The sequence below is a fragment of the Ambystoma mexicanum genome, chromosome 9, assembly GCF_040938575.1.
Source record: "Ambystoma mexicanum isolate Mex_15411 chromosome 9, UKY_AmexF1_1, whole genome shotgun sequence".
NCBI lineage: Eukaryota > Metazoa > Chordata > Amphibia > Caudata > Ambystomatidae > Ambystoma > Ambystoma mexicanum.
The window spans coordinates 466,910,072-466,982,160 of record NC_090931.1 but is presented as its reverse complement, the minus strand read 5'-3'; positions in this window follow the sequence as shown (position 1 = coordinate 466,982,160).

The following is a 72,089-nucleotide window of genomic DNA, read 5'->3' as shown; positions in this document are numbered from 1 at the left end:
TTTGGAGTATAACTGGCGAGATGAAGTTCCATTAAGCTACGCCCACGGTGATGTATTTCTTTCTTTGACTTCTTTATGTTTTCTGTGATCTATGCCCATGTGAGTTGTACGAGTTATTTCTATGTACCTGTAAGCTTTGAATAAATAGCCGTAAAGAGCTGATTATCTTCTAAAGTGTGCGTGGCTGTGAATTATTGTGTCTGTTTTTGGGTTGAAGTATTTGCTCTATAATTGCACTGGTGATTTATGGTAGTTCCGTGCACTTTTCAGAGGAGAGCAATACATACGGACATGCTAATATCTGGCTCAAACAATTAGGTCAAATTGAAGTGCTGAGAAGCTATACTGAGAAATATGAAAAGAGCATGTGCTGTCTTAAAGACTCTAGCACCATATTTACTGCTGAAGCGGGACAGAGGGCATTGAGCCATTTTTAGATTGTGTGGCCATGGGTATGCAGCAGCTCCATTTTTCCAACTTTGTACTAAAACTCTCAAGGTGGCAACATTTACTTCAAAATGCTCCAGTTTCTCGGATACACAAAGGAAAGTTAGTGGCAATACAGAGGAAACAATAACACATTTTCTACTTTTCTGCCCTGGTAACCATGGCCTTAGGAGGCGCTATTTGGTTCATCTTTTTAGATAGAAGAGTATTTTGTATTCAGAAAGAAATGGCCATGGAATATTGTAGGAGTACTAATGATGTGAATGACGTTTTTTACATTACCACATTTCTCCACAGGGCTCGGTTAAGTAGAGAAGAACTGATATTGTGAGGATGCAGGATTTTTTTTAACCATTTGCTGATATTATTTCCTTTTTACATGTTTCTTTCTCTGTATTCAAAATTGTAATGATGGTTGGTATCTTTTGTTTAGGAATTGGATTTGAATTAATGTTTAACAAATGTGATGGTTTTAAGGGATTTATTGCAGAATAAAGCTTGTTTTGAACACATATCTTCCTCCTTTTCCTGTAGGAAAGAGTAGAGGACAAGTATGTGCTTCTACAATTTTTTCCCATATGCTCATTGGGGATCCTTTGGCTTGACGCAATTGATATGTTTCGAATGCATCTTCAATGGTGTATTTGGAGTGTAGTGGGTAAATTATATACTATTCTAAAATGTTGGCTGCGGTAACAGGATCAATATGTTAAAATTGGCCAGTTGATGGTCAATCCTGAATTATTTGGGTGGTTTCTCTTACGTTTTCCTCTATGTTTATATCTTTGTGGTATTCATTGTTTTCTTTTAGATATTGTAGGGCTTGTCTGACATTGTTTAAGTGTACTAGTTGTTGCCAATTTCCTTTGTCTTTTTTTGGTACACCGTTAACCAGTACAATCATAGATTGATCTATTGGTCATCGTACTCCTCGAGTTTCTACATTTTATTTGAGATCAAATGGCAAATTTACTACTTTGAAACGGATGCCCTTTAGTAACTCGGATGGAGGAAATTTGGCTGATTTCGGTTGAAGGTTTATTATCGGTTGAAAAGGGTGGTCTGTTTGGATTATTATGCTCCCATACAAGTTAAGTTGTTGGAGAGCTTTTAGAAGTGGGAACATTTTTATATTCCCAATATATTATTAGTGATAGCACGTGATGCCATTTGGTTATTGTCAAGATTTGTGTTGCAGTACATGCAAACCATTGAGTTGAGGGGTCAGTTATTTTGTATTTGGTTTCTGCTGTTAGATATAAAGCTGATTGGAACAATTGGGATTCCTCATTGACCTCTATTTTGTAGGCTATGGGCCTCATTACAAGGTCGCTGGTCTGGCAACAACGGTACCGGTAAGCTTGCCGGTACCATTGTTACCAGACCGGAAAACTACGAGGTCTGTGAGTGGGTGCCTTTCAGCCGGGCAGGTCTGACCTGTCTGGTGGAATGGCACCCGCTCGCAGACCATGTTGGATGCACCGGCACCATTTATGAATGGTGCCGGTGCATCCGGCTTCTCCATTCCCATTGAGTCCAATCAAACTCAAATGGGAATGGGGACTAATACTTCCCGGCGCCCAGGAATAGGCAATTACCGGGTCTGACAGGGCTGTAATGCCCCGGTAATTGCCCATTCCTGGGCGCCAGTAAATTCATAACTCCGGCAGCAGCCGTGCCAGCAATTACTGGCACGGCTACCACCGAAGTCGTAATGAGGCCCTATATCTACTATTGTTGTGCTCTTTTTATAAAAACTTCTGTGATAACAGACACATACTTGGTCTTGTATTTCAGAAGATGTGTTTCATTATTTAGCTATTTCTTTTTTATATGTGTTTCTCAGAAGGTTGGTGCTTGTGAGGTTTTCGGTAATGTTTTCTGAAGTTACTGAATTTTCTAAGTCAACTTCAGTTCCAAAGTATTTACTTTGGATGTGCTTTTTTTTCTTGAAGCAGTTCTTTAGCTGTTTCATGTAGTTCTAGAGCAGGACATTTTGCATAATATAGTCTATGCACAAGTTTCCGTCTAGTGAAATGGTGTGTTACTAACATTTTGATGTGGTGGGTGGTGCTTTTACAAGAAGATCCTAAAATGCAGGCTAATGAATGACCTCAAAGTCCAGTGTGACTGCGCACCGGACAAGAGTCCATGGTTTGTAAAGTTTTAATTTTACTTTTGTCTGTCAGTTTTTCATAATAATTGAGGAATTATCGTAAAGATTTAAAGGATTGTTGGCATACATTACAAATTGAGCTGCATGGCCATTTGTACACTGGACGGTTTGTTTCGGTGAATGGAGTATTTGGTTGAAAGTTTATTGGGGATGTTTTTTCTATAAAAGTTTCTTTTGCCATAGTGGTGTCTTCCACCATTTCATAGCATCAACCATTACTATCTATGGCAATTGTTTTTTGTTGTTCTTGTTTATAAACCTCTTCATTGAAATATAATTATGGGCTGCTTGTGTGAATCATTCACCTCCACAGAAGTTTGAAAAGGTATCTATATTGACATTGTATGTGTTTAGAAGTACTTTCTGTGATTTATTAATTCATTTAGTTAGTGGTTTCACTCTGTTTAAAATGATTATAACAATTTTCTCTTCAGTAGAAATGTGCTGTCAATTAGAGCTTCAAGGATTAGTCACCTGCAGTAGCTTTTAAGGGTAGATCATTACTTTTGAGCTGTTTTTTTAAGATTATGAACAAGACTACGGGGGCACTTTTTTGTAATATTATTTTTTTGGATTGATGTATCGTGACTACGTTAACACTGGTAGATAAAGTGTTAGGTTCATTAGTAGGTCTGCTTTTATTTGCACATATTGTTTTTACTTTTAGTTTTTGCAAGAGGGGTCTTACCTTTTTTCATTGCGGCTGGTTTTCTTTTGTTAAGTAAAGTTACTAGCTCTTTTGTTGCAATGTTTTCTATAAATTGAGTTAGAGGTGGACAACTATATGCTTTGCTTTTATTCTTATTTGTTCTTGGGATTGCTTTTGCTGACCTGGTACCTGTGGACTGCTCTTCCTGATTGATTTCACATTCTGCTTGTGACATTTAAAATTTATGTGAATTACTTTGAACTTTGGTTTGGGAACTTGACCGGAGGTGACCACGCCCCCAACAACTGCGTGTCCATAAATTCTAGCACCTGCATGCAATTGCATGCGCACACTCGTGGGAGTGCTTTCATGGAGTGCTTTCGCTGACCTAGTACCTGCGGACTGCTCTCCCTGATTGATGTCACATTCTGCTTGTGACATTTAAAATTTGTGTGGATTACTTTGAACTTTGCTTTGAGAACTTGGTAGGTGTATCTACACTCAGATTCACCTGCCTTGTTTAAATGCTGGAGCATTTAAATCATTATATTGTTTGTTTTCCTTTAGACTGGAGATGTTGACGCCCCCAACAACTGCATGTGCATAAATTCTAGCACCCGCATGCAATTGCGCGTGCACACTTGTGGGAGTGCTTTCGTGGAGTGCTATTCTGCTGTTCATCTGAGCAGCTGAGCAGCGGAGTGGAACCCCCCCTTCCCCTAGTTGCTACTGTGTTGTGATTAACTGAGAATAGCTAGTGCTGTTGGCTGTTCGAACATATTCTGTGGATAATGCCGATTTACATGCTGAAATCTGGTATGCCTGACACCAATGCTATCTCTAGCGTTGTTGCTCCCAGAACTAAAGTCCTTCTATTTAATTGCTCACCAAAACTACTGTGCTCCAAATCTGCTGGCTCAGATATACGGGCATATTACACAGCACTACCTTCAATTACTAATGCTCTTGAACCATGCGGTATACCCTAGATTCAACAACTGTATGACATGAAGGATGCTAACTTGAATGTGCAGGCTGTCTCAAATTCTATTCTGATGCCGACATACTAGCCCAGCTCCCTCCTACAGGCAATATGATGGCAATGCTGGATCCTCCCTTACAGCTTTCTGTTAAGCTGAAATCTATTGAGGCGATTGTGTGCAAGCTTGTACAAGTTCATTGTGTGGATTCAGTGGAGACTCCTTTATTATATTCGCAGGCAGTGAAATCACACCTCATGCAGATGATAAAACGAGTACCTAAATTTGATCACCAATTAGGGTATAAAGCACTTAAGCCTCATGCTGGACAATCACCTGTGTCACAAGTTGATAATGCTGCACTGTGCTCGGGTTTGCCCATCACCATAAAAACTAAAATTGTTACTCAGAGACAGCTTAAGATCGCCAGTCCCCCATTCCTTTAAGATGCAATACGATTCCAGAGATTTAACTAAGCATCGATACGATGCAGCAAGACTTAGGGCCTCATTCCGAGTATGGCGGTAAGGGATAGCGGCCACCGCTAACGAGAGCGGTCCATACTCCGAGTTCCCTTAGCGCCATGGTGCTTTTAACACCTGCTTTTAGCAGGCGTTAAATACCATGGCGCTAAGGGACCTTGATGTTAATTACGCCACCGTAATTTACGGTGGCGTAATTGACGCCTTCCCCACTCCCATTATGCCCTATGGGGCAAGAATGGGAATGGGGAAGGGTAAATGGGGATTGGGGAATTACCGCCCCGCCAACCTTGGAATGGGGCGGTAATTCCGCCAACCACCAAGGCGCTGCCGGTCCGGGTACGGCGTCAACCAAGGCGTTAATAGCGCCATTGGTTAGCGCCGTACTCGGAATGAGGCCCTTAGACTTGTCACAATCACCTATACTCTACCCAGAATCCCCCAATTCTATTGCAAATACATCGGTAGCAAATAGCATGTCATTTATAAAACCTCCTCCCCGGCCATCCTTCGCGTTCCCTCCTTCGCAAAGCTCATCTCAGGAGTGTATCCTGATTGCACTAAACAACAGCATTTACACCTTAATTATGCTTTATGAGGCCATATTGAAAAAAGTGGATAATCACCAACAAGGATTAATGAACATTGAAAATAAGCTAGACCTGCTATCTGATATAAACAAGCCTTCAAATCTAGATGAAAAGCTAAATGAACTTTTAGATTGGGTAAAAATAAGTCGAGACAATCATTCTATATATACTGACACTAACTTAGACTCATGCATAGTCATTACCGCAGCTGAAGGGAACAACTCCAATGAGAGAGAAGTCCTTAGTAATCAGCTGGACTCGACAGTATTGGAGGAAGGGCAAAACTTGGAATCCATACCTTTGGACGAAACCAAGTCCTCTCCCCTGACCACTGTGCCTAGTTTGGTAGCAGTGGAGGATGTTGGTGATAAGGACCGGGTCTTTGATATTTTTCATATAACTAAACGCAGGAGAAAAAGATGTGTAAGACAAGCTAATGCACCTAAGACACAAAAAAATGAATAATTTTCTATACAAAGGAAAAAAACTAAAAACATAGACACACATGCTAAAATCGGAAAACACACTCTAAAACATTCATCAATGCTCTAACTACACCTTCTCAGTGCAAATCCATAAACCAAAATTTAAAATAAGCAACAAAGTCATCAAAGAAATCAAATCGCTAATCTATGTGATCCATGTATCACAAATTCAAACTCCTCTCACGGAGAAGAACCTACGCAGGGCCCTGCGATGTTAGATGAACCTGATCATGAAAATATACCTGACTTTTCTACATATTTGATCTCTACATTACCTGATTGTAATGAAGTGACAATATGTAACATGAACTCTAGCAACACAGTCCTGTATAAGAAAATAATGGAGAAGGAACTAATAAATAAGGTGGAATTTTATACTTTAGAAGAAAAAAGACAAATTCTGCTTAAACAGGGAAATCGGAAACCAAGTGCCCCAATAACTCTGAAAGCCAACATAGAAGCGAAACCTGATGATATTGGGCCTCATTACGAGGTAGGTGGTAAGGGATTACCGGCACCGGTAAGGACACCGGTGCCGGTAATTCCTTTACCACCCTATTCCGAGGTCCCTTAGCGGGTCCCTTCCGTAACGCCTCGTTTTCATTATGGAAGGGACCCGTTAAGGGACTTCAGAGCTAATAACGGTACAGCAAATTGTGGTACCGTTATTAGCTCCATCCCCATTCCCATTGAGCCCTATGGGGGCTCGAATGGGAATGGGGAATGGTTCCCGGAATGGGGACTTACTGGGTCCTCCAAGGTTGGAATGACCCGGTAAGTCCCTATTTCGGGAACCCGGACCCGGTATGCGGTAAGGGGGTAGCCATGGTGCTAACAGCACCATGGCTACCTCCTACCTCGTAATGAGGCCTATTGTTGCAATCCATAATCTTGTTCACTTAAATAGTCCAACCAATCCTTAGAAATCCCATAGTAATGAGTATGCAAATAGAAATGGGTTGACTATCCCTCAATCTCATTTAACTCCTATGGGTAAAGATGTTTACCTTTCATTTCAGATGAGAGATAGAAGACAAACTGACCCTTTGCCATGCAGATCTACAGTTCTCATGATATTTAAACACATTTCGGGCCTAAGGAAGGTAGTATCTAGAGATATTGAGGCAATTCATTACACTGGCATGAGGAAAAGAGATACTGTTCTTTTAAAATTCCCTCCCAGATAGTGAGAGAATGTATTTTGGAGGAAAGAAGAGAACTTGGTAAGTAGGGCACTATATTATCTGCCCCGGATAACCACTGTTTACACAAGAAACGGTTTTCCTCTAATCAAATTGAACCAGAGTCAGAAAAAAATCCATCGAACCGTGAGCTTCAAAGAACATAGATCAACACAAAATCAAAATAAAGCAAGTACAATTGGGGTAACTAAATTTGCAGAACCATCTCATCATTTGGACAATAGAGCTGTTAAAAACACTGCCCCAACGTCTTGGCCTGGCTGAGAAAAACCCTAGGCGAATTTGGTCTTAAATATCATCAGTAGAGCCAGGACCTCTGTGATCACACATTAAAAATTACAGTATGGAATACACAAGGGCATGCCCATTTTATGAAATGAAAGGCTTCTTACCATCTAACAAAGTATGATATATTGTTGTTCCAGGAAACATGGCTCAATGAATACCCGATATGGCGTAATTATGGTGTAACTTGTTTATTGGCAACCAAGAAAGCACATGGGTGGCCCATGGCAGGCCTCTTAACATCAGTGAAAAAGGAACTAAAAGGGAAATTGACTCTATGGGCTTCTCCCCAGCCCTTCCTACAACTTGTAAAACGTATAGAACCAGATGCACACTCGATCCAGGTTTCCCGATTTGCCATTGTAAATATGTATTTGAACCCTGTGGTATTGAGTGATGAGTAGTAAAAAAAATGGGGCATGTAGGGTATTTTGTGTAGATTTGGGGCCTGGAGGTATTTTCTTACCGCCAAAAATAATGGTAATTTGGCAATGACTACTGCTTGCATTTAAATTGGGTTTGGCTTTATAGTGGTATACATTTTGTTGGTGGTATTTTGGTGAGCATAATTTCTTTGTTTTATTTGTGGCCCCAACATACAAAACCCCCTTCTTTTGTTTAGACTGTTCGTGTGATCTCTAGAGGCCTCAGACCTACATTATTCAGAAACACCACATTTTCATATAGAGTGCCACCTATGGCTGTTATCACTGATTTATCTACACCAGTGAACTATGTTTCCATAAAGTATTCACAATAACATGTGGTGTTATCACTAATTTATTTACATTTGTGAGATTATGTTTCCATAGGCCTCTTTTTGCTGATTCATGTACGCTCAGCAAGAACTATTGTATTATATTCCACTCAGAAATCACACACACATACACTGAGTGGAATCACGCACACAGCTATTTATAATTGATAGGTCTTACTTTTAGACAACTTATTCTTTTTGTTGTTTTATCTATATGGGAAAAATGACAAATGCACTACCTCAAAATCTTCCCCATATCACAAGAGCTATTCCAGATGCACTAAGAAAAGAGAAAGACAAAAACACGCTACACGTCTGCCTTCATGTATTTTTTTGTGTTTTATAAACAGTTGCATTTCAGAACACCATTTTACCCTTGTTTCTTTTACAGACATAAACAGAAAAATGTACAGCAGCGGAACGAGATTCACTTTGCATCATCTCTAACAAAGAGAAAAAGGAAAACATGCAGCAAAAGAACAATATTCATTTTGCAACATTATAAAGTGTCAATTAAACACAGGGGATTCCTTTTTTTTCTACTCTGCCTGCCTGATATATATTAGGTCATTCGTACAGCAGTCACAATAATCTCCATTCACTTTGATAATTACCAGTTATCTGTAGTCTCCCACACGCGATCTCCCTTGGCTCGTAGCCTCTGATGAATGGGCCTGGGGTTTTCTTTTTAAAGCGCACAGCGAGAACATGCAGTTCAATCTGCAATCTGCATTTCTCAAGCAGGTGCCAAGTTACCAGGAACCCCCAGTCTCTGAAGGTCAACATTTCAGCTGGAACAACTCCTCCCAGCAGCCCAGCAAAGGCGACCTCACAGCAGCTCTGCAAAAGTGAACTCACTATAATTCTGTCAGAGCTTGTCCAGCAAAGCTCTGTTGCATACCCAGCCTGTCTTCAGATATATTTCCCTCCAATCATATTAACAGAAAGTGTATTAGGTCGACACCCCTGTTTCACAAACAATGGGATCTTCATACTGTAATAACTGTTTCTGTTTCCTGCTGCCTCTCCGTCCTTCACATTTCAGTGCAGCCCGAGAAAATCAGAGAAAAATGCACATTTAAAAATGACTCTCAGAGCACATCTCTTCTGCCTCTCTTTCCACATGGAGAACACATTATAATGTTAATGAGTTAGAACTAGTATTGGTTAATTAAGTCAGTCAATTAGATAGCTAATATGTTCTCCTGTGAATGAGGTGTTTCAAGTGAGAGAAGAGAAAAAAAAATTCTATTATGTTTTTAAATCTGTAACCTGTCTTCATTTGCACATCCATATGTTACACTGGCAACATCTGGCCGGCTATATGTGTGTCACATTATAGCAATAATGTGATCCCATGCAGTGGCGCTCAACTCCAAAATACAATAAATGATACTAGATACCCTCTTTTTCTGAGAATTTGGCCATGGTCTAAGCCACAATTGGAAGAAACCAACCTGTTCCCTTTCTTCTTTTAAATCATAGCAATTCAATAAAATGAACATTCACCCATTTTACAATAAATTACTGTTCATCCACCGTAATATCAAAATTCATCTCTGAGTCCATCAGTTCTTATAAAATATTTTACATATTTGTTCCTAACGGAAATGTCCATAGTCCAATGTCTTGCTTTTATACTTGAAGTCAATCATAAAACAATAAAATAAAATAAATAATTAAAATAAAGAATTAACACAACAGATTAAAATAATTAATTAAAATAATAAATACGTGGAACTCCATACTCCAGGACACTTGTCTGCCTCTGATATGTCCCGACCAGCAACGTAAGATCACTTGGTTCATTTGGGCACTCTTCCATCTTGGCATTCTTGGGTACCTTTTCTATAGGAGTCATCTCTTTTGGTATCCCAGTTACTTTGTCTTCAGCTCCATCCGGAGGCAGGGATCATTTGATCTTCATCCAGGGGACTCCAGGACTCCATCGTCTCCCGCATCCTACGGTCCCGTGATCTCCGACCCAAAATACGTTAGTATTCAAAATCAAATAGAAAAGAAACAAATTAAGTACATAGCACAATACTAACTTCACCCTTTTGCCAAAAATAAAATATGCTTTGCAAAACATTTCGCCCTTTTCCTCTCGCCTTCTGAAATCAAACACATGTTAGAGAGAAAACAAACATATATAAAACAGCATTCAACATTTAACACCTTTTAATTTTGTAAAATAACCCCATTAGTTTCAGCCCTCATTTTTTTTATGTATACATATATATGTCACAGTATTTGTGTCCCATCACAATAATCAATCAAATCTATTTTTTATTTCTCTATCGCTGCTCTATGACTAACCTCGTTTATTTATTTTTATGTATTTAAGGGACTCTATCTGTTTCTACACGCTCAAGTCTTCTTACCTTATGTTTGGGGTGTCATGGCTTAATTTGATTTACATGAACAAACTGTTCTGTTACCGTTTCACCTTCAGTTTTCAAAATGTTGTATACCACGGGCGAGATCTTATCTATAATTCGAAATGGCCCCTGCCAGGCTGCCAGAAATTTGGAATTTTTCTGTTTACCTTTTCCAAAATGAAATTTATACACCTGATCGCCCACACAATACTTTTTCACTGATGTCTTTTTATCATAATATGACTTTGCACTGTCAGCAGCTCTTTCTAGATTTCGCTGTACAAAAGCAAATGCATTTTGTAAATGTTTCCTCAGCTCATCCATGTATTCATGAACTGTAGATGCACTTACAAGTGCCTGCTCATGTGTTCTGTATAGTAGGTGCTGCGGTAACACCATTTTCCTACCTGTCAAAACCTCATGGGGGCTAATACCTGTTGCTTTGGCAGGAGTTGATCTGATTGCCATCAAAACCAAAGGTAAACGTAAATCCCAGCTGGAACCTCCTTCTGCTACAAACTTCTTTATTATGTCCACAACAGACCTATTACAGCGTTCAACTCCCCCAGAAGAAGCAGCTCGATATGCAATGTGTAATTTTCTTTTCATTCCCAGTATTTGCCATACCTTACTCATTAGAGCACTTGTGAAATGACTTCCCCTGTCTGATTCTATTCTTTGTGGTAACCCAAATCTTGAAAACACATGATTCACCAGTAATGTAGCTGCTGTTTGCGCACTACAATCTGGTGCAGGAATACACTCAATCCATTTTGACATCAAACACACCACACTCAAAATATAACGGTTCCCCCTGCTCGACCTCTTTACAGGCCCTACATAGTCTATTTGCAAATCTGACCATGGAAGAGTTAAGCCTCTTTTTATTAATGGGGCTCTATGCATTGGTGAAGCGGGTTTAAATTGGGCACATACTAGACATCCTCTAGTATATAATTCCACATCCTGGGACATATGTGGCCAGTAAGCATAAACTTTTAGTATCTCCAATGTTTTTTGTGAACCTCTGTGGCCTGCAGTTATCGCACCATGTGCATGGTGCAACATTAGCACTCTGAATGAAAGGGGCACCACCCACTGTATTTGTCCTGTTATGGACTCTCTAGTCATGAGCCCATCCTGTAGTCTAATTCATTTTTTATTCTTTAATAGTACTCTTAGCTCTTCTTTTCCCACACAATCATTTTCTGTTAAAGGGTTTTGTTCAGGGTCTATCAAATGATTATAATATATTCCCAAAATTGGATCATCATTTTGTGCCTTAATCAGATCTTGATCTGGTGTATCATAACTCCACTGTACCACTGGTTGTTCTATCTCCTTTGGTGCTTTAGCGCATGTTACTGCATCAATTTGTATTTCACCCAGTAAGTGTTCAATAGGTAGCAATTCTCCCATTACAGCCCCAATTTTAGCCAGGTGATCTGCCTTATCATTTCCCTCCTTATCCTCTCCTGGATTTTTAAATGCCCACTAATTTTCCTCCAGTATATTGTTAAATCATTCTCTGACACCAATTTGTCTATGGCTTGTAGCATTTTTCCATGTTTAAGTGGCTTCTTGTTGTATGTAATCATGCCTCTCGCTTTCCAGCCAGGTAAATATTCCACAAAGCTATTTCGTGCATAGTCAGAATCAGTCACCAGGACAATTTGACTAAATTTATTATCAACTGCAGTATCAATTGCTTTATAAATGGCTGCCAATTACCCTACTTGACTGCTCCTAGCTCCAATTCTCATCCCTATATCGGGGACGCCTTCACATTTCACACAGACATTTCCTATTCCTGACACTAATTGTTTATTACTGTCATTTTCAATGAGAAAAGCACAACCATCAACATATACAGTTGGCAGATCCTTGCATGTCTTTTCATCAAAAGCTTTGTGTGGTGATTGCCCAAAATCCTGTAAACTAGATTCCACTTCTACTTCATTTGATGCGTGTTCAGCTGCACAGTCATGTAGGTCTGCTAAACCTTGAGCAACAGGGCTTTTTTTTATTTTGGCCATATCTCACTTCTACAGGAAAACCCTGCAATGCCAGCGTCCATGAAGTGATTCTGGACTGTGCTAGATTACCTGACCTAATTCTTTTACTCTCTAAAAACTGCAAAGGTTAATGATTTGTCTCAATAATCACCTTTTCTCCCTGAACAATGGGGCAGAAATGTTGTAGCGCCCACACAGTGGTCAATAGGGCCTTTTCACATTCATTGAATTTAATTTCAACTTGAGAAAACGCCTTACTTGCATAGGCAATGGTTTTGTGATTCAATCATGTTTTTGTGATAACACTGCTAACATACAATGTTCAGAGAAACCTATTTCTATAAAGACATCCCTATCCTTTATGGGGTATGGTAAACATGGTGCCTTTACAAGACATTCCTTTAATTTAGCCACTGCCTCAGACTGCTCTTTTCCCACTTCTAGGGTGTATTCAGCTTTAGCAGTTTAGTCAATGGTTGAGTAATTTCAGCATAATTTTCAATGAACTTCCTCTTATAGCCTGTCATTCCTAATAAACTTTTTACCCCTTACACATTTTTAGGGTCTCTTAGTTTTTGTGTGGCTTCTGTTTTCTTCTTTTGTGGCTTAAGTCCATGTTCAGTCACTTCATGGCCTAAAAAAATCACTTTTTTCTTGCACCATTGTGCTTTTTGTAAAGATACTTTGGCGCCTGCTTTCTGCAATTTGCCAAGAACATGTCTTATTTCATCAAAGTGGTTTTTCAAGCTCTCATTCTTTATCAGGACATCATCCACATAAACTATGATACCTCTTTCCGCTGCATCAGGCATGGCCTTTCTCAAAAATATTCCAAATTCACTTCCCCTATTGACATACCCAAATGGAACTCTAACCCATGCTTATTGAGTCTTATTAAATGAAAATGAAAGCAAATTCTGAATTTCCTCTGCCAATGGCACGCGCCAATATCCATAGGTGAGGTCTAATGTGGTAAACACTTTTGAACCATGTACCTGAGCTAGGCCTTGATCAATGAATGGCAGTGGCCATCTGGATACTGGCACTCTTTTATTTAACTCCCTCAAATCTGCACATAGCTTCCATGGACCATTTGGCTTCAACACACCTAAAATAGGTGTGTTGGATGTGCTATGAATAGGCCTGATAATTCCCAGAGACTCCACATTTTTAATAATCTCTGCCAATGACTCTAAACATGCCAGTGGTAATCTATACTGGCGCACAAATACTGGGCTTCTGCTACAGCCTTCCGATAGCTTGGCCACATGTAAATCAGTTAAACCGCAATCATAAGAATCGTTTGCAAATACATCTTTAAACTCCATAAATATCTTCCTCAGTTCATTTCTATCCTCATCGCTGTCACATGCATCCGCTGATAAAATCTGTTCCTCTACCATTTTGGAAAATTCTGGAAAATCTTCCAGTAGAGGAATCTCTGCCTAACTGTGTGGCTGTGTCTCTCTGTAAAGCTGCCCCTTTTAAATATTTTGGCATATAAGCTTCCACTTCAATGGGCTGATTTTCCGTTTTATTTTCATTTAAGTTAAATGTTATGCAATCCTCTTGATGACAGCACACTGTCTCATTTGAATCATAAGGGTACACAGAATGAATTCTAAATATTCCTTTGGGCTGAGAGTCCAGGTATTCTGGCAACTCGCCCCTGGCATCAACATACTTTTCAGGGATATTTCCAATCACCATGTTATTTAGATCTGCAGTATAATGTGATGTTTGTATGGCCATTCCTAATGAGGAGTTTTCCTCTAAATTAATATCTTGACAACCTTTATTATTCACCATAATTTTTACAGACCCTTCACCAATATCTATCAATGGAATGTATTCATAATCCAGGCCTTGCTGTTTTATGGATTCATTTAAGCACACAATGCATCAGAATCTTTCATCTGCTGTCCATTTTTGCATTTCAGTGATATTGCAACCTGTTTGGTTAATGCAGGGATAATAGTGCCCTTCCTCAGCTGTAATTAATTTGCATATGGGACCAGCTGTGCGCAATGATAAGCTCTTGTTTTATCTTCAAATTCAGGTGCCGGCCCACCTAGGCGTGAATATATTTTTTGATTAAGGAAATCTAACACCATACACATTCTGTGCATTATATCATTGCCCATGTAAAAGTCATTTTGTGCCCCACTCACTATCCAAACATTATGGTGAATTGTCTTTTGTCCAATACTAATTTTCAGCATGCATCTTCCTGCAATTGGGTTTTCAAAGTCTGGACTGTCCAAACCAGAGACATATTGGTTTTTAATTCTAAATTTCGGGATCTCCTCCCGCTCCATTATTTTTTGCAACAGTCTCTCATTAATGAAACTCCTTTCCTGTTCAAGTTCTAAAGTGGCTTTTGCTGTTTTAGAATAATCATTTATACCAATGTCAACCAATGGTTGCTCATCTTCCATGTGTATTTCAGCAAGAGTGGTGATGTATTTTTCTGAATCTGCTTTTGGAGCAGTATTGTGTTTACATGTCTTCTCTTTTAAATCAAAACGTAATGTGTGCTCATCTATGGCAGTTTGCCATTTTTTCCTTGGGTCCAAGTATATTTGTACAGGTAGTTTTTCATTTTCACTCTGCATTTTGTCTTGACAAATTAATATAACAGTGACGCTAGGGATGCAGCTATTCTGGAGATATACCTCCACTGCATTATTTGTTTTGGCAACGGTGTGACATTCATTTATATTGCTGTTTTGTGATTTTAGTTTCTTAGGTCTCAATGGTTTTTTGGTTAAGGACCACAGTACTCCATTCACCCCATCTATGAGAGGAGACAATCTTTTCAGGCAATCTGTTCCCATCAGAAATGGAATTTCACAAATGGATGTGACCAATACCTCTTGTTTCATTCTGTGTTTACCTATCTTTATGTCAACCTCGGTGACGCCTATAATAGGCACCTCCTCCGCATTAAACTTATGCAGTGGACCTTGATTTTCCTTCACTGTGATCTGATTCTGTGGGGATCTCCCTTCATTGATACTCTTTACCATTCTTTAGACATAATTGTGGCATGTGTGCCGGTGACAATCTTTGCAAATGTATTGCATTTTTCTTCTACAGTGATGGGAGCATAATACCTGTCTTCAACTTCGTCTAACACACATAAGAAGTGTGAATTCTTACTGATTTCAGGGCTCACCTTTCTTAGGCCTTTTTCACTTTTGGCTAAGCACATTGGTAAATAGAATGACATTTTTCCCTCCTTTTTGCCCATTTCTGCGTGGGAGACTTTATTCATTTCTCCATGTTCAGAGGTTTTTTGGAGTGTGGCCACTGTTCGCCCATCCATCCAGGTATCATCAGAGGTCACACTACAATCCTCCAACTGAACATGTGTAATAACATCATTTGGCAACTTGTCATTGTCTAACCCTGTGCATGTGTGATCATTTAGTTTGGTACCAGCCCTTTTAACTTCTTCAAAAATATGAGGCTCAATGAATTCTTCAGGTGATTGACCTGTACCCTCCTTTTGAGTATTTCTTTTTTCTGCCTGTGTTTGGTTATTGCTCTGATTGCCCAGGGAAGGAGTAATAGCATTCCCACTTACTCCCTGTTAACTGGTATTCCCCATGCATGAGTCATTTTTCTTAAATCTGTCTCTTTTTTCTTTTGGAATTTCATGTTTTCCTGTTTCATTTGTACAGATCTCCAATGTTTGATATTCCTCTAGGTTAAACCGTACCTCTCTTTTAGATGTATTTGCAATTTCTGTCACATGTTCATTTACTGGTACTTTCACTTTTAAATCATTAGGCATCTCAGAATCATTATGCATAATTACATCAGAGCAATCTGTCTTTTTGGCACTGCAGGTATTGTAAGTACATAGTCACTTTTCAGAAACCACCCGGTCATTGCTATGGCTTTCTGCCCCCTCCTTTGATGACTGTTTTTGTGCTGTACAGAGCTTTCCTATTTGCTCAGCTAACATTTTCACTTGGGCCTCGAGACACTGGAATCTTTCCATCTCTCTAGAATCTTCTCTCTGTGGCCTAGATCGATATTGGTTGTTTTCCACATGATTTTTTCTATTCTGGTACCTCTCAGGTGAATGAATTTTATTGGGGTTGTTCCTGAACTCTTGATTCATATGTGGAAGGGATCGGGGTGCACCCATCCTTTGGTTGTAATCCCCTGGTGGGGAATCATTGTACTGAAGTGGAGCATAATTCATATTCTGCCTCATGTTCTGTCTCTCATGTTGTGGGTATTGACCCCTATGTTGATTCCCATTATCAGCAAATCGATCCACATATCGGGGTCTATCTTGATTACCATATATCATGGTATTGGGATCAAATCTGCACTGTGTCCCCAATGTCTGGTAGGGACCATCATTTCTTTGATCCTGATTTTGTCTCTGGTTATTGTACATACCTGACATATCAGGCTAAGTACCTGGGGCTAATGTAGCTCTCCCTATTACTAGGATCATGTGATTGAAACATTGGTACAGGAAGTGATAATCTTTGTTGATTACCCCTTTGTTCAGGTGCCAAATTATTATTACCTGGACTTTGAGCAGACTCAAGGGACATTTTGGCTGACCTGATTTCCATCACTGTTGCTGAGGGTTCTTTAGATTTTGGTTTAGTATATTTCATTTTATCACTTTCTCTACCCTGACAATAGAGTACTTCATATAGTTTTGTACTTTGGTGTACAATTCACGGGCTAGTTGTGATATAATGTCTTTCTGTAGCCCATAGAAGTAGGCAGTTTAAAACTCATTAGAATTGGGGTCAAAAGATACATCAAAGTGAGAAAATGCTCTTTTTAAGTCTTGTAAAAACTGGTGAGGGGATGTATTAGGCCCAGTAGTGATTGTGTAAGCAACTTTATTTGCCTCCTGCAATGACTGGAAAGGAGAAAAATGATGCCTAATCTCTTTTTCAAACGCTGCCCATGTCTAATTCTGCTGCTCATTCAATCCCCTTATGATACTGGCCGTGGGAGCATCTAAAGTTAAATGAAAATACTGCCTGTATTTTTCCTTAGGTATCTGGAGGGCTTTAAAAATGTCATGAACCGCTTCTAAGTGATCCTCTATGCAGCATTCCCCACCCTTTTTAAATGGTTTGATCAGGGCTTTGATGGATTTCATTATCTTTATGGGGCTACTTGTTGCAATGCATGGAATTGCACCACTTGGTGATTCAACCCTGGTTCCAAGTGTATGGGATTGATGGCGGCCCCCACTGGGAGTATCAAATCCCCCAAGGGCGCTGCAACCAAGTTCAGTCACCGGCCCAGTCACTGGGGCACTAGCTCTTTGGGTAGAAATAGAATTTACCTCAATTCCATTGAATGTGGTGCCATGCTGTCTATCCTGGGACCTGGGAATACACATTTGTTATTCCAAATCCTTACACTTCTTAAGGAGCCTGTCTGCCTCGTTTTGCAAGTAATTGTTTTCATCACTAATTTTATTAATTACCTCCTGCATGTCGCACATTTGCATTTGGCATTCATTGAATTCTTTGTTTCTCTTGTCTCTTTCTTGAAGCATTTTAACCATTTCCTGTTCTGCATTTTGGAGATCACTTTCTTTTTCAAAATGTTCTTTTTGTAAGACCTGCATTTCTGAAACTATCTCATCTTTATCTTGTCTAATGTGGTCCACCAATGCTTTTAAGTGTACCGATTCTTGTTCACTGTCCTCAAATTGTTTCTTGCTTTTGGACAATTGAATATCAAAATCTCTGCATTTTAACTACATGTCTTTTTGAAATACTTCTAATTCTGCTCTTAGCATTTCCTCCTTTTTACTTGCCCCATCTAGGTCGGCTTTTAACCTGTTAATCAGCTTAGCATCATTTTCTTGCATTCGCAGGGACCTATTCAAAATAAATCAGTTCTTGGCGCATAGCCGTATCAGACAATCTTTCTCTGCATGTTTATCAGCTGCATTTAATAACCTCAGAAGGCAGACCTGAATTATGCTGCCTTCTGCAAAAATATTGTCTAATTTTTCTTTCTGCACTTCACCATGAATGCGGTCATGCCATTCTGTGACACTGTTCGATGACCACGTCCCAGGTGCATATAACTTTGCCTCTAAATATTGCACTAGCTCTGGAAATGTGGCTTCCATTGAGACATTCTGAAATTCGTTTTTAGTGACACACTGGTATTCTGAAATGGGTTCCCTTTAATGTACAGATGGCAGTGTGAGACACACTTGCCACGCCCAGTAGGTGCTCTATGATCACTTTCCCGGCAACGCACCATAAATATGTAGGGTATTTTGTGTAGATTTGGGGCCTGGTGGTATTTTCTTACCGCCAAAAATAATGGTAATTTGGCAATGACTACTCCTTGCATTTAGATTGGGTTTGGCTTTATAGTGGTATACATTATGTTGGTGGTATTTTGGTGAGCATAATTTCTTTGTTTTATTTGTGGCCCCAACATACAAAACCCCCTTCTTTTGTTTAGACTGTTCTTGTGATCTCTAGAGGCCTCGGACCTACATTATTCAGAAACCCCACATTTTCATATAGAGTGCCACCTATGGCTGCTATCACTGATTTATCTACACCAGTGAACTATGTTTCCATAAGGTATTCACAATAACATGTGGTATTATCATTAATTTATTTACATTAGTGAGATCATGCTTCCATAGGCCTCTTTTTGCTGATTCATGTACGCTCAGCAAGAACTATTGTATTATATTTCACTCAGAAATCACACACACATACACTGAGTGGAATCACACACACAGCTATTTATAATTGCTAAATCTTCTTTTTAGACAACTTATTCTTTTTGTTGTTTTATCTATATGGGAAAAATGACAAATGCACTACCTCAAAATCTTCTCCATATTACAAGTGCTATTCCAGATGCACTAAGAAAAGAGAAAGACAAAAACACGCTACACGTCTGCCTTCATGTATTTTTTTGTGTTTTATAAACAGTTGCATTTCAGAACACCATCTTACCCTTGTTTTTCTTTACAGAAATAAACAGCAAAATGTAGAGCAGCGGAACGAGATTCACTTTGCATCTTCTGTAACAAAGAGGAAAAGGAAAACATGCAGCAAAAGAACAATATTCATTTTGCAAATTTATAAAGTGCCAATTAAACACAGGGGATTCCTTTTTTTTCCTACTCTGCCTGCCTGATATATATTGGGTCATTCGTACAGCAGTCACAATAATCTCCATTCACTTTGATAATTACCAGTTATCTGTAGTTCTCCCACACGTGATCTCTCTTGGCTCGTGGCCTCTGATGAATGGGCCTGGGGTTTTCTTTTTAAAGCGCACAGCGAGAACATGCAGTTCAATCTGCAATCTGCAGTTCTCAAGCCGGTGCCAAGTGACCAGGAACCCCCAGTCTCTGAAGGTCAACAGTGCTGCTGGAACTACTCCTCACAGCAGCTCCGCAAAAGTGAACTCACTATAATTCTGTCAGAGCTCTTCCAGCAAAGCTCTGTTGCTTACGCAGCCTGTCTTCAGATATATTTCCCTCCAATCATATTAACAGAAAGTGTATTAGGTTGCCACCCCTGTTTCACAAACAATGGGATCTTCATACTGTAATAACTGTTTCTGTTTCTGTTTCCTGCTGCCTTTCCGTCCTTCACATTTCAGTGCAGCCCGAGAAAATCAGAGAAAAATGCACGTTTAAAAATGACTCTCAGAGCACATCTCTTCTGCCTCTCTTTCCACATGGAGAACACATTATAATGTTAATGAGTTAGAACTAGTCTTAGTATTCGTTAATTAAGTCAGTCAATTAGATAGCTAATGTGTTCTCCTGTGAATGAGGCATTTTAAGTGAGAGAAAAGAAAAAAAAATCTATCATGCTTTTAAATCTGTAACCTGTCTTCATTTACATATCTATATGTTACACTGGCAACATCCGGCTGGCTATATGTGTGCCACATCATAGCAATAATGTGATCCCATGCAGTGGCGCTGCACTCCAAAATACAATAAATTATACTACAGGCAATAACCCTCTTTTTTGTTCATGGGTTGCCTGACTTTCGAGGGTGGATAGGTAACAGAAAAACAGGAAAGACAGTCAAGGCTACCCCTCTCTTTGACGTACGGGAGGTGCTAAGAGAACTACAGAAGACTCAAAGTTAGTTATAAACTAGCCATTTTTGATTACACAAATAGAGTGAAAGAATGCTGATAAAACAAAATGTATTCTAGATACATAATGAAAACAGGAATATAATGGCGAAGATAATTGCCATTAACAAAACATGAACCATTACAATTCTGTACACGGTGTGATTAGTAGCAAAACAAATTTTGTTTCTTGTACTGTAGACCATTAGCAGCACATTTTTACAGTCACTTTATTTGTGTAATCAAAAATGGCTAGTTTATAAATAACTTCTAGTCTTCTGTAGTTCTCTTAGCACCTCCCGTGCGTCAAAGAGAGGTGTAGCCTTGACTCTCTTTCCTGTTTTTCTGTATTGAGTCATGATACATTCTTTGATCATGTCGCTGACTTGTTGGATCTGGAAGTAAATCAGCAAGAATGGTATATGGTTCTTATTGCAGGCGACTTAAACATGTCATGTTTTGAACCACTGAATGGTTGCCTGGAAGCAAAAGCCAAAAATGGTTGGAGTTGATGGATGCGTGGAACTTTACAATGTTAAATGGTAAATTCTCTACTGATATTCCACCAAATGAAACAAGGCATAGGGAACATTCAACAGCAATAATCGACTATGCTTTCCTATCTGATAGGATGATGCCTTTTGTTAAACAATCTGAGATAATTAGTACCACCCTGAGTGATCACAATATAGTGTAAATTGTAATTGATAAATATCCCCGCTGGGATCTACATACTATAAGCCTTAATTAAGTATTACACAGGGACAAACTAGGATTAAGTGGACTAATGCATCACTTGCCTTCCTTATAGATGTACTAATTGGACAAGACCTCAACTATCGGAGTACCGAAGCACCTGAATATGCTAACTAACTCCAAACATTTTCAGGGTAATTCATAGAATTTCGCACAAAAGTGGCGCACGCGGCTGGCGCACAGTGTCCCCGTGCGATAAACTGCGCCAGCCGCGTGCGATAAAATCCATTTCATCACACAGCGTATTCATGGATTTTAGCCTCCAAAACCATCCGTGGCGCAGAATGGCGCAGCGACCCTGCAGCAGCGCCAGTTATGCCCCCAAGAACGCCTTCGCGCAAGGAAAAGCCATCAAAATCCCGAATTCATCGCAAATATCTGCGCTAACCCTGGACCAGTTCACAGGGCTGCCAAAAAGCAAACGCCAAGCGGGGAACGTGTATTTCAGGGGTTCGCGGGAAGTTTCACACGCGATTGTCCTGGGTACGTGTATATCAGGGGCGCGCGTGAAGTAACACACGTGATTCCATCAGGGCACATGTATTTCAAGGGTGCGCGGGAAGTTCCACATGCGATTGTCCTGGTTACGTGTGTACCAGGGATGCGCGGGGAGTTTCACACGCGAATCCAGCAGGGTACGTGTATTTCAGGGGTGCGCGGGAATTTCCACACGTGTTTGTCCTGGGTACGTGTATTCCAGGGGTGCCCGGGAAGTATCACATGCAAATTCAGCAGGGTACGTGTATTTCAGGGGTGCACAGGAAGTGTCACATGCGATTCCATCAGGGCATGTGTATTCCAGGGGTGCGCAGGAAGTATCACACGCAAATCCAGCAGGGTACGTGTATTTCAGGCGTGCGCGGGGAGTACTACACGTGAATTGGCCGTGTGGGTCCTCCCAGGTCTTCCCTCTACACCCTCCACGGCCCCTGCAGGTAGCCCACACCACAGGACACTACCCTGCACCCCTGCTCATGTCCCGCAGGCAGCCCATCCACCATGGGCATGCCCCCCATCCCAGCCACATGTCACCTTGCACTACTGATCAACAACGCATGTCTCCCAGCACCCTCACCCGCAGCACTGTGGGGCACCTGCCAGCAGGCCCCCACTCATGTCCAACTCATGTCCCTCTGCACCCCACCGCCCAGCATCCAGGGGCACCCTCCACTAGGCCCCCACTCATGTCTCCCAGCACCCCTCCCCCCAGCACTGTGGGGCACCTGCCAGCAGGCCCCCACTCATGTCCAACTCATGTCCCTCTGCACCCCACCACCCAGCATCCAGGGGCACCCTCCACCAGGCCCCCACTCATGTCTCCCAGCACCCCCACCCCGCAGCAGTGCAGGGGCACCCTCCACCAGGCCCCCACTCATGTCTCCCAGCAACCCTCCCCCCAGCACTGTGGGGCACCTGCCAGCAGGCCCCCACTCATGTCCAACTCATGTCCCCCTGCACCCCCACCCCCCAGCATCCAGGGGCACCCTCCACCAGGCCCCCACTCATGTCTCCCAGCACCCCCACCCCCCAGCACTGTGGGGCACCTGCCAGCAGGCCCCCACTCATGTCCAACTCATTTCCCTCTGCACCCCCACCCCCCAGCATCCAGGGGCACCCTCCACCAGGCCCCCACTCATGTCTCCCAGCATCCCCACCCCCCAGCACTGTGGGGCACCTGCCAGCAGGCCCCCACTCATGTCCAACTCATGTCCCTCTGCACCCCCACCCCCCAGTAGTGCAGGGGCACCCTCCACCAGGACCCCACTCATGTCCCCCAGCCACCACATCATCAGAATCTAGATCCCTGGCCCTTATGGGCTGCCTCCACATGCCAAACACCCACCCAAGTATTGCATCCACCCACTTAGAAATGCCAATTACATGATACAACCCCATTGGCAAGTATGTAAATGAACACATGTCCCTCACATACACACAATGGGTGTCAGTGAATGTCAAAACACATATCATGACATGCATGAAACCAACGAGATGCTACTACACATTGATGTTTGATGAAGAAAATGTATTAAAAGCAACATAAATGTAATCAAAAATAAACAAACAACAATGGGAATTAAAAACAAAAAGCAGCATGTCCGTAAAATAATATAAAACCACAAATCATAATCCAAAGGAAAGGTGTCCAAAGTCACAGTTCAAAAAAGTAAATCCAAAGGAAAATCAAAACCAAAAACCATTGCTCCATGGTTAAATTCCAAATAAAAAAATAAAATCCAACAGTCAACTATATACATCTTAACCAACCCAGGGTCCATGATCCCAACAGAAGAAATGAAACCTATCTACTAATACTACCTAATTAAAAAAATATATACAAAAATGTGGTCCATTGTCCAAAAGGTCCCAACAAAAACAGAGAAACCAAAGGAAACCTAACACTAACTACATAACTATTTACAAGGGCAGCGGGCTAGTCCGACGGCTCACTTCGGGATGTTTCCGGGCCAGGGCATCATCGAACTCCTGCTCAATGTCCCGGAGGCGGTTCTCCTCCATGGCCCCGAGGGTCCGCAGGGCCGACAACATGTTCTCCTCCAACTCCCTGCGGATTGCCTCGAGGCACTCGGCCCGCCTCAGAGCCCTCCGCATGGAGTTCTCTGCCCTGACCATCATGAGCCGTGCCTCTTCCGCCCGCTGCCGCTCCGCATCTATGGCGTGGCCTAACCGCTGCCACACGGAAGACACTTCCCGTCCTGGGTCCTCCTGCCCTCCGGCCGATGCCTGCCCCTCCGATGTCAAAGGCCCCGAGCCATCATGGCTCCCACCTCGTTGCTGCTGCTGCTGTGCCTGTGCCCGTGCCCTGGCTCCTGCTGCCTGCACATCCTCCACCGGCCGGGGTGCAGTCGATGATGTGGCCACCCCTTCTGGACGTCCGACTCCCGACTGTGGCAGGGATGTGTCCTCCACCAGCCTTGCCGCACCGTCAGAGGCAGCTCCACAGGGCACCCAGGTGACAAATGGGTGGAAAGATGGCATGGAGGACGACTGGCGCATAGGGTGCTCAGTTGAGGAGGGGGTTGGAACAAGCTCCAGCAAATGGAGGAATCCGGCCTGGGTGACCTGTCCCAGTAGGCCGAAGCGGTCAACGAGCCATTCGAGATGACGTGCAGTCTCCTCATGAAAAGACTGCAGGTCACGTCGCATGGCCCATTGACGCAATGCCACACCAGTCAGGACAGGCTCAACCCGTACCTGGATAGCCACATCCACTAGCAGAGGAAGGCCAGTTGTTGTAAGCTCATCCCCTGCCTGAAAACGGGTCTGGACGTAGGCATCCCTGCTCGTGCAAGATGATGCAGTGACAGGATCAGGGACAGGATTGCACAGAGGCACCTCTGCGGCGGCCTGTGCTGCCTCCTGTCCCTGGTCCTGCATTGCACCACTAGCACCAGTGGAATCCCCACCTCTAGACCCCGTCTCTGTCGCTTGCACGGCCTCCTCCTCCACCAAACCCCCCACCAACCTGGATGACTCCGTGCCATCTTCCCCCGTTGGGCCCTGTGGGGTCCCAGCTGCCCCTTCTGCTGCCGAGGAGTCCAACTCCGACCTCCGCCTCTTGGACCTCCCCCCGGCAGCTGCGACCTGGGATGCGGCACCGGACTCCTCACTCCCCAACGAGATGACAACCTCTTCATCAGTTGACGCTGCAGACAGGGAGAAATAAAACACAGGCATCAGGGCACTGTACAATGGACACATACACACATAACAGTTGTACATGAGTGGCATTGGCAAACCTCAGACATGGCATCACAATCGCCAACACACATGTCATTTCAACTCGCACACATGAGCCATACCACAGCCATATCGCAACAGCCAGCACCATCCATACACATACAACTGCATGAGCAGGCAAAGGTGACCCAGACATCACATGCAACACAGGGAGTGCACAACACATGCACACACACCACCACACTTGCATGCATGTGTACACCTTTGCCAACTGTCGCAGGGTTCAGAATGGCATCCATGTCACATCTGCCAATCAGGCTTCCACATCCCGCTGTCACATGCATCTATGCTGCATCACTGTTGCACCCTTGTCAAATACACACACATGCACATGTACACACTGCTGATACATGCAGCTGAAACCAACATCCATGTGTGACATCACGAACATGCCTACTTACATACACATTCATCCAAACATGTGTGCCCACACAACTGAATTTGCCATGCAAGCCTACACACACACGAACCATCCATGTCTCACACATGACAGCCCTCGCATGTGTTAGCCTGACGGCCCTGTACACCCCACCCCATACTTGGCCCCATAAAAACACATGTGCAACCTGCACACTACTGGCACATCACCACACGCACAGCTTACAATGGTGATGCATGTGCACTTACCACTCGACTCCAGACGGGTCTGCCTCTCAAGGACCTGGATGTGGAGCACTGGGGATATGCGTTCCAGAACCCTCATCTGATCGTCCGACAAGTGGCCCCACTGCCCCTTAGCATCCGCTGCCTTCAAGAGGCGCTGGGCCTTGTTGAGGGTCCTGGACCTGAAGTCCTCCCAGCGCTTCTTGACATGATGGAATAGTCGGACTGCCACCCCCTCCGCGTTGATGGCAGTCCCGATGTCCGTCCAGATCCGAGTCCATCCTTCCTTGTCAGCGCGCAAACTTCCGAAGAGGGCATCATACTGCCCCAGGGCTTGCTCCACCAGGACACCAACTTCGGTGGCAGTGAAGCTAGTGCCCCTCTGCCTCTCTGGCCGGGGGTTGCCAGTGGTGCCAGATGTTGCAGTGCCTGACATGACAACCCCAGAGGCAGGAGTGGGTGGGCAACTGGGTCCTGGGGCTGGTCTGTGGAGCGATGGAATCCTAGTCGGGAGTCTTCGGTTCCAGCAGGGGTGGTCACAGCAACAGCACCCCTGGCTGATGTGCAGGTAGCAAATGGCAGGGCACGTGGGCAGTAGGCAATCAGGCAGCAGCAGATGGCAGGTGGGAGCGTGCTCGGGGCTCTGGGGGCAGTAATTCGGCCTTCTGGGCAGGAGCGTGGTCTTCCGTGTGCTTACGCGTGGCCGGCTTGATACAGAGTGATTTGGCACGTGAAAATCAAGCACGTCTGCGTGTAATTCGAGGAAAGGGCCTTAGTGCGTAAGCGCGTCAGCACACGTACGCAAATTCATTGGCCCAAAGGCCACCAGCGTGTATGCGCGTCTGTGACGTGTGCGCGGGCTGGGTGCATGTTACACGTCCAATGACTGCACGTCAGAGTGTCAGCTTGTGTAATTGGAGGATGGAGCCTTAGCGCGTACACGCGGAAGTGACGCTGGACGTGTGGGCATGTTTAAAAGGTACGTGTTGAACGCCATTTCCTTGTACGTTCTTTTCGTGGAGAGTGAGTGGGTGAAATCTGTACTTCTTGTCGTTCACACGCGATTTACTTCACGGCGTTCCAAGTTCGTACTCCCTGTTACCTCTGACAGCTTTTTCTCTTTTTGTCTTTTTCCTGGGCCTGTTTCCTCAAACAGCGTTCACTTCTCCTGTTGTCCTGTCTCCTCAGACAGCGTACAATTCTTCATTTTGGCGGGGGTGTTGCCAACGCGCACACGCGCATATTTTTCACGTGATTTTTCCTGGCAGACGGTGAGCCGCGCACGTATTTAACATCTGTGCTTGCCCCGTGTGTTGCCTGCCCCTTCAGAGGTCAGTCTAGGCTGCGTGTGACACGCATACGTTCATTTTTGTGTTTCTGGGTGCCACAGCGTAGTGCAGGTTTATTTTTCCACGCACGTGGTCTAGGAGGGGTTGCGTGCACATTATCTCCCTTTTTTGGGGTGCCTGTGCGTTGCGTGAACCGTCATCTTCCCCCAGGGGTCACATACAGCCTTGCTAGAGCACTAGGGTACGAATTCCATCTAGTACCCTACCCCTTTGACCCCCAATTGCCCAGGACAATAGTTTACTGCAACTCCCATACGCACAACAACATCAGTGCCATGTTTGGGAGGCGAGCACGCGGTAAGGGTGGCAAAGGTGGCCGAGCCACAAGAGGTGGCCGTGGTGGATACGGTAGGGGACGTGGCCGGGACTTGCAGGGTGCCCCTAGCCCCCCATGTGTGGGTGAATAGTCAGTGACACCCATGCCCCCCCCTGGTTGAGGGTTTCGTGGCTGACACCATCCCTGCTCAGCCCTTGTTGGACCAGCCCATTGTGGCACCAGACCTGGCACAGGGTGACTCCATGGCTGACTTCCAGGTCAGCAGGTCTAGGCCACGTGTGGCAGTGCACGTTGGTGTCACCAGGCCACGTGGATCAGGGGCAGCTATGTCATCTGCTGCCCCGAGTAAGCAGGGTGAAAAGGCTGCAGGGGCAGCTGCGGCTCCATCCACCCCAGCTCTGAGTCTCCCAGCCAGGACAGTGTCGGTCCCAGTCCATCCTGCTGACGTTCCCCCTGACTACATCACACTTCAGCTAATGCCTGCACAAGTCGCATGGTGAGTGTTCATTCCCACACTCCTAGTCCACAGTCCACCGGGGCTCCTGCCCCTAGTGTCCAGAGCGGCGTAGGACACTCAGGATCCCCACCACCTTCCAAGCGGAAGAGGAAGAGTGCTCGTCCAGTACAGGCTGATGCCCCAGACCCGGCTACACAGTCCGGCCCACCATGGAAGCCCAGCTTCAATCAGGCCGAACTTGATGCACTTGTTGAGTATGTGTCCGCACATGACAGCGAAATGGTGATTACTGCAGGATGCAAGACCACACCTGCACAACGTCAGGCACACTGGCAGACCATCGCGGACCTCATAAGTGCCCTTGGATTCATGAGGCGCACAGCTAATGATTGCTACAAGCGCTGGAATGACCTGAATAGCAGAGCAAAGAAAAAGCTGGCCTCAAGTAATGCCGCAACTCTAGTGACTGGAGGTGGGTCTCCAGCAGAGGACATAGAACTCACTCCACATGAGTATGTTGCTGGGACCTACGTCACGGAGGAACAGATCCAAGGTGTGGGAGACCTGCCAGATTACGAGGCATTGTCCGGTGAGTGCACATGCATGTGTGTGTCATCCATGTGCATGGTGTGTGTGTGAGGGCTTCTGATTGAGTGCCAGGTGAGGGTGTGTGTGCCTGAGTGGTTTGGGTCACCCATGTGCTTCATCCAATACATTCTGCGCACCAGAATTTGGGTATTGCAGTATCCCTTCTGGCAACAGTAGACATTCAGCCCAACCTCACGCCAGTTGCCCTTGAAGTGTCATCTTGCCACAACATAGTTGCGTATTATTCTGTGTTCATTCAGGCTGATTGTCTGCATTCCACCACTTTCACTAGGCATTTCTCAGTCCTATTGTCAAATGTGTGACATGGCTATGGTACATGCCATCTGTGTGATGGCATGTGTCATGTATGTGTATTGGACATGCTAATCACAGGCCAATGTGTGATGGCACTGCTAGCCAGCATGCAGCAAATGTGTTGGTCTTCCATCTTGGTGTCATCAATGTGTGCCATTTGCCTCCCCTTCATATGCAGTGATGGTGCATGCATGGGAGGGTTATAGTCATGTGGGACATGTGTCAATGAAGTACTGTTTCTGTTGCTTCTCAGCCCTAATTGTGTGCCATGGTGCTAATGCCTGTTCCCATTTCTTTTCTTTCATGTCTTTGCAGGGGATGACGCACTTGTTGCTGCTGGGGTTGTGGAGATGGTGCAGACCCAGGAGGGGTCTCAGGCCCGACCGGGCACCAGTGAGGGATCTGGTGTGGTGGTGGGTGAGAACCCACACTTGCTGCAGACCATCATCTCAAGGGGTGTCTCTGGGTGCACCTCCCCCGAGCTCTATTCAGGTGTCGATTCGGATGATGAGACCTATGTGCCGTCGCAGGTAAGTGTTTCTGGGAGGGATTATGTACTGTCCAACCCACCTGCACCAGTGGTAGAACCCTCAATGGGGATGTCAGTGTTGGTAGGTCCGCCTTTGGTGGTTACGGATTCAGGGTCACACTCCGCAACATCTGATCCTGTTCCTGGGCCAGCAGATCAGAGGGGGAATGCAGTCCTGCAGCCTCAGGCAGTGCCAGCACAGCAAGGCACAGTTCACCTTGCCCCAGACAGGTGTGGTACCCGCCGATGCGGTGGCCGTAGGCCACCTGGCAATACCGCATGGGAGAAATACATATACGGTATGGCAAACCAACAGGCAGCATCATCTGAGATGATGGCTCAGGCCATGGATAGGGTGGCCACTTGCATTGTCCCCCAAGAAAGGCTGATTGAACAACTGCAGCAGGCAACAGACACCATTCGCCAGTCACACAGGGAGGACATGTTGGCGTCCAACAGGGACAGGCGGGCGGCACTGGAGACTCTGCGGGAAGCCATTTCTATTGAGTCCCAGGGCCACAGAGAAGCCCTGGGGGCGGAACTCCGTCAGCTCAGGGTAACTCTTGTTGAGCTTCAACTAACACAAGGACAGAACAGCAGCTGGAGCGGCTCACACGTACGCTCTCAGCTGAGATGCAGGCAACTAGGGAGGAGGTCCGGGCCTCCCGTGAGTTGTTGCATGGGGACCTCCGCACGATTATCCTCCAGAACCAGACCTTCCACACCCGCATGCTTGCTGCCATGGAGGACCAGACTAGGGCTTTGCGTGGGCTGCCTCCCATAGTGCCACCACCTCCTGATGCCGCTGCAGAGGGTGAGGAGAGCGACAGCAGCGAATCTCTCACAATAGGGTAGCCGTGCAGGCCATGAGCCCATGGAGGTGTTTTTTTTCCGCAAGATACACACAGGTGGGTTTTGGTGTGCACCCTGTCCTCGGACTTCCTGGGTGGCCTCCCCCACCCCCCCTGGCCCATTCATGGCCATTTTTGATTTTTGATTTGTGATTTTTGATTTTTTGGACAATGTGTTGCCTTGTGTGGCTCCCATGGGCATGCGCTGTATTGTGGCTGGGCACAGGCAGGCTTGTCCTGAATTTGGGTCAGATGCTTGGGTTTGTGTGACGCACACCCCTCCTGCTTCCCGTTTCCATGGGCTTGCAAAGGGTGTGCACAAGTGACATTGACTTACACGGTGACGTTGCACTTCCATTTGATGTGTGGGCAGTCTGTAGTCAATACTGTGTATACATTCCTAGTGCATATTGTTGTTGTATTGTACACTGCATGGTGTATTGATATGTGCCTCTGCATCCATCTCATCCTCCTAATTTGCAGGTCCATTTCTCAAGTCTTCACAAGGCGGTCTACTTTGAAAATGGAGTCCATGTTGTAAGCAGTGCACCTACACTTTTGCGTGGCGCTAACACTGTACAGTTGGAAGTGTTTGAAGTGCTGGCTTTATCAGGTAGTGAGGCTACCAATTTTTTAAGTCCGTACTGTCATGTTTATGGTAGGTTGGAGGTTGTGTAGGTGATTAGTATTATTCGTAAATATTTGGTAATGTGTGTTGTTGGTCCTGCATTACTGTGAGCATTTCATGTGTGGCCAGTTTCCATTAGGGACAATGTAGTTTGTGACACTTGTGTCATGTTGTGGGGATTAATTTGTTTGCTCTCACATAGCATGACATGCCATGGTGTGTTGTGTGGCGGTGCCGGGGACGGGTTGGATGACATGGCACTGTTCTCATGTTGTATTTTGCAAGTGGGTATTCATTTTTGCTGCATAGACGTGTGTCTTTTGATGACACTGCAGTGGTGGTGTTTGTGTAGGTAGGGATGCACACATTGTGACACTTCCAGATGAACAATCTCAGGCTGCTATGGTTCTGACAGTTGACTGTCCCTTAATTCATCAGAATTGTCAGATTGAGTCATCATTGATTGTCAGATGGTATGTGCCAGGGCTGTGAGAACTCCACAGGGGTGTGATTTCTATGTGAAGTAATTAGCCACCAGCTGCGTACGGGCTGCCTCACCCCATGCCCTTTCCCCTCCCATGCGCAGCGGGCATGCATGTGGTTGGGGATGTGGGGGCACCACCATGTCCACAGCCAGGCCCCGGCGTGTTGCAACATTGTGCAGGACACATGTTGCCACTATGATCCTGCACACTACTGGTGGAGCGTATAACAGCTGTCCGCCAGAACGGTCAAGGGAGCGAAAGCGTGACTTGAGCACTCCGAATGTGCGCTCCACTATGCCCCGGGTTGCAATACGGGCTGTGTTGTATCTTACCGCGGGAGGCGTGATGGGGTTCCGAATTGGCGTCATCATGTGGGTGCTCAGAGGGTAGGCACTGTCCCCTGGGGAGGTGGTGATGGGGATCATTAGTGGGGTAGTGACATTACTCTGTATCTGTCATGCATGCGTGTGCTGTGGCATTTATACTCACCAAGCAGCCATGCATCGCCATGCCGCCCAGCTTCCATGTCCCGGTTTAGGCTTGACATCCTGTAAATGAAGCTGTCGTGGGTGGAGCCTGGATAGTTGGCATATACTGAGGTGATGATTCCCTTGGCATCACATACTACCTGGACATTGATGGAATGCCAGTGCTTGCGGTTTCTATAGATGTGTTCAGATGCCCTGGGGGGACGTAGAGCAACATGGGTGCAATCAATGGCACCTAGCACTTTGGGGAATTGTGCCACCCTGTAGAAATCCTAGCTGACAGCCTGCCTTTCTGCAGGTGTTCTGGGCAGGTATATGTGCCTGCAGACTGATGTGCGTGCAGTGATGATGGCCAACACCTGGTGTAGACACCGTGACTGCGTGGCCTGCGACACCCCCCCCACTATGGCACTTGTCCGCTGAAATGATCCGGTAGCCAAGAAGTGCAGTACATTGAGGAACTTCTCCAGGGGGCTGAGTGCTTGGGAGCACAGGGTGGGTGATGTGAGGTCATCCTCCCACTCACTGACCAGGTCGAGTATTATGTGTGGTGGAAACCTGTTCCTCCCATACACCTGGTCATCAGGCATACCAAATAGGCTGGTTCTGGGTGTGAAGATTCTGGCCCTGCCTATCCTTCTCCTCTTCCTGCGGTATCCCACGGCCACTGCTTCTAGGAACGGTATATTCATCCTGGCGTCTGAGCTTGTTTGTTGTTTGCGCATTCTTTTATGCTGCGCGGGACGTGCGCCTGCTTCATGCTGGCGTACGTGTTTCCGGATTGGACCTTTTTTTTTGGCGCGTTGTAGGCGACCGTGTAAATCTTCCCGCCCACCCCAGGAGTACACATAACACGCTCTCCCAGGCCCAGTCGCGAGTACATATTCCCGCCCACCCCTGGAATACACGTACCCCACTCTCACAGGCCCAGTCGCGTGTGAAACTTTCCACGCACCCCGAAATACACGTACCCAGGGCAATCACGTGTGGAACTTCCCACGAACCCCGTAATACACTTACCCTGCTGATATCGTTTCTGGAAGTTCACGCGGACCCATAATACCTGTACCCTGATGAAATTGCGTGTAAGACTACCCGCACACCCCGGAAATACACGTATCCAGGCAAATCGCACTGCTGAGGGGTTGGGGGGGTGGGAGACATGAGTGGGGGCCTGGTGGAGGGTGCCCCACAGTGCTGGGGGGTGGGGGTGCAGGGAGACAGGAGTGGGGGCCTGGTGGAGGGTGCCCTACAGTGCTGGGGGGTGGGGGTGCAGGGAGACAGGAGTGGGGGCCTGGTGGAGGGTGCACCTGGATGCAGGAGGATTGGGGTGCAGGGGGACATGAGTTGGGCAGGAGTGGGGGCCTGGTGGAGGGTGCCCCACAGTGCTGGGGGGTGGGGGTGCAGGGGGACATGAGTGGGGGCCTGGTAGAGGGTGCCCCTGGATGCTGGGGGGTGGGGGTGCAGGGAGACAGGACTGGTGGTCTGGTGGAGGGTGCCCCTGGATGCTGGGGGGTGGGGGTGCAGGGAGACAGGAGTGGGGGCCTGGTGGAGGGTGCCCCTGGATGCTGGGGGGTGGGGGTGCAGGGGGACATGAGTGGGGGCCTGGTGGAGGGTGCCCCTGGATGCTGGGGGGTGGGGGTGCAGGGAGATATGCGTTGGTGGGCAGTAGTGCAAGGTGACATGTGTGTTGGCTAGGGGGCATGGCCATGGTGGATGGGCTACCTGTGGGACATGTGCAGGGGTGCAGGGTAGTCCCATGTGGTGTGGGCCGCCTGCAGGGGCCGTAGAGGGTGTATAGGGAACAGCTGGGAGGACCCACATGGCCAATTCACATGTAGGACTCCCCGGCACCCCCGAAATACACGTAGGCTGCTGGATTCGCGTGTGGAATTTCCCGCACACCCGGAGTACACGTACCCTGCTGAAATCGCGTGTGGAACTTCACGCGCACACCGAAATACTAATACCCTGAAAATTTGCGCGTGAAACTTCCCAGGGCAATCGCGTGTGGAACTTCCCGCGCACCCTGGAATACACGTGCCCAGGCCAATCGCGTGTGGAACTTCCCGTGCACCCCGTAATACACGCACACGCTATTTTTCACACAGCGGGTGTCCGTGTTTGTCAGTACCCCTTTGCACCTCATTTGTCCAAGAGGGCCACAGTATGGATCATTCATCATTGCTGTATATGGGTGCTTTTTGTTAGCGCACATTTTAGCGCACATTTATTTCAGGCGCAGGGACGCTACCGCCTGCTTTCTTGTGGCGTACTTGTTTGGCCCTGTGCGCGTCTTTGACCGTGCGCTGGTTTGCCCTATCCGATTCCATGAATACGAGTTGTAGGCGAGCGTGTGGGCGTTCCGTGCACTTGCCTCCTGTACTTCCCCCGTGACGCCCATATTTTCACGCGTTGTTCCCCATTCCGAGTGTTACGCCCCGTGTTCCACCTACTTTTGTTATGTGCGCTGCGCTATGTGCGATTTCGCAGCGGCCGTGGCACATGCCGTTGGATGACATGTGTGCCGCGCACTTTTTCTGCGCACATCCAATATTTTTCTCGCACACGGACTTCCATGAATCGATGTGCGCTGGTTTCCCTGCGATTTTCGCAGTTGCACTGCGATTTTCGCACTTTTACTGCGAATCGCACGTTTTGGCACCTCTGCGCCGGAATTTTCGGCGCACATTAATTCCATGAATCGGCCAATATCAAATAAAGGCATGCAACCATATTATAAAACAAACATGCTTTTGGTCTAACGATCCATGCAGCAAAAAAAGAACTGAAAAGAAAAGTCAGAGATCTGGAAAAAAATAAAAATAAAAATACTGATAATAGGCAGGTAATTAAAAACCTGTATACGTTGTTAAAGTCACAAGCTGAGAATGAAGCTATGCTTATTGCTCTTAACTCAAAATAGTGTAAAATGATCTGGAAAATGTTGATCTCCATTTCTGACAAAAGCAATCAATGCTTCATGCTAAACTCAATCTCTGAAGCTAAGTGGACAGAATATTATTGGAGGATATATGCTGATGTTGATTACAGTGTTAACACTGTTTCATTATGTCAGGATGTGGCTGGACTTCAGTTTGACAAATTGGAGATACATTTCTTATACAGAAGCTTGGTACGTCAAGGGCCACCGACCCCGATGGGTTATCGAATGCAACTCTGAAGAAACACCCTGATGCCTGGAGTAACATTTTATATCTGCTATTTAGTAGAATTAAAAGATCAGGATGGATACATATAGCATGGAAGCGTTCTATAATTATTCCTGTTTTTAAAAAAGGAGATAGAGGGACACCATCCAACTATCGACCCTTGGCATTACTTGATATAGCGGGGAAATTATACACCAGACTTGTCCTGTGACACTTAAATATGTGGTCTGTAAAAAATAAGATGAGAGATCCCCTTCAATCTGGCTTCGTCCCTGGGATTGGCAGATCTTGCAATTTAACCATATTAGCTGCCCTTAAAAACCAGGTAAAACAATGAAATGATCCAGTATTCTTGGCATTCATAGACTTTAAAGTTGCATTCGATTCTGTATCAAGAACACTACTATGGCAACAATTGAGCAATGCCGGCTGTCCCAATTATATATTACATACAATCCAGCAATTTCATGTTGCTGCTACAATCCCGATTAAAATCACCAAACAGGGACTTCTTACTGACTCAATCAACACATGTTGTGGTTTAAAACGGGGATATTTATTTGCAGCATCCTTGTTTATTTTTTATATGAAAGATATGAACCCCCTGTTCCATAATGATCATTAATTTCCTCCAAGACTGGGCGATACTATCATACCCTACTTATTCTACACGGACGATTTGGTTATTGTTGACTGCACACCTATCAGATTACAGAGGCAACTATTAAGGTGTCGATTCATGGAATTAATGTGCGCCGAAAATTCCCGCGCAGAGGTGCCAAAACATGCGATTCGCAGTAAAATTGCGAAATTCGCAGTGCAAGTGCGAAAATCGCAGGGAAACCAGCGCACATCGATTCATGGAAGGCCGTGCGCGAGAAAAATATCGGATGTGCGCTGAAAAAGTGCGCAACGCACGCCGGCGCACAGGATATCTAACGGCGTGTGCCACGGCCACAGCGAAATCGCACATAGCGCGGCGCACTCAACAAAAGTAGGCGGAACACGGGGCGTAACACTCGGAATGGGGAACAACTCGTCAAAATGTGGGCGTCACGGGGGAAGTACAGGAGGCAAATGCGCGGAACGCCCACACGCTCGCCTACAACACGTATTCATGGAATCCAATAGGGCAAACCAGCGCATGGTCAAACCAGCGCACAGGCCCAAACACGTCCGCCAAAAGAAAGCAGGCGGTAGTGTCCCTGCCCCTAAAATACATGTGCACCAAAATGTGCGCCAACAAAAAGCACCTATATACAGCTATGATGAATGTCACATACTGTGGCCCTCTAAGAAAAATGACGTGCAAAGGGGTACGCGACAAACACGGACACCCGCTGTGTGAAAAATAGCGTGTGCGTGCATTCTGTGCTGCGCGGAAAGTCCCACACGCAATTTGCCTGGGTACGTGTATTCCGGGGTGCGTGGGAAGTCCCACACGCGATTAGCTGGGTACGTGTATTCCGGTGTGTGCGGGAAATTTCACACGCGAATTGCCTGGGTCCGTGTATTCCGGAGTGTGCGGGAAGTCCCACACGCGATTGGCCTGGGTATGTGTATTCCGGGGTGGCGGGAAGTTCCACACGCTAATTCTGCAGGGTACGTGGATTCCGGGGTGCGCGGGAAGTTCCACACGCTAATCCTGCAGGGTACGTGTATACCGGGGTGCGCGTGAAGTTACACATGCTAATCCTGCAGGCTACGTGGATTCTGGGGTGCACGTGAAGTTCCACACGCTAATCTTGCAGGGTACGTGTATTCCGGGTGCGCGGGAAGTTCCACACGCGATTTCAGCAGGGTACGTGTATTTCAGGGGTGCCGGGTAGTACTAAATGTGAATTGACCGTGTGGGTTCCCCCAGGTGTTCCCTCTACACCCTCCACGGCCCCTGCAGGAAGCCCACACCACAGGGGACTACCCTGCACCCCTGCTCATGTCCCGCAGGCAGCCCATCCACCATGGCATGCCCCCCAGCCAACCCACATGTCACCTTGCACTACTGATCACCAACACATGTCCCCCTGCACCCCCACCCCCCAGCATCCAGGGGTACCCTCCACCAGGCCCCCACACATGTCTCCCATCACCCCCACCCCCCAGCAGTCAGGGGTACCCTCCACCAGGCCCCCACTCATGTCCCCCTGCACCCCTACCCACCAGCATCCAGGGGCACCCTCCACCAGGCCCCCACACATGTCTCCCACCACCCCCACCCCCCAGCAGTCAGGGGCAGCCTCCACCAGTCCCCCACTCATGTCCCCCTGCACCCCCACCCACCAGCATCCAGAGGCACCCTCCACCAGGCCCCCACACATGTCTCCCATCACCCCCACCCCCCAGCAGTCAGGGGCACCCTCCGCCAGGCCCCCACTCATGTCCCCCTGCACCCCCACCCACCAGCATCCAGGGGCACCCTCCACCAGGCCCCCACACATGTCTCCCACCACCCCACCCCCCAGCAGTCAGGGGCACCCTCCACCAGGCCCCCACTCATGTCCCCCTGCACCCCCACCCACCAGCATCCAGGAGCACCCTCCACCAGGCCCGCACACATGTCTCCCACCACCCCCACCCCCCAGCAGTCAGGGGCAGCCTCCACCAGGCCCCCACTCATGTCCAACTCATGTCCCCCTGCACCCTCACCCACCAACAGTCAGGGGCACCCTCCACCAGGCCCCCACACATGTCTCCCTGCACCCCCACCCCCAGCAGTCAGGGGCAGCCTCCACCAGGCCCCCACTCATGTTCAACTCATGTCCCCCTGCACCCCCACCGACCAGCATCCAGGGGCACGCTCCACCAGGCCCCCACACATGTCTCCCATCACCCCCACCCCCCAGCAGTCAGGGGCACCCTCAACCAGGCCCCCACTCATGTCCCCCTGGACCCCCACCCACCAGCATCCAGGGGCACCCTCCACCAGGCCCCCACACATGTCTCAAATCACCCCCACCCCCCAGCAGTGCAGGGCACCCTCCACCAGGCCCCCACTCATGTCCCCCTGCACCCTCCACCCCCAGCAGTCAGGGGCACCCTCCACCAGTCCCCCACTCATGTCCCCCTGCACCCCCACCCACCAGCATCCAGGGGCACCCTCCACCAGGCCCCCACACATGTCTCCCACCACCACACCCCCCAGCAGTCAAGGGCAGCATCCACCAGGCCCCCACTCATGTCCAACTCATGTCCCCCTGCACCCCCACCCACCAGCATCCAGGGGCACCCTCCACCAGGCCCCCACACATGTCTCCCATCACCCCACCCCCCAGCAGTCAGGGGCACCCTCCACCAGGCCCCCACTCATGTCCCCCTGCACCCCCACCCACCAGCATCCAGGGGCACCCTCCACCAGGCCCCCACACATGTCTCCCACCACCCCCACCCCCCAGCAGTCAGGGGCACCCTCTGCCAGGCCCCCACTCATGTCCCCCTGCACCCCCACCCACCAGCATCCAGTGGCACCCTCGACCAGGCCCCCACACATGTCTCCCACCACCCCCACCCCCCAGCCGTCAGGGGCAGCCTCCACCAGGCCCCCACTCATGTCCAACTCATGTCCCCCTGCACCCCCACCCACCAGCAGTCAGGGGCACCCTCCACCAGGCCCCCACACATGTCTCCCTGCACCCCCACCCCCCAGCAGTCAGGGACACCCTCCACCAGGCCCCCACTCATGTCCCCCTGGACCCCCACCCACCAGCATCCAGGAGCACCCTCCACCAGGCCCCCACACATGTCTCCCATCACCCCCACCCCCCAGCAGCGCAGGGCACCCTCCACCAGGCCCCCACTCATGTCCCCCTGCACCCCCACCCACCAGCATCCAGGGGCACCCTCGACCAGGCCCCCACACATGTCTCCCACCACCCCCACCCCCCAGCCATCAGGGGCAGCCTCCACCAGGCCCCCACTCATGCCCAACTCATGTCCCCCTTGCCCCCCCACCCACCAGCAGTCAGGGGCACCCTCCACCAGGCCCCAAACACATGTCTCCCTGCACCCCCACCCCCCAGCAGTCAGGAGCACCCTCCACCAGGCCCCCACTCATGTCCCCCTGGACCCCCACCCACCAGCATCCAGGGGCACCCTCCACCAGGCCCCCACACATGTCTCCCATCACCCCCACCCCCCAGCAGCGCAGGGCACCCTCCACCAGGCCCCCACTCATGTCCCCCTGCACCCCCACCCCCCAGCAGTCAGGGGCACCCTCCACCAGGCCCCCACTCATGTCCCCCTGGACCCTCACCCACCAGCATCCAGGGGCACCCTCCACCAGGCCCCTACACATGTCTCCCATCACCCCCACCCCCCAGCAGTCAGGGGCACCCTCCACCAGGCCCCCACTCATGTCCCCCTGGATCCCCACCCACCAGCATCCAGGGGCACCCTCCACCAGGCCCACACACATGTCCCCCTGGACCCCCACCCACCAGCATCCAGGGGCACCCTCCACCAGGCCCCCACACATGTCTCCCACCATCCCACCCCCCAGCAGTCAAGGGCAGCCTCCACCAGGCCCCCACTCATGTCCAACTCATGTCCCCCTGCACCCCCACCCACCAGCATCCAGAGGCACCCTCCACCAGGCCCCCACACATGTCTCCCATCACCCCCACCCCCAGCAGTCAGGGGCACCCTCCACCAGGCCCCCACTCATGTCCCCCTGCACCCCCACCCACCAGCATCCAGGGGCACCCTCCACCAGGCCCCCACACATGTCTCCCACCACCCCCACCCCCCAGCAGTCTTTGGCACCTCCGCCAGGCCCCCACTCATGTCCCCCTGCACCCCCACCCACCAGCATCCAGTGGCACCCTCGACCAGGCCCCCACACATGTCTCCCACCACCCCCACCGCCCAGCCGTCAGGGGCAGCCTCCACCAGGCCCCCACTCATGTCCAACTCATGTCCCCCTGCACCCCCACCCACCAGCAGTCAGGGGCACCCTCCACCAGGCCCCCACACATGTCTCCCATCACCCCCACCCCCCAGCAGTCAGGGGCACCCTCCACCAGGCCCCCAGTCATGTCCCCCTGGACCCCCACCCACCAGCATCCAGGGGCACCCTCCACCAGGCCCCCACACATGTCTCCCATCACCCTCACCCCCCAGAAGCGCAGGGCACCCTCCACCAGGCCCCCACTCATGTCCCCCTGCACCCCCACCCACCAGCATCCAGGGGCACCCTCGACCAGGCCCCCACACATGTCTCCCACCACCCCCACCCCCCAGCCATCAGGGGCAGCCTCCACCAGGCCCCCACTCATGCCCAACTCATGTCCCCCTTGCCCCCCCACCCACCAGCAGTCAGGGGCACCCTCCACCAGGCCCCAAACACATGTCTCCCTGCACCCCCACCCCCCAGCAGTCAGGGGCACCCTCCACCAGGCCCCCACTCATGTCCCCCTGGACCCCCACCAACCAGCATCCAGGGGCACCCTCCACCAGGCCCCCACACATGTCTCCCATCACCCCCACCCCCCAGCAGTGCAGGGCACCCTCCACCAGGCCCCCACTCATGTCCCCCTGCACCCCCACCACCCAGCAGTCAGGGGCACCCTCCACCAGGCCCCCACTCATGTCCCCCTGGACCCTCACCCACCAGCATCCAGGGGCACCCTCCACCAGGCCCCTTCACATGTCTCCCATCACCCCCACCCCCCAGCAGTCAGGGGCACCCTCCACCAGGCCCCCACTCATGTCCCCCTGGACCCCCACCCACCAGCATCCAGGGGCACCCTCCACCAGGCCCCCACACATGTCTCCCATCACCCCCACCCCCCAGCAGTACAGGGCACCCTCCACCAGGCCCCCACTCATGTCCCCCTGCACCCCCACCCCCAGCTGTCAGGGGCACCCTCCACCAGGCCCACACACATGTCCCCCTGGACCCCCACCCACCAGCATCCAGGGGCACCCTCCACCAGGCCCCCACACATGTCTCCCATCACCCCCACCCCGCAGCAGTCAGGGGCACCCTCCACCAGGCCCCCACTCATGCCCCCTGGACCCCCATCCACCAGCATCCAGGGGCACCCTCCACCAGGCCCCCACACATGTCTCCCATCACCCCCACCCACCAGCATCCAGGGGCACCCTCCACCAGGCCCCCACACATGTCTCCCATCACCCCACCCCCCAGGAGTACAGGGCACCCTCCACCAGGCCCCCACTCATGTCCCCCTGCACCCCCACCCCCCAGCAGTCAGGGGCACCCTCCACCAGGCCCCCACACATGTCTCACATCACCCCCACCCCCCAGCAGTCAGTGGCACCCTCCACCAAACCCCCACTCATGTCCCCCTGGACCCCCACCCACCAGCATCCAGGGGCACCCTCCACCAGGCCCCCACACATGTCTCACACCACCCCCACACCCCAGCAGTGCAGGGCACCCTCCACCAGGCCCCCACTCATGTCCCCCTGCACCCCCCACCCCCCAGCAGTCAGGGGCACCCTCCACCAGGCCCCCACTCATGTCCCCCTGCACCCCCACCCACCAGCATCCAGGGGCACCCTCCACCAGGCCCCCACGCATGTCTCCCACCATCCCACCCCCCAGCAGTCAAGGGCAGCCTCCACCAGGCCCCCACTCATGTCCAACTCATGTCCCCCTGCACCCCCACCCACCAGCATCCAGGGGCACCCTCCACCAGGCCCCCACACATGTCTCCCATCACCCCCACCCCCAGCAGTCAGGGGCACCCTCCACCAGGCCCCCACTCATGTCCCCCTGCACCCCCACCCACCAGCATCCAGGGGCACCTCCACCAGGCCCCCACACATGTCTCCCACCACCCCCACCCCCCAGCAGTCTTTGGCACCTCCACCAGGCCCCCACTCATGTCCCCCTGCACCCCCACCCACCAGCATCCAGTGGCACCCTCGACCAGGCCCCCACACATGTCTCCCACCACCCCCACCCCCCAGCCGTCAGGGGCAGCCTCCACCAGGCCCCCACTCATGTCCAACTCATGTCCCCCTGCACCCCCACCCACCAGCAGTCAGGGGCACCCTCCACCAGGCCCCCACACATGTCTCCCATCACCCCCACCCCCCAGCAGTCAGGGGCACCCTCCACCAGGCCCCCACTCATGTCCCCCTGGACCCCCACCCACCAGCATCCAGGGGTACCCTCCACCAGGCCCCCACACATGTGTCCCATCACCCCCACCCCCCAGCAGCGCAGGGCACCCTCCACCAGGCCCCCACTCATGTCCCCCTGCACCCCCACCCACCAGCATCCAGGGGCACCCTCGACCAGGCCCCCACACATGTCTCCCACCACCCCCACCCCCCAGCCGTCAGGGGCAGCCTCCACCAGGCCCCCACTCATGTCCAACTCATGTCCCCCTGCACCCCCACCCACCAGCAGTCAAGTGCACCCTCCACCAGGCCCCCACACATGTCTCCCTTTACCCCCACCCCCCAGCAGTCAGGGGCAGCCTCCACCAGGCCCCCACTCATGTCCAACTCATGTCCCCCTGCACCCCCACGCACCAGCATCCAGGGGCACCCTCCACCAGGCCCCCACACATGTCTCCCATCACCCCCACCCCCCAGCAGTCAGGGGCACCCTCCACCAGGCCCCCACTCATGTCCCCCTGAACCCCCACCCACCAGCATCCAGGGGCACCCTCCACCAGGCCCCCACACATGTCTCCCATCACCCCCACCCCCCAGCACTGCAGGGCACCCTCCACCAGACCCCCACTCATGTCCCCCTGCACCCCCACCCCCCAGCAGTCAGGGGCATCCTCCACCAGGCCCCCACACATGTCTCCCATCACCCCACCCCCCAGCAGTCAGGGGCACCCTCCATCAGGCCCCCACTCATGTCCAACTCATGTCCCCCTGCACCCCCACCCACCAGCATCCAGGGGCAGCCTCCACCAGGCCCCCACTCATATCTCCCATCGCCCCCACCCCCCAGCAGTCAGGGGCACCCTCCACCAGGCCCCCACTCATGTCCCCCTGGACCCTCACCCACCAGCATCCAGGGGCATCCTCCACCAAGCCCCCACACATGTCTCCCATCACCCCCACCCCCCAGCAGTCAGGGGCACCCTCCACCAGGCCCCCACTCATGTCCCCCTGGACCCCCACCCACCAGCATCCAGGGGCACCCTCCACCAGGCCCTTACACATGTCTCCCATCACCCCCACCCCCCAGCAGTGCAGGGCACCCTCCACCAGGCCCCCACTCATGTCCCCCTGCACCCCCACCCCCAGCAGTCGCCAGGCCCCCACTCATGTCCCCCTAGACCCCCACGCACTAGCATCCAGGGGCACCCTCCACCAGGCCCCCACACATGTCTCCCATCACCCCCACCCCCCAGCAGTCAGGGGCGCCCTCCACCAGGCCCCCACTCATGTCCCCCTGGATCCCCACCCACCAGCATCCAGGGGCACCCTCCACCAGGCCCCCACACATGTCTCCCATCACCCCCACTCCCCAGCAGTGCAGGGCACCCACAACCAAACCCCCACTCATGTCCCCCTGCACACCCACCCCCCAGCAGTCAGGGGCATCCTCCACCAGGCCCCCACTCATGTCCCCCTGCACCCCACCCACCAGCATCCAGGGGCACCCTCCACCAGGCCCCCACACATGTCTCCCACCACCCCCACGCCCCAGCAGTCAGGGGCACCCTCCACCAGGCCCCCACTCATGTCCCCCTGCACCCCCACCCACCAGCATCCAGGGGCGCCCTCCACCAGGCCTCCACACATGTCTCCCTTCACCCCCATCCCCCAGCAGTCAGGGGCACCCCCCACCAGGCCCCCACACATGTCTCCCTGCACCCCCACCCACCAGCAGTCACGGGCAGCCTCCACCATGCCCCCACTCATGTCCCCCAGCCAACACGTCATCACAATCCAGATCCCAGGCTCCTATGCCCACCCAAATCCCACCCCACGCCACCCCAGTCCAAACACCCAACCAAGCTTACATCCATTCAAAATGGAAATACCCATTACATGATAGATTAGAAATAAGCAGTATGCGCATGAGTACAAGTCCGTCAGACCCACACAATGGCAACACATGACTGTGAAAACCCACATCCTGACAGGCATGAAACCAATGAGAGAAGTCCACACATTGAAGTAAGAAACAAAAATGTATTACAGTGTAAATGAAGTGAATGAAATATAAACAAACAATAATGGCAACACAAATCAAAAAGCTCCATGTCCACAAAAATAATAAATAACGAAAATGGGACTCCAAAATAACCGTAAAGAAATTGTGTCCAAAGTCACTGTCCAACAAAGCAAATCCAAAGGGAAAGTAAAGTGAAAATCTATTGCTCCATGGTGAAAAAAATAATAAAAGATGAAGGCCACAAATCCACTGTCAAACTATGTACAAAGAGCAAATCCAGGGTTCATGATCCCAACGATGTAAATGAAACCTACAATAAAACCTACCTAACTAATAACTATATACAAAAAAGTGGGGCATAGTCCAAGCGCCCCAAATTAAAAAAAATAAATAAAACCTAACACTAATTAACTATGTACAAAGGCGGCGGGCTAGTCCAGCGGCTCACTCCGTGGTGTCCCAGACCAGGGCATCATCGAACTCCTGTTCGATGCCCGGAGTCGGTCCTGTTCCATGGGCCCGAGGGTCCGCAGGGACGCCGCCATCACACAGCAATGCTTGCCCACTTACCGCTCAACTCCAGACGGGTCTGCCTCGCAAGGATCTGGGCGTGGAGCGCTGGGTTTACACGTTCCAGGACCCTCACCTGGATGGTACTCATACGTCCCGGCCCCCCACCACGAGGCACCGGGCCTTCAAGAGGGTCCTGGACCTCAAGTCCTCCCAGAGCTTCTTCACTTTCTGGATGTTGCAGGTTGCCACCCCCTCCGCGTTGATGGCAACCACCAAGTCGCCCCAGATCCTGTTCCGTCCTTCCTTGTTGGCGCGTGACGATCTGAAGAGGGCAACATACTGCCCCTGGACTTGCTCCACCAGGACACCAACTTCGGTGGCAGTGAAGCTGGTGCCCCTCTGCCTCTCTGGCCGCGGGTTGCCACTGGTGCCAGATGTTGCAGTGCCCGACATGGCAACCCCAGAGGCAGGAGTGGGTGGGCAACTGAGTCCTGGGGCTGGGCTGTGGAGCGATGGTATGGCAGTCGGGAGTCTTCTGTTCCAGCAGGGGTGGACACAGCAACTGGACCCCTGCAGATGGCAGATGTGCAGGCACAAAATGGCAGGGCACAGTAGCAGCAGGTAGGCAGGCAGCAGCAGATGGCTCGTGGGAGGCTGCTCGCGGCTCTGGGGGGCAGTAACTCAGCCTTCTGGGCAGGAGCGTGGTCTTCCGTGTGCTTACGCGTGGCCAGCTTGATACGGAGTGATTTGGCACGTGAAAATCCTGCATGTCAACGTGAAATTCGAGGAAAGGGCCTTAGCGCTTAAGCGCGTCAGCACGCATATGCGATTCCATGGCCCTCAGCGGGTAAGCGCATCTGTGACGTGACGCGTGCGGGTGTTTCCCTCATAGCACGTGATGACAGAGCACACGTGGAAACACTGCACGTCAGAGTATCATTGCGTGTAATTGGATGAAAGTGCACGTACACGCAATTGGCCTGGGTACGTGTATTGCAGGGGTTCGCGGGAATTCTCACACGCGATTTGCTTGGGTAAGTGTATTACAGGGGTGTGCGGGAATTCTCACACGCGATTTGCTTGGGTACGTGTATTACAGGGGTGTGCGGGAATTCTCACACGCAATTTGCTTGGGTATGTGTATCACAGGGGGGCGCGGGAAGTTTTACACGCTCGCCAACAACACGTATTGAACAGGGCTAAGGCATGCGCACAAAAAACTTGCTAATCCGGAAACACGTACGCCAGCAGGAAGCAGGCGTACGTCGAGCCGCGCAGCATAAAAGTGCGCGCAAACAACAAACAAGCTCAGACGCCAGGATGAATATACCGTTCCTAGCAGCAGTGGCCATGGGTTACCAAAGGAGGAGGAGGAGGATAGTGAGGGCCCGAATTTTCACTCCCAGAACCAGCCTTTTTGGGATGCCTGATGACCAGGTGTATGGGAGGTACAGGTTTCCACCTCACATAATACTCGTCCTGGTGAGTGAATGGGAGGATGACCTCACATCACCCACCCTGTGCTCCCAAGCACTCAGCCCCCTGGAGAAGGTCCTTAATGTACTGCACTTCTTGGCCACTGGATCATTTCAGCTGACAAGTGCCATAGTGGGTGGGGTGTCACAGGCCACGCAGTCACGCTGCCTACACCAGGTCTTGAACATCATCACTGCATGCCCATCAGTCCGCAGGCACATATACCTGCCCAGGACACCTGCAGAAAGGCAGGCTGCCGCCCTAGATTTCTACGGTGTGGCACAATTCCCCAAAGTGCTAGGTGCCAATGACTGCACCCATGTGGCACTACATCCCCCCAGGGCATCTGAGCACATCTATAGAAACCGCAAGCACTGGCATTCCATCAACGTGCAGGTAGTATGTAATGCCAATGGAATCATCACCTCAGTATATGCCAACTATCCAGGGTCCACCCACGACAGCTTCATTTACCGAATATCAACCCTAAGCCGGGACCTAGAAGCTGGGCGGCATGGCGATACATAGCTGCTTGGTGAGTATGAATGCCACTGCACATGCATGCATGTCAGATGCAGAGTTATGTCACTACCTCACTAATGATACCCATCACCTCCTCACCAGGGGACAGTGCCTACCCTCTGAGCACCCACATGATGACGCCAATTCGGAACCCCATCACGCCTCCCGAGGTAAGATACAACACAGCCCATATTGCAACCCGGGGCATAGTGGAGCGCACATTTGGAGTGCTCAAGTCACGCTTTCGCTCCCTTGACCGTTCTGGCGGGCAGCTGTTATATGCGCCCCCAGTAGTGTGCAGGATCATAGTGGCAGCATGTGTCCTGCACAATGTTGCAACACGCCGGGGCCTGGCTGTGGACATGGTGGTGCCCCCACATCCCCAACCACATGCACGCCCGCTGCGCATGGGAGGGGAAAGGGCACGGGGTGAGGCAGCCCGTACGCAGCTGGTGGCTAATTACTTCACATAGAAATCACACTCCTGTGGAGTGCACACAGCCCTGGCACATACCATCTGATAAGCAATGATGACTCGACCTGACAATTATGACGAACAAAGGGACAGTCAACTGTCAGAACCATAGCACCCTGAGATTGTTCATGTGGAAGTGTCACAATGTGTGCATCCCTACCTACACAAACACCACCAATGCAGTGTCATCAAAAGACACACTTCCATGCAGCAGAAATGAATACCCACTTGCAAAATACTACATGAGAACAGTGCCATGTCACCCAACCCCTCCCCGGCACGGCCACACAACACACCATGGCATGTCATGCAATGTGAGAGCAAACAAATTAATCCCCACAACATGCCCCAAGTGTCACCAACTACAGTGTCCCTAATGGGAACTGGCCACACATGAAATGTTCACAGTAATGCAAGACCTACAACACACATTACCAAATACTTACCAAGAATACCAATCACCTACACAACCTCCAACCTACCTTAAACATCACAGTACAGGCTTAAAAAATTGGTAGCCTCACTACCTGATAATGCCAGCACTTCGAACACTTCCAAGTATACAGTGTTAGCGCCACGCAAGAGTGTAGGTGCACTGCTTACAACATGGACTCCAGTTCCAAGGTAGACCGCCTTGTGAAGACATGAGAAATGGACCTGCAAATTAGGAGGATGAGATGGATGCAGAGGCACATATCAATACACCATGCAATGTACAATACAAAAACAATATGCACTAGGAATCTATACACAGTATTGACTACAGACTGCCCACACATCAAATGGGAGTCCAACGTCACCATGTACGTCAATGTCACTTGGGCACACCCTTTACAAGCCCATGGAAACGGGAAGCAGGAGGGGTGTGAGTCACACAAACCCAAGCATCTGACCCAAATTCATGACAAGCTTGCATGTGCCCAGCCACAATACAGCGTATGCCCACGGGAGCCACAAAAGGCAACACACTGTCCAAAAAACAAAAATAAAAATAGAAAATATAATAAATAAATCAAAAATGGCCATTAATGGGCCCGGGAGGGTGGGGGAGGCCACCCAGGAGGTCTGAGGACAGGGTGCACACCAAAACCCACCTGTGTGGATCTTGCGAAAAAAAACACCTCCATGGGCTCATGGCCTGCACGGCTACCCTATTGTGAGAGAATCACTGCTGTCGCTCTCCTCACCCTCTGCAGCTGCATCAGGAGGTGGTGGCACTATGGGAGGCAGCCCACGCAAAGCCCTAGTCTGGTCCTCCATGGCAGCAAGCATGCGGGTGTGGAAGGTCTCGTTCTGGAGGATAATTGTGCGTAGGTCCCCATGCAACAACTCACGGGATGCCCGGACCTCCGCCCTAGTTGCCTGCATCTCAGCTGAGAGCGTACGTGTGAGACGCTCCAGCTGCTGTTCTGTCCTTGTGTTTGTTGAAGCCTCAAGCTCAACAAGAGTCGTCCTGAGGTGACGGAGTTCCACCCTCGGGGCTTCCCTGTGGTCCTGGGACTCTTTGGAAATGGTTTCCCGCGAGTCGCCAGTGCCGCCCGCCTGTCCCTGTCAGACGCCAACATGTCCTCCCTGTGTGACTGGCAGATGGAGTCTGTTGCCTGCTGTAGTCGCTCCATCAGCCTTTCGGGGGGGACAATGGAAGTGGCCACCCTATCCATGGCCTGAGCCATCATCTCTGACGATGATGCCTGTTGGGTTGCCATACCGTATATGGATTTCTCCCATGCGGTATTGCCAGGTGGGTACGGCCACCATGTCGGCGGGCACCACACCTGTCTGGGGCAAGGCGAACAGCGCCTTGCTGTGCCGGCACTGCCTGAGGCTGCAGGACTGCATTCCCCCTCTGATCTGCTGGCCCAGGAACAGGATCAGATGTTGCGGAGTGTGACCCTGCATCCATAACCACCAAAGACGTACCTGCCAACACTGACATCCCCATTGAGGGTTCTAACCCTGGTGCAGGTGGGTCGGACAGAACAGAATCCCTCCCAGGAAACCTCACCTGCGACGGCACATAGGTCTCATCATCCGAATCGACACCTGAATACAGCTCGGGGGAGGTGCAGCCAGAGACACCCCTTGAGAGCACGACCCCTCCTGGGTCTGCACCATCTCCACAACCCCAGCAGTATCAAGTGCGTCATCCCCTGCAAAGACATAAAAGAAAAGAAATGGAAACAGGCATTAGCACTATAGCACACAATTAGGGCTGAGAAGCTACAGAAACAGTACTTGATTGACACATGACTAAAACCCTCCCATGCATGCACCGTCACTGCGTGTGAAGGGGAGGCAGATGGCACACATTGATGACACCAAGATGGAAGATGAACACATTTGCTGCATGCTGCCTAGCAGTGGCATCACACATTGGCCTGTGATTGGCAGGTCAAATACACATGCCATCACACAGATGGCATGTAACCTAGCCATAAAGTGAAGAGGGAGAGGAGGGCACCAATTGTTCATTCAGTCTAGTTTGCTCATGAAATTGATTTTTTCATTGAAATGGTTCAAATGTTTAACCTGGAGCTGCCAGTCCAAAATGGTCCTGTAGCACAGGGACATGTCTAAACAAATCATATCCAGGAAACAAAGTCAGTCCACTGTACCATAGCCATGTCAGACCTGTGACAATAGGACTGAGAAATGCCTAGTAAAAGTGGTGGTATGCAAACAATCTGCCTGAATAAACAGAGAAAAATAAGCAACAATGTTGTGGCAAGATGACACTTCAAGGGCAACTGGCGTGGTGTTGGGCTAGATGTCTAATGTTGGCAGAAGGGATACTGCTATACCCAAATGCTGGTGCGCAGAATGTATTGGATGAGGCACATGGGTGGCCCAAACCACTCAGGTACACACACCCTCACCTGGCACCCAAACAGAAGCCCTCATACACACACCATGCACATGGATGACACACATATGCATGTGCACTCACCGGACAATGCCTCGTAATCTGCCAGTTCTCCCAGGCCTTGGATCTGTTCCTCCGTGACGTAGGTCCCAGCAACATGCTCATGTGAAGTGAGTTCTATGTCCTCTGCTGGAGACCCACCTCCAGTCACTAGAGTAGCGGCATGACTTGAGGCCACCTTATTCTTTGCCCTGCGCTTCAGGTCATTCCAGCGCTTGTAGCATTCAGTAGCTGTGCGCCTCACAACTCACGGTGATGGGAGACATGAGTGGGGGCCTGGTGGAGGGTGCCCTGCACTGCTGGGGGGTGGGGTGATGGGAGACATGAGTGGGGGCCTGGTGGAGGGTGCCCCTCGATGCTGGGGGGTGGGGGTGCTGGGAGACATGAGTGGGGGCCTGGTGGAGGGTGCCCTGCACTGCTGGGGGGTGGGGGTGGTGGGAGACATGAGTGGGGGCCTGGTGGAGGGTGCCCTGCACTGCTGGGGGGGTGGAGGTGGTGGGAGACAAGAGTGGGGGCCTGGTGGAGGGTGCCCTGCACTACTGGGGGTGGGGGTGATGGGAGACATGAGTGGGGCCTGGTGGAGGGTGCTCTGCACTGCTGAGGGGTGGGGGTGGTGGGAGACATGAGTGGGGGCCTGGTGGAGGGTGCCCTGCACTGCTGGGGGGTGGGGGTGATGGGAGACATGAGTGGGGGCCTGGTGGAGGGTGCCCTGCACTGCTGGGGGGTGGGGGTGGTGGGAGACATGAGTGGGGGCCTGGTGGAGGGTGCCCTGCACTGCTGGGGGGTGGGGGTGATGGGACACATGAGTGGGGGCCTGGTAGAGGGTGCCCTGCACTGCTGGGGGGTGGGGGTGGTGTGAGATATGAGTGGGGGCCTGGTGGAGGGTGCCCTGCACTGCTGGGGGGTGGGGGTGCTGGGAGACATGAGTTGGACATGAGTGGGGGCCTGGTGGAGGGTCCCCGGCACTGCTGGCGGGTGGGGGTGGTGGGAGACATGATTTGGACATGAGTGGGGGCCTGGTGGAGGGTGCCCTGCACTGCTGGGGGGTGGGGGTGGTAGGAGACATGATTTGGACATGAGTGGGGGCCTGGTGGAGGGTGCCCTGCACTGCTGGGGGGTGGGGGGTGGTGAGAGACATAAATTGGACATGAGTGGGGGCCTGGTGGAGGGTGCCCCTGGATGCTGGGGGGTGGGGGTGATGGGAGACATGAGTTGGACATGAGTGGGGGCCTGGTGGAGGGTGCCCCTCGATGCTGGGGGGTGGGGGTGCTGGGAGACATGAGTGGGGGCCTGGTGGAGGGTGCCCTGCACTGCTGGGGGGTGGGGTGCTGGGAGACATGAGTTGGACATGAGTGGGAGCCTGGTGGAGGGTGCTCCTGGATGCTGGGGGGTGGGGGTGCTGGGAGACATGAGTTGGACATAAGTGGGGGCCTGGTGGAGGGTGCCCTGCACTGCTGGGGGGTGGGGGTGCTGGGAGACATGAGTTAGACATGAGTGGGGGCCTGGTGGAGGGTGCCCCTGGATGCTGGGGGGTGGGGTGATGGGAGACATGAGTGGGGGCCTGGTGGAGGGTGCCCTGCACTGCGGGGGGTGGGGGTGATGGGGGACATGATTGGGGGCCTGGTGGAGGGTGCCCCTCGATGCTGGGGGGTGGGGGTGCTGGGTGAAATGATTGGGGGCCTGGTGGAGGGTGCCCTGCACTGCTGGGGGGTGGGGGTGCTGGGAGACATGAGTTGGACATGTGTGGGGGCCTGTTGGAGGGTGCCTGGCACTGCTGGGAGGTGGGGGTGCTGGGAGACATGAGTTGGACATGAGTGGGGGCCTGATGGAGGGTGCCCCTAAATGCTGGGGGGTGGGGGTGCTGGGAGACATGAGTTGGACATGAGTGGGGGCCTGGTGGAGGGTGCCCTGTACTGCTGGGTGGTGGGGGTGCTGGGAGACATGAGTTTGACATGAGTGGGGGCCTGGTGGAGGGTGCCCCTGGATGCTGGAGGGTGGGGGTGATGGGAGACATGAGTGGGGGCCTGGTGGAGGGTGCCCTGCACTGCTGGGGGGTGGGGGTGCTGGGAGACATGAGTTGGACATGAGTGGGGGCCTGGTGGAGGGTGCCCTGCACTGCTGGTGGGTGGTGGGAGACATGAGTGGGGGTCTGGTGGAGGGTGCCCTGCACTGCTGGGGGGTGGGGGTGGTGGGAGACATGAGTTGGACATGAGTGGGGGCTTGGTGGAGGGTGCCCCTGGATGCTGGGGGTGGGGGTGATGGGAGACATGAGTGGGGGCCTGGTGGAGGGTGCCCTGCACTGCTGGGGGGTGGGGGTGATGAGAGACATGAGTGGGGGCCTGGTGGAGGGTGCCCCTCGATGCTGGGGGGTGGGGGTGCTGGGAGTCATGAGTGGGGGCCTGGTGGAGGGTGCCCTGCACTGCTGGGGGGTGGGGGTGGTGAGAGACATGAGTGGGGGCCTGATGGAGGGTGCCCTGCACTGCTGGGGGGTGGGGGTGATGGGAGACATGAGTGGGGGACTGGTGGAGGGTGCCCTGCACTGCTGGGGGGTGGGGGTGGTGGGAGACATGAGTGGGGGCCTGGGGGAGGGTGCCCTGCACTGCTGAGGGGTGGGGGTGATGGGAGACATGAGTGGGGGCCTGGTGGAGGGTGCCCTGCACTGCTGGGGGGTGGGGGTGGTGGGAGACATGAGTGGGGGCCTGATGGAGGGTGCTCTGCACTATTGGGGGGTGGGGGTGGTGGGAGACATGAGTGGGGGCCTGGTGGAGGGTGCTCTGCACTGCTGTGGGGTGGGGGTGCTGGGAGACATGAGTTGGACATGAGTGGGGGCCTGGTGGAGGGTGCCCTGCACTGCTGGGGTGTGGGGGTGATGGGAGACATGAGTGGGGGCCTGGTGGAGGGTGCCCTGCACTGCTGGGGGGTGGGGGTGCTGGGAGACATGAGTTGGACATGAGTGGGGGCCTGGTGGAGGGTGCCCTGCACTGCTGGGGTGTGGGGGTGATGGGAGACATGAGTGGGGGCCTGGTGGAGGGTGCCCTGCACTGCTGGGGGGTGGGGGTGCTGGGAGACATGAGTTGGACATGAGTGGGGGCCTGGTGGAGGGTGCCCTGCACTGCTGGGGGGTGGGGGTGGTGGGAGACATGAGTGGGGGCCTGGTGGAGGGTGCCCCGACACTGCTGGGGGGTGGGGGTGGTGGGAGACATGAGTTGGACCTGAGTGGGGGCCTGGTGGAGGGTGCCCCTGGATGCTGGGGGGTGGGGGTGATGGGAGACATGAGTGGGGGCCTGGTGGAGGGTGCCCTGCACTGCTGGGCGGTGGGGGTGATGAGAGACATGAGTGTGGGCCTGGTGGAGGGTGCCCCTCGATGCTGGGGGGTGGGGGTGCTGGGCGACATGAGTGGGGGCCTGGTGGAGGGTGCCCTGCACTGCTGGGGGGTGGGGGTGGTGGGAGACATGAGTGGGGGCCTGGTGGAGGGTGCCCTGCACTGCTGGGGGTGGGGGTGATGGGAGACATGAGTGGGGGCCTGGTGGAGGGTGCCCTGCACTGCTGGGGGGTGGGGTGGTGGGAGACATGAGTGGGGGCCTGGTGGAGGGTACCCTGCACTGCTGGGGGGTGGGGTGATGGGAGACATGAGTGGGGGCCTGGTGGAGGGTGCCCTGCACTGCTGGGGGGTGGGGGTGGTGGGAGACATGAGTTGGGGCCTGGTGGAGGGTGCCCTGCACTGCTGGGGGGTGGGGGTGATGGGTGACATGAGTGGGGGCCTGGTGGAGGGTGCCCTGCACTGCTGGGGAGTGGGGGTGGTGGGAGACATGTGTTGGACATGAGTGGGGGCCTGGTGGAGGGTGCCCTGTACTGCTGTGGGTTGGGGGTGGTGGGAGACATGATTTGGACTGGAGTGGGGCCTGGTGGAGGGTGCCCTGCACTGCCGGGGGGTGGGGGTGGTGGGAGACATGAGTGCGGGCCTGGTGGAGGGTGCCCTGCACTGCTGGGGGGTGGGGGTAATGGGAGACATGAGTGGGGGCCTGGTGGAGGGTGCCCTGCACTGCTGGGGGGTGGGGGTGGTGGGAGACATGAGTTGGACATGAGTGGGGGCCTGGTGGAGGGTGCCCTGCACTGCTGCGGGGTGGGGGTGGTGGGAGACATGATTTGGACATGAGTGGGGGCCTGGTGGCGGGTGCCCTGCACTGCGGGGGGGTGGGGGTGGTGTGAGACATGATTTGGACATGAGTGGGGGCCTAGTGGAGGGTGCCCTGCACTGCTGGGGGGTGGGGGTGGTGGGAGACATGAGTTGGACATGAGTGGGGGCCTGGTGGAGGGTGCCCCTGGATGCTGGGGGGTGGGGGTCATGGGAGACATGAGTGGGGGCCTGGTGGAGGGTGCCCTGCACTGCGGGGGGTGGGGGTGATGGGATACATGAGTGGGGGCCTGGTGGAGGTTGCCTCTCGATGCTGGGGGGTGGGGGTGCTGGGAGACATGAGTGGGGGCCTGATGGAGGGTGCCCTGCACTATTGGGGGGTGGGGGTGGTGGGAGACATGAGTGGGGGCCTGGTGGAGGGTGCCCTGCACTGCTGGGGGGTGGGGGTGCTGGGAGACATGAGTTGGACATGAGTGGGGGCCTGGTGGAGGGTGCCCTGCACTGCTGGGGTGTGGGGGTGATGGGAGACATGAGTGGGGGCCTGGTGGAGGGTGCCCTGCACTGCTGGGGGGTGGGGGTGCTGGGAGACATGAGTTGGACATGAGTGGGGGCCTGGTGGAGGGTGCCCTGCACTGCTGGGGGGTGGGGGTGGTGGGAGACATGAGTGGGGGCCTGGTGGAGGGTGCCCTGCACTGCTGTGGGGTGGGGGTGGTGGGAGACATGAGTTTGACCTGAGTGGGGGCCTGGTGGAGGGTGCCCCTGGATGCTGGGGGGTGGGGGTGATGGGAGACATGAGTGGGGGCCTGGTGGAGGGTGCCCTGCACTGCTGGGCGGTGGGGGTGATGAGAGACATGAGTGTGGGCCTGGTGGAGGGTGCCCCTCGATGTTGGGGGGTGGGGGTGCTGGGAGACATGAGTGGGGGCCTGGTGGAGGGTGCCCTGCACTGCTGGGGGGTGGGGTGATGGGAGACATGAGTGGGGGCCTGGTGGAGGGTGCCCCTGGATGCTGGGGGGTGGGGGTGCTGGGAGACATGAGTGGGGGCCTGGTGGAGGGTGCCCTGCACTGCTGGGGGGTGGGGGTGGTGGGAGACATGAGTGGGGGCCTGGTGGAGGGTGCCCTGCACTGCTCGGGGTGGAGGTGATGGGAGACATGAGTGGGGGCCTGGTGGAGGGTGCCCTGCACTGCTGGGGGTGGGGGTGATGGGAGACATGAGTGGGGGCCTGGTGGAGGGTGCCCTGCACTGCTGAGGGGTGGGGGTGGTGGGAGACATGAGTGGGGGCCTGGTGGAGGGTGCCCTGCACTGCTGCGGGGTGGGGGTGATGGGAGACATGAGTGGGGGCCTGGTGGAGGGTGCCCTGCACTGCTGGGGGGTGGGGGTGGTGGGAGACATGAGTGGGGGCCTGGTGGAGGGTGCCCTGCACTGCTGGGGGGTGGGGGTGATGGGACACATGAGTGGGGGCCTGGTGGAGGGTGCCCTGCACTGCTGGGGGGTGGGGGTGGTGTGAGATATGAGTGGGGGCCTGGTGGAGGGTGCCCTGCACTGCTGGGTGGTGGGGGTGCTGGGAGACATGAGTTGGACATGAGTGGGGGCCTGGTGCAGGGTGCCCGGCACTGCTGGCGGGTGGGGGTGGTGGGAGACATGATTTGGACATGAGTGGGGGCCTGGTGGAGGGTGCCCTGCACTGCTGGGGGTGGGGGTGGTAGGAGACATGATTTGGACATGAGTGGGGGCCTGGTGGAGGGTGCCCTGCATTGCTGGGGGGTGGGGGGCGGTGGGAGACATAAGTTGGACATGAGTGGGGCCTGGTGGAGGGTGCCCCTGGATGCTGGGGGGTGGGGGTGATGGGAGACATGAGTTGGACATGAGTGGGGGCCTGGTGGAGGGTGCCCCTTGATGCTGGGGGGTGGGGGTGCTGGGAGACATGAGTGGGGGCCTGGTGGAGGGTGCCCTGCACTGCTGGGGGGTGGGGTGCTGGGAGACATGAGTTGGACATGAGTGGGAGCTTGGTGGAGGGTGCTCCTGGATGCTGGGGGGTGGGGGTGCTGGGAGACATGAGTTGGACATGAGTGGGGGCCTGGTGGAGGGTGCCCTGCACTGCTGGGGGGTGGGGGTGCTGGGAGACATGAGTTAGACATGAGTGGGGGCCTGGTGGAGGGTGCCCCTGGATGCTGGGGGGTGGGGGTGATGGGAGACATGAGTGGGGGCCTGGTGGAGGGTGCCCTGCATTGCAGGGAGTGGGGGTGATGGGAGACATGATTGGGGACCTGGTGGAGGGTGCCCCTCGATGCTGGGGGGTGAGGGTGCTGGGTGACATGATTGGGGGCCTGGTGGAGGGTGCCCTGCACTGCTGGGGAGTGGGGGTGCTGGGAGACATGAGTTGGACATGTGTGGGGGCCTGTTGGAGGGTGCCCGGCACTGCTGGGAGGTGGGGGTGCTGGGAGACATGAGTTGGACATGAGTGGGGGCCTGATGGAGGGTGCCCCTGAATGCTGGGGGGTGGGGGTGCTGGGAGAGATGAGTTGGACATGAGTGGGGGCCTGGTGGAGGGTGCCCTGCACTGCTGGGGGATGGGGGTGCTGGGAGACATGAGTTTGACATGAGTGGGGGCCTGGTGGAGGGTGCCCCTGGATGCTGGGGGGTGGGGGTGATGGGAGACATGAGTGGGGGCCTGGTGGAGGGTGCCTTGCACTGCTGGGGGGTGGGGGTGCTGGGAGACATGAGTTGGACATGAGTGGGGGCCTGGTGGAGGGTGCCCTGCACTGCTGGTGGGTGGTGGGAGACATGAGTGGGGGCCTGGTGGAGGGTGCCTGCACTGCTGGGGGGTGGGGGTGGTGGGAGACATGAGTTGGACATGAGTGGGGGCTTGGTGGAGGGTGCCCCTGGATGCTGGGGGTGGGGGTGATGGGAGACATGAGTGGCGGCCTGGTGGAGGGTGCCCTGCACTGCTGGGGGGTGGGGGTGATGAGAGACATGAGTGGGGGCCTGGTGGAGGGTGCCCCTCGATGCTGGGGGGTGGGGGTACTGGGAGTCATGAGTGGGGGCCTGGTGGAGGGTGCCCTGCACTTCTGGGGGGTGGGGGTGGTGGGAGACATGAGTAGGGGCCTGGTGGAGGGTGCCCTGCACTGCTGGGGGGTGGGGGTGGTGAGAGACATGAGTGGGAGCCTGGTGGAGGGTGCCCTGCACTGCTGCGGGGTGGGGGTGATGGGAGACATGAGTGGGGGACTGGTGGAGGGTGCCCTGCACTGCTGGGGGGTGGGGGTGGTGGGAGACATGAGTGGGTGCCTGGTGGAGGGTGCCCTGCACTGCTGGGGGGTGGGGGTGATGGGAGACATGAGTGGGGGCCTGGTGGAGGGTGCCCTGCACTGCTGGGGGGTGGGGGTGGTGGGAGACATGAGTGGGGGCCTGATGGAGGGTGCCCTGCACTATTGGGGGTGGGGGTGGTGGGAGACATGAGTGGGGGCCTGGTGGAGGGTGCCCTGCACTACTGGGGGGTGGGGGTGCTGGGAGACATGAGTTGGACATGAGTGGGTGCCTGGTGGAGGGTGCCCCTGGATGCTGGGGGGTGGGGGTGCTGGGAGAGATGAGTTGGACATGAGTGGGGGCCTGGTGGAGGGTGCCCTGCACTGCTGGGGGATGGGGGTGCTGGGAGACATGAGTTTGAGATGAGTGGGGGCCTGGTGGAGGGTGCCCCTGGATGCTGGGGGGTGGGGGTGATGGGAGACATGAGTGGGGGCCTGGTGGAGGGTGCCTTGCACTGCTGGGGGGTGGGGGTGCTGGGAGACATGAGTTGGACATGAGTGGGGGCCTGGTGGAGGGTGCCCTGCACTGCTGGTGGGTGGTGGGAGACATGAGTGGGGGCCTGGTGGAGGGTGCCCTGCACTGCTGGGGGTGGGGGTGGTGGGAGACATGAGTTGGACATGAGTGGGGGCTTGGTGGAGGGTGCCCCTGGATGCTGGGGGTGGGGGTGATGGGAGACATGAGTGGCGGCCTGGTGGAGGGTGCCCTGCACTGCTGGGGGTTGGGGGTGATGAGAGACATGAGTAGGGGCCTGGTGGAGGGTGCCCTGCACTGCTGGGGGGTGGGGGTGGTGAGAGACATGAGTGGGAGCCTGGTGGAGGGTGCCCTGCACTGCTGCGGGGTGGGGGTGATGGGAGACATGAGTGGGGGACTGGTGGAGCGTGCCCTGCACTGCTGGGGGGTGGGGGTGGTGGGAGACATGAGTGGGTGCCTGGTGGAGGGTGCCATGCACTGCTGGGGGGTGGGGGTGATGGGAGACATGAGTGGGGGCCTGGTGGAGGGTGCCCTGCACTGCTGGGGGGTGGGGGTGGTGGGAGACATGAGTGAGGGCCTGTTGGAGGGTGCCCTGCACTATTGGGGGGTGGGGGTGGTGGGAGACATGAGTGGGGGCCTGGTGGAGGGTGCCCTGCACTGCTGGGGGGTGGGGGTGCTGGGAGACATGAGTTGGACATGAGTGGGGGCCTGGTGGAGAGTGCCCTGCACTGCGGGGGTGTGGGGGTGATGGGAGACATGAGTGGGGACCTGGTGGAGGGTGACCTGCACTGCTGGGGGGTGGGGGTGCTGGGAGACATGAGTTGGACATGAGTGGGGGCCTGGTGGAGGGTGCCCTGCACTGCTGGGGTGTGGGGGTGATGGGAGACATGATTGGGGGCCTGGTGGAGGGTGCCCTGCACTGCTGGGGGTTGGGGGTGCTGGGAGACATGAGTTGGACATGAGTGGGGGCCTGGTGGAGGGTGCCCTGCACTGCTGGGGGGTGGGGGTGGTGGGAGACATGAGTGGGGGCCTGGTGGAGGGTGCCCCGGCACTGCTGGGGGGTGGGGGTGGTGGGAGACATGAGTTGGACCTGAGTGGGGGCCTGGTGGAGGGTGCCCCTGGATGCTGGGGGGTGGGGGTGATGGGAGACATGAGTGGGGGCCTGGTGGAGGGTGCCCTGCACTGCTGGGCGGTGGGGGTGATGAGAGACATGAGTGGGGGCCTGGTGGAGGGTGCCCTGCACTGCTGGGGGGTGGGAGTGGTGGAAGACATGAGTGGGGGCCTGGTGGAGGGTGCCCTGCACTGCTGGGGGTGGGGGTGATGGGAGACATGAGTGGGGGCCTGGTGGAGGGTGCCCTGCACTGCTGGGGGGTGGGGGGGTGGGAGACATGAGTGGGGGCCTGGTAGAGGGTGCCCTGCCCTGCTGGGGGGTGGGGTGATGGGAGACATGAGTGGGGGCTTGGTGGAGGGTGCCCTGCACTGCTGGGGGGTGGGGGTGGTGGGAGACATGAGTGGGGGCCTGGTGGAGGGTGCCCTGCACTGCTGGGGGGTGGGGGTGGTGTGAGACATGATTTGGACATGAGTGGGGGCCTGGTGGAGGGTGCCCTGCACTGCTGGGGGGTGGGGGTTTTGGGAGACATGAGTTGGACATGAGTGGGGGCCTGGTGGAGGGTGCCCCTGGATGCTGGGGGGTGGGGGTGATGGGAGACATGAGTGGGGGCCTGGTGGAGGGTGCCCTGCACTGCGGGGGGGGGGGTGGGGGTGATGGGATACATGAGTGGGGGCCTGGTGGAGGTTGCCCCTCGATGCTGGGGGGTGGGGTTGCTGGGAGACATGAGTGGGGGCCTGATGGAGGGTGCCCTGAACTATTGGGGGGTGGGGGTGGTGGGAGACATGAGTGGGGGCCTGGTGGAGGGTGCCCTGCACTGCTGGGGGGTGGGGGTGCTGGGAGACATGAGTTGGACATGAGTGGGGGCCTGGTGGAGGGTGCCCTGCACTGCTGGGGTGTGGGGGTGATGGGAGACATGAGTGGGGGCCTGGTGGAGGGTGCCCTGCACTGCTGGGGGGTGGGGGTGCTGGGAGACATGAGTTGGACATGAGTGGGGGCCTGGTGGAGAGTGCCCTGCACTGCTGGGGTGTGGGGGTGATGGGAGACATGAGTGGGGGCCTGGTGGAGGGTGCCCTGCACTGCTGCGGGGTGGGGGTGATGGGAGACATGAGTGGGGGACTGGCGGAGGGTGCCCTGCACTGCTGGGGGGCGGGGGTGGTGGGAGACATGAGTGGGGGCCTGGTGGAGGGTGCCCTGCACTGCTGGGGGGTGGGGGTGATGGGAGACATGAGTGGGGGCCTGGTGGAGGGTGCCCTGCACTGCTGGGGGGTGGGGGTGGTGGGAGACATGAGTGGGGGCCTGATGGAGGGTGCCCTGCACTATTGGGGGGTGGGGGTGGTGGGAGACATGAGTGGGGGCCTGGTGGAGGGTGCCCTGCACTGCTGGGGGGTGGGGGTGCTGGGAGACATGAGTGGGGGCCTGGTGGAGGGTGCCCTGCACTGCTGGGGGGTGGGGGTGGTGTGAGACATGATTTGGACATGAGTGGGGGCCTGGTGGAGGGTGCCCTGCACTGCTGGGGGGTGGGGGTTTTGGGAGACATGAGTTGGACATGAGTGGGGGCCTGGTGGAGGGTGCCCCTGGATGCTGGGGGGTGGGGGTGATGGGAGACATGAGTGGGGGCCTGGTGGAGGGTGCCCTGCACTGCGGGGGGGGGGGGGTGGGGGTGATGGGATACATGAGTGGGGGCCTGGTGGAGGTTGCCCCTCGATGCTGGGGGGTGGGGTTGCTGGGAGACATGAGTGGGGGCCTGATGGAGGGTGCCCTGAACTATTGGGGGGTGGGGGTGGTGGGAGACATGAGTGGGGGCCTGGTGGAGGGTGCCCTGCACTGCTGGGGGGTGGGGGTGCTGGGAGACATGAGTTGGACATGAGTGGGGGCCTGGTGGAGGGTGCCCTGCACTGCTGGGGTGTGGGGGTGATGGGAGACATGAGTGGGGGCCTGGTGGAGGGTGCCCTGCACTGCTGGGGGGTGGGGGTGCTGGGAGACATGAGTTGGACATGAGTGGGGGCCTGGTGGAGAGTGCCCTGCACTGCTGGGGTGTGGGGGTGATGGGAGACATGAGTGGGGGCCTGGTGGAGGGTGCCCTGCACTGCTGCGGGGTGGGGGTGATGGGAGACATGAGTGGGGGACTGGCGGAGGGTGCCCTGCACTGCTGGGGGGCGGGGGTGGTGGGAGACATGAGTGGGGGCCTGGTGGAGGGTGCCCTGCACTGCTGGGGGGTGGGGGTGATGGGAGACATGAGTGGGGGCCTGGTGGAGGGTGCCCTGCACTGCTGGGGGGTGGGGGTGGTGGGAGACATGAGTGGGGGCCTGATGGAGGGTGCCCTGCACTATTGGGGGGTGGGGGTGGTGGGAGACATGAGTGGGGGCCTGGTGGAGGGTGCCCTGCACTGCTGGGGGGTGGGGGTGCTGGGAGACATGAGTGGGGGCCTGGTGGAGGGTGCCCTGCACTGCTGGGGGGTGGGGGTGGTGTGAGACATGATTTGGACATGAGTGGGGGCCTGGTGGAGGGTGCCCTGCACTGCTGGGGGGTGGGGGTTTTGGGAGACATGAGTTGGACATGAGTGGGGGCCTGGTGGAGGGTGCCCCTGGATGCTGGGGGGTGGGGGTGATGGGAGACATGAGTGGGGGCCTGGTGGAGGGTGCCCTGCACTGCGGGGGGGGGGGGTGGGGGTGATGGGATACATGAGTGGGGGCCTGGTGGAGGTTGCCCCTCGATGCTGGGGGGTGGGGTTGCTGGGAGACATGAGTGGGGGCCTGATGGAGGGTGCCCTGAACTATTGGGGGGTGGGGGTGGTGGGAGACATGAGTGGGGGCCTGGTGGAGGGTGCCCTGCACTGCTGGGGGGTGGGGGTGCTGGGAGACATGAGTTGGACATGAGTGGGGGCCTGGTGGAGGGTGCCCTGCACTGCTGGGGTGTGGGGGTGATGGGAGACATGAGTGGGGGCCTGGTGGAGGGTGCCCTGCACTGCTGGGGGGTGGGGGTGCTGGGAGACATGAGTTGGACATGAGTGGGGGCCTGGTGGAGAGTGCCCTGCACTGCTGGGGTGTGGGGGTGATGGGAGACATGAGTGGGGGCCTGGTGGAGGGTGCCCTGCACTGCTGCGGGGTGGGGGTGATGGGAGACATGAGTGGGGGACTGGCGGAGGGTGCCCTGCACTGCTGGGGGGCGGGGGTGGTGGGAGACATGAGTGGGGGCCTGGTGGAGGGTGCCCTGCACTGCTGGGGGGTGGGGGTGATGGGAGACATGAGTGGGGGCCTGGTGGAGGGTGCCCTGCACTGCTGGGGGGTGGGGGTGGTGGGAGACATGAGTGGGGGCCTGATGGAGGGTGCCCTGCACTATTGGGGGGTGGGGGTGGTGGGAGACATGAGTGGGGGCCTGGTGGAGGGTGCCCTGCACTGCTGGGGGGTGGGGGTGCTGGGAGACATGAGTTGGACATGAGTGGGGGCCTGGTGGAGGGTGCCCTGCACTGCGGGGGTGTGGGGGTGATGGGAGACATGAGTGGGGACCTGGTGGAGGGTGCCCTGCACTGCTGGGGGGTGGGGGTGCTGGGAGACATGAGTTGGACATGAGTGGGGGCCTGGTGGAGGGTGCCCTGCACTGCTGGGGTGTGGGGGTGATGGGAGACATGATTGGGGGCCTGGTGGAGGGTGCCCTGCACTGCTGGGGGTTGGGGGTGCTGGGAGACATGAGTTGGATATGAGTGGGGGCCTGGTGGAGGGTGCCCTGCACTGCTGGGGGTGGGGGTGGTGGGAGACATGAGTGGGGGCCTGGTGGAGGGTGCCCCGGCATTGCTGGGGGGTGGGGGTGGTGGGAGACATGAGTTGGACCTGAGTGGGGGCCTGGTGGAGGGTGCCCCTGGATGCTGGGGGGTGGGGGTGATGGGAGACATGAGTGGGGGCCTGATGGAGGGTGCCCTGCACTGCTGGGCGGTGGGGGTGATGAGAGACATGAGTGTGGGCCTGGTGGAGGGTGCCCCTCGATGCTGGGGGGTGGGGGTGCTGGGAGACATGAGTGGGGGCCTGGTGGAGGGTGCCCTGCACTGCTGGGGGATGGGGGTGGTGGGAGACATGAGTGGGGGCCTGGTGGAGGGTGCCCTGCACTGCTGGGGGGTGGGAGTGGTGGAAGACATGAGTGGGGGCCTGGTGGAGGGTGCCCTGCACTGCTGGGGGTGGGGGTGATGGGAGACATGAGTGGGGGCCTGGTGGAGGGTGCCCTGCACTGCTGGGGGGTGGGGTGGTGGGAGACATGAGTGGGGGCCTGGTAGAGGGTGCCCTGCCCTGCTGGGGTGTCAGGTGATGGGAGACATGAGTGGGGGCCTGGTGGAGGGTGCCCTGCACTGCTGGGGGGTGGGGGTGGTGGGAGACATGAGTGGGGGCCTGGTGGAGGGTGCCCTGCACTGCTGGGGGGTGGGGGTGGTGTGAGACATGATTTGGACATGAGTGGGGGCCTGGTGGAGGGTGCCTTGCACTGCTGGGCGGTGGGGGTGGTGGGAGACATGAGTTGGACATGAGTGGGGGCCTGGTGGAGGGTGCCCCTGGATGTTGGGGGGTGGGGGTGATGGGAGACATGAGTGGGGGCCTGGTGGAGGGTGCCCTGCACTGCGGGGGGGTGGGGGTGATGGGATACATGAGTGGGGGCCTGGTGGAGGTTGCCCCTCGATGCTGGGGGGTGGGGGTGCTGGGAGACATGAGTGGGGGCCTGATGGAGGGTGCCCTGCACTATTGGGGGGTGGGGGTGGTGGGAGACATGAGTGGGGGCCTGGTGGAGGGTGCCCTGCACTGCTGGGGGTGGGGGTGCTGGGAGACATGAGTTGGACATGAGTGGGGGCCTGGTGGAGGGTGCCCTGCACTGCTGGGGTGTGGGGGTGATGGGAGACATGAGTGGGGGCCTGGTGGAGGGTGCCCTGCACTGCTGGGGGGTGGGGGTGCTGGGAGACATGAGTTGGACATGAGTGGGGGCCTGGTGGAGAGTGCCCTGCACTGCTGGGGTGTGGGGGTGATGGGAGACATGAGTGGGGGCCTGGTGGAGGGTGCCCTGCACTGCTGGGGGGTGGGGGTGCTGGGACACATGAGTTGGACATGAGTGGGGGCCTGGTGGAGGGTGCCCTGCACTGCTAGGGGGTGTGGGTGGTGGGAGACATGAGTGGGGGCCTTGTGGAGGGTGCCCTGCACTGCTGGGGGGTGGGGGTGATGGGAGACATGAGTTGGACCTGAGTGGGGGACTCGTGGAGGGTGCCCCTGGATGCTGGGGGGTGGGGGTGATGGGAGACATGAGTGGGGGCCTGGTGGAGGGTGCCGTGCACTGCTGGGCGGTGGGGGTGATGAGAGACATGAGTGTGGGCCTGGTGGAGGGTGCCCCTCGATGCTGGGGGGTGGGGGTGCTGGGAGACATGAGTGGGGGCCTGGTGGAGGGTGCCCTGCACTGCTGGGGGGTGGGGGTGGTGGGAGACATGAGTGGGGGCCTGGTGGAGGGTGCCCTGCACTGCTGGGGGGTGGGGGTGGTGGAAGACATGAGTGGGGGCCTGGTGGAGGGTGCCCTGCACTGCTGGGGGTGGGGGTGATGGGAGACATGAGTGGGGGCCTGGTGGAGGGTGCCCTGCACTGCTGGGGGGTGGGGGTGGTGGGAGACATGAATGGGGGCCTGGTGGAGGGTGCCCTGCACTGCTGGGGGGTGGGGGTGATGGGAGACATGAGTGGGGGCCTGGTGGAGGGTGCCCTGCACTGCTGGGGGGTGGGGTGGTGGTAGACATGTGTTGGACATGAGTGGGGGCCTGGTGGAGGGTGCCCTGTACTGCTGGGGGTTGGGGTGGTGGGAGACATGATTTGGACATGAGTGGGGCCTGGTGGAGGGTGCCCTGCACTGCTGGGGGGTGGGGGTGGTGGGAGACATGAGTGGGGGCCTGGTGGAGGGTGCCCTGCACTGCTGGGGGGTGGGGGTAATGGGAGACATGAGTGGGGGCCTGGTGGAGGGTGCCCTGCACTGCTGGGGGGTGGGGGTGGTGGGAGACATGAGTTGGACATGAGTGGGGGCCTGGTGGAGGGTGCCCTGCACTGCTGCGGGGTGGGGGTGGTGGGAGACATGATTTGGACATGAGTGGGGGCCTGGTGGCGGGTGCCCTGCACTGCTGGGGGGTGGGGGTGGTGTGAGACATGATTTGGACATGAGTGGGGGCCTGGTGGAGGGTGCCCTGCACTGCTGGGGGGTGGGGTGGTGGGAGACATGAGTTGGACATGAGTGGGGGCCTGGTGGAGGGTGCCCCTGGATGCTGTGGGGTGGGGGCGATGGGAGACATGAGTGGGGGCCTGGTGGAGGGTGCCCTGCACTGCGGGGGGGTGATGGGATACATGAGTGGGGGCCTGGTGGAGGTTGCCCCTCGATGCTGGGGGGTGGGGGTGCTGGGAGACATGAGTGGGGGCCTGGTGGAGGGTGCCCTGCACTGCCTAGGGGTGGGGGTGCTGGGAGACATGAGTTGGACATGAGTGGGGGCCTGGTGGAGGGTTCCCTGCACTGCTGGGGGGTGGGGGTGCTGGTAGACATGAGTTGGACATGAGTGGGGGCCTGGTGGAGGGTGCCCCTGGATGTTGGGGGGTGGGGTGCTGGAAGACATGAGTTGGACATGAGTGGGGGCCTGGTGGAGGGTGCCTGCACTGCTGGGGGGTGGGGGTGCTGGGAGACATGAGTTGGACATGAGTGGGGGCCTGGTGGAGGGTGCCCCTGGATGCTGGGGGGTGGGGGTGCTGGGAGACATGAGTTGGACATGAGTGGGGGCCTGGTGGAGGGTGCCCTGCACTGCTGGGGGGTGGGGGTGCTGGGAGACATGAGTTGGACATGAGTGGGGTCCTGGTGGAGGGTGCCCCTGGATGCTGGGGGGTGGGGGTGATGGGAGACATGAGTTGGGGCCTGGTGGAGGGTGCCCTGCACTGCTGGTGGGTGGGGGTGCTGGGAGACATGAGTTGGACATGAGTGGGGGCCTAGTGGAGGGTGCCCTGCACTGCTGGTGGGTATGGGTGGTGGGAGACATGATTTGGACATGAGTGGGGGCCTGGTGGAGGGTGCCCTGGATGCTGGGGGGTGGGGGTGATGGGAGACATGAGTGGGGGCCTGGTGGAGGGTGCCCTGCACTGCTGGGGGGTAGGAGTGCTGGGAGACATGAGTTGGACATGAGTGGGGGCCTGGTGGAGGGTGCCCCTGGATGCTGGGGGGTGGGGGTGATGGGAGACATGAGTGAGGGCCTGGTGGAGGGTGCCCTGCACTGCTGGGGGGTGGGGGTGATGGGAGACATGAGTTGGACATGAGTGGGGGCCTGGTGGAGGCTGCTCCTGGATGCTGGGGGGTGGGGGTGATGTGAGACATGAGTGGGAGCCTGGTGGAGGGTGCCCTGCACTGCTGGGGGGTGGGGGTGCTGGGAGACATGAGTTGGACATGAGTGGGGGCCTGGTGGAGGCTGCCCCTGGATGCTGGGGGGTGGGGGTGCTGGGAGACATGAGTGGGGGCCTGGTGGAGGGTGCCCTGCACTGCTGGGGGGTGGGGGTGCTGGGCGACATGAGTTGGACATGAGTGGGGGCCTGGTGGAGGGTGCCCTGCACTGCTGGGGGGTGTGGGTGCTGGGAGACATGAGTTGGACATGAATGGGGACCTGGTGGAGGGTGCCCTGCACTGCTGGGGGGTGGGGGTGCTGGGAGACATGAGTTGGACATGTGTGGGGGCCTGGTGGAGGGTGCCCTGCACTGCTGGGGGGTGGGGGTGCTGGGAGACATGAGTTGGACATGAGTGGGGGCCTGGTGGAGGGTGCCCCTGGATGCTGGGGGGTGGGGGTGCTGGGAGGCATGAGTTGGACATGAGTGGGGGCCTGGTGGAGGGTGCCCTGCACTGCTGGGGGGGTGGGGGTGCTGGGAGACATGAGTTGGACATGCGTGGGGGCCTGGTGGAGGGTGCCCCTGGATGCTGGGGGGTGGGGGTGATGGGAGACATGAGTGGGGGCCTGGTGGAGGGTGCCCTGCACTGCTGGGGGTGGAGGTGATGGGAGACATGATTTGGACATGAGTGGGGGCCTGGTGGAGGGTGCCCTGCACTGCTGGGGGTGGGGGTGGTGGGAGACATGAGTGGGGGCCTGGTGGAGGGTGCCCTGCACTGCTGGGGGGTGGGGGTGGTGGGAGACATGAGTTGGACATGAGTGGGGGCATGGTGGAGGGTGACCCTGGATGCTGGGGGGTGGGGGTGATGGGAGACATAAGTGGGGGCCTGGTGGAGGGTGCCCTGCACTGCTGGGAGGTAGGGGTGCTGGGAGACATGAGTTGGACATGAGTGGGGGCCTGGTGGAGGGTGCCCCTGGATGCTGGGGGGTGGGGGTGATGGGAGACATGAGTGGGGGCCTGGTGGAGGGTGCCCTGCACTGCTGGGGGTGGGGGTGATGGGAGACATGAGTTGGACATGAGTGGGGGCCTGGTGGAGGCTGCCCCTGGATGCTGGGGGTGGGGGTGATGTGAGACATGAGTGGGGGCCTGGTGGAGGGTGCCCTGCACTGCTGGGGGGTGGGGGTGCTGGGAGACATGATTTGGACATGAGTGGGGGCCTGGTGGAGGCTGACCCCTGGATGCTGGGGGGTGGGGGTGCTGGGAGACATGAGTTGGACATGAGTGGGGGCCTGGTGGAGGGTGCCCCTGGATGCTGGGGGGTGGGGGTGATGGGAGACATGAGTGGGGGCCTGGTGGAGGGTGCCCTGCACTGCTGGGGGGTGGGGGTGCTGGGAAACATGAGTTGGACATGAGTGGGGGCCTGGTGGAGGCTGCACCTGGATGCTGGGGGGTGGGGGTGCTGGGAGACATGAGTGGGGGCCTGGTGGAGGGTGCCCTGCACTGCTGGGGGTCGGGGTGCTGGGAGACATGAGTTGGACATGAGTGGGGGCCTGGTGGAGGGTGCCCTGCACTTCTGGGGGGTGTGGGTGCTGGGAGACATGAGTTGGACATGAGTGGGGGCCTGGTGGAGGGTGCCCCTGGATGCTGGGGGGTGGGGGTGATGGGAGACATGAGTGGGGGCCTGGTGGAGGGTGCCCTGCACTGCTGGGGGTGGGGGTGATGGGAGACATGAGTGGGGGCCTGGTGGAGGGTGCCCCTGGATGCTGGGGGGTGGTGGGGCAGGGGGACATGAATGGGGGCCTGGTGGAGGTTGCCCTGCACTGCTAGGGGGTGGGGGTGGTGGAAGACATGAGTTGGACATGAGTGGGGGCCTGGTGGAGGGTGCCCCTGGATGCTGGGGGGTGGGGGTGATGGGAGACATGAGTGGGGGCCTGGTGGAGGGTGCCCCTGGATGGTGGGGGGTGGGGGTGATGGGAGACATGAGTGGGGGCCTGGTGGAGGGTGCCCTGCACCGCGGGGGGGTGGGGGTGCTGGGAGACATGAGTGGGGGCCTGGTGGAGGGTGCCCTGCACTGCTGGGGGGTGGGGGTGCTGGGAGACATGAGTTGGACATGAGTGGGGGTCTGGTGGAGGGTGCCCCTGGATGCTGGGGGGTGGGGGTGATGGGAGACATGAGTGGGGGCCTGGTGGAGGGTGCCCTGTACTGCTGGGGGTTGGGGTGGTGGGAGACATGATTTGGACATGAGTGGGGCCTGGTGGAGGGTGCCCTGCACTGCTGGGGGGTGGGGGTGGTGGGAGACATGAGTGGGGGCCTGGTGGAGGGTGCCCTGCACTGCTGGGGGGTGGGGGTAATGGGAGACATGAGTGGGGGCCTGGTGGAGGGTGCCCTGCACTGCTGGGGGGTGGGGGTGGTGGGAGACATGAGTTGGACATGAGTGGGGGCCTGGTGGAGGGTGCCCTGCACTGCTGCGGGGTGGGGGTGGTGGGAGACATGATTTGGACATGAGTGGGGGCCTGGTGGCGGGTGCCCTGCACTGCTGGGGGGTGGGGGTGGTGTGAGACATGATTTGGACATGAGTGGGGGCCTGGTGGAGGGTGCCCTGCACTGCTGGGGGGTGGGGTGGTGGGAGACATGAGTTGGACATGAGTGGGGGCCTGGTGGAGGGTGCCCCTGGATGCTGGGGGGTGGGGGCGATGGGAGACATGAGTGGGGGCCTGGTGGAGGGTGCCCTGCACTGCGGGGGGGTGGGGGTGATGGGATACATGAGTGGGGGCCTGGTGGAGGTTGCCCCTCGATGCTGGGGGGTGGGGGTGCTGGGAGACATGAGTGGGGGCCTGGTGGAGGGTGCCCTGCACTGCCTAGGGGTGGGGGTGCTGGGAGACATGAGTTGGACATGAGTGGGGGCCTGGTGGAGGGTTCCCTGCACTGCTGGGGGGTGGGGGTGCTGGTAGACATGAGTTGGACATGAGTGGGGGCCTGGTGGAGGGTGCCCCTGGATGTTGGGGGGTGGGGTGCTGGAAGACATGAGTTGGACATGAGTGGGGGCCTGGTGGAGGGTGCCTGCACTGCTGGGGGGTGGGGGTGCTGGGAGACATGAGTTGGACATGAGTGGGGGCCTGGTGGAGGGTGCCCTGCACTGCTGGGGGTGGGGGTGCTGGGAGACATGAGTTGGACATGAGTGGGGGCCTGGTGGAGGGTGCCCCTGGATGCTGGGGGTTGGGGGTGCTGGGAGACATGAGTTGGACATGAGTGGGGTCCTGGTGGAGGGTGCCCTGCACTGCTGGGGGGTGGGGGTGCTGGGAGACATGAGTTGGACATGAGTGGGGTCCTGGTGGAGGGTGCCCCTGGATGCTGGGGGGTGGGGGTGATGGGAGACATGAGTTGGGGCCTGGTGGAGGGTGCCCTGCACTGCTGGTGGGTGGGGGTGCTGGGAGACATGAGTTGGACATGAGTGGGGGCCTGGTGGAGGGTGCCCTGCACTGCTGGTGGGTATGGGTGGTGGGAGACATGATTTGGACATGAGTGGGGGCCTGGTGGAGGGTGCCCTGGATGCTGGGGGGTGGGGGTGATGGGAGACATGAGTGGGGGCCTGGTGGAGGGTGCCCTGCACTGCTGGGGGGTAGGAGTGCTGGGAGACATGAGTTGGACATGAGTGGGGGCCTGGTGGAGGGTGCCCCTGGATGCTGGGGGGTGGGGGCGATGGGAGACATGAGTTGGGGCCTGGTGGAGGGTGCCCTGCACTGCGGGGGGGTGGGGGTGATGGGATACATGAGTGGGGGCCTGGTGGAGGTTGCCCCTCGATGCTGGGGGGTGGGGGTGCTGGGAGACATGAGTGGGGGCCTGGTGGAGGGTGCCCTGCACTGCTGGGGGGTGGGGGTGCTGGGAGACATGAGTTGGACATGAGTGGGGGCCTGGTGGAGGGTGCCCTGCACTGCTGGGGGGTGGGGGTGCTGGGCGACATGAGTTGGACATGAGTGGGGGCTTGGTGGAGGGTGCCCTGCACTGCTGGGGGGTGTGGGTGCTGGGAGACATGAGTTGGACATGAGTGGGGGCCTGGTGGAGGGTGCCCTGCACTGCTGGTGGGTATGGGTGGTGGGAGACATGATTTGGACATGAGTGGGGGCCTGGTGGAGGGTGCCCTGGATGCTGGGGGGTGGGGGTGATGGGAGACATGAGTGGGGGCCTGGTGGAGGGTGCCCTGCACTGCTGGGGGGTAGGAGTGCTGGGAGACATGAGTTGGACATGAGTGGGGGCCTGGTGGAGGGTGCCCCTGGATGCTGGTGGGTGGGGGTGATGGGAGACATGGGTGAGAGCCTGGTGGAGGGTGCCCTGCACTGCTGGGGGGTGGGGGTGATGGGAGACATGAGTTGGACATGAGTGGGGGCCTGGTGGAGGCTGCTCCTGGATGCTGGGGGGTGGGGGTGATGTGAGACATGAGTGGGGGCCTGGTGGAGGGTGCCCTGCACTGCTGGGGGGTGGGGGTGCTGGGAGACATGAGTTGGACATGAGTGGGGGCCTGGTGGAGGCTGCCCCTGGATGCTGGGGGGTGGGGGTGCTGGGAGACATGAGTGGGGGCCTGGTGGAGGGTGCCCTGCACTGCTGGGGGGTGGGGGTGCTGGGCGACATGAGTTGGACATGAGTGGGGGCCTGGTGGAGGGTGCCCTGCACTGCTGGGGGGTGTGGGTGCTGGGAGACATGAGTTGGACATGAATGGGGACCTGGTGGAGGGTGCCCTGCACTGCTGGGGGGTGGGGGTGCTGGGAGACATGAGTTGGACATGTGTGGGGGCCTGGTGGAGGGTGCCCTGCACTGCTGGGGGGTGGGGGTGCTGGGAGACATGAGTTGGACATGAGTGGGGGCCTGGTGGAGGGTGCCCCTGGATGCTGGGGGTGGGGGTGCTGGGAGGCATGAGTTGGACATGAGTGGGGGCCTGGTGGAGGGTGCCCTGCACTGCTGGGGGGGTGGGGGTGCTGGGAGACATGAGTTGGACATGCGTGGGGGCCTGGTGGAGGGTGCCCCTGGATGCTGGGGGGTGGGGGTGATGGGAGACATGAGTGGGGGCCTGGTGGAGGGTGCCCTGCACTGCTGGGGGTGGGGGTGATGGGAGACATGATTTGGACATGAGTGGGGGCCTGGTGGAGGGTGCCCTGCACTGCTGGGGGTGGGGGTGGTGGGAGACATGAGTGGGGGCCTGGTGGAGGGTGCCCTGCACTGCTGGGGGGTGGGGGTGGTGGGAGACATGAGTTGGACATGAGTGGGAGCATGGTGGAGGGTGCCCCTGGATGCTGGGGGGTGGGGGTGATGGGAGACATGAGTGGGGGCCTGGTGGAGGGTGCCCTGCACTGCTGGGAGGTAGGGGTGCTGGGAGACATGAGTTGGACATGAGTGGGGGCCTGGTGGAGGGTGCCCCTGGATGCTGGGGGGTCGGGGTGATGGGAGACATGAGTGGGGGCCTGGTGGAGGGTGCCCTGCACTGCTGGGGGTGGGGGTGATGGGAGACATGAGTTGGACATGAGTGGGGGCCTGGTGGAGGCTGCCCCTGGATGCTGGGGGGTGGGGGTGATGTGAGACATGAGTGGGGGCCTGGTGGAGGGTGCCCTGCACTGCTGGGGGGTGGGGGTGCTGGGAGACATGATTTGGACATGAGTGGGGGCCTGGTGGAGGCTGACCCCTGGATGCTGGGGGGTGGGGGTGCTGGGAGACATGAGTTGGACATGAGTGGGGGCCTGGTGGAGGGTGCCCCTGGATGCTGGGGGGTGGGGGTGATGGGAGACATGAGTGGGGGCCTGGTGGAGTGTGCCCTGCACTGCTGGGGGGTGGGGGTGCTGGGAGACATGAGTTGGACATGAGT